Source organism: Triticum aestivum, chromosome 1A (assembly GCF_018294505.1).
Source record: "Triticum aestivum cultivar Chinese Spring chromosome 1A, IWGSC CS RefSeq v2.1, whole genome shotgun sequence".
Taxonomy (NCBI): Eukaryota; Viridiplantae; Streptophyta; class Magnoliopsida; order Poales; family Poaceae; genus Triticum; species Triticum aestivum.
The window spans coordinates 122,507,693-122,579,781 of NC_057794.1; the positions used below are offsets into that span (position 1 = coordinate 122,507,693).

Here is a 72,089-nt window from a genome sequence, read left to right on the forward strand (position 1 = left end):
AACTTCAAGATGATATGCAGGAGAGGAAGGGCAAGATAACCACTGATGTATTTGCCAGAGTGCCTAGAGCTTAGAGGTCTGCTGCAGTGCCTGTTCCAGACACCAGAGCCACGTCATCTGCACCAGCTACAACTTTTGTGCCACCAGCTCCAGCACCTACTTTTGTGCCAACCTTCGTTCTTGGAGTTATCCGGACACCACCACCTGAAGACCAAGCCTGAGAGACGATTTAGTGCTATGCATTTTCTAGGAGCTTTTTGGTAACTTGTTCCCAAAGGGGGAGAAAAATGTATAGATCATAGGCTTCGAGAGAGAGCGTTGCTTTTTATTCTCTCTTGCTTTGGTGGTTGAACTTTATTTGCTTTGCCTGTTTGAGATACTTTTTGTCTGTGTGATACTTGGATGATCATGTGTTTGATCATATGCTACCTTAATGCTTGTTGGATGATATTATCATTTTATCCCTATATGATCATTCACTTTTCTTGGTGATGAGTGCATGTATTTAATTATTATCATTTTGAGCGCTCCACCAAGATGTATGTGACATGGAAGAGTAACCCATGAGCCTAATTCTCTGTGCATTTGCAGTCCAAAGCAAATCATAAACTATGCACAAATTTAGGGGGAGCTCTTGCTTTTCACATACTTCTCAAAACAATAATGTTTTTCACTCTTATTATCATTTGTCGAAGCTTTGATCTATATGTTGTCATCAATTACCAAAAAGGGGGAGATTGAAAGTGCAACTATCCCTAGGTGGTTTTAGTAATTCCTAACAACATATAGCTCATTGAGCTAATGCTATTCCAAGATTAATATTTCAGGAAAAGCTCAATGAATGGCATGGCATGGATGAGGAATGTGGACCCCTCAAAATATTAAGGACAAAAAGATTGGCTCAAGCTCAAAGCTCAAGACTCTACATTTTATATTTTAGTGATCCAAGATCACTTTGAGTCTATAGGAAAAGCCAATACTATCAAGGAGGGATGAGGTGTTGTTTAATGAGGTTCTTGCTTCATAGTGCTTAGTGATATGCTCCAAAATCCTCAACTACCTTCCCACATCCACATATGACCTAAACCAAAAGTCAAACTTGGCCCTACCGATTCTTTCTATCCAGCGCCACCGAGTTTCAAATGTCATAGCCACTGCCACAAACCCTAGGCAAATCGGTCTCACCGATAGGGATTTCGTTCACACCGAGATGGGGTTGTAATCTCTCTGTTTCCCTTCGTAACGTTTCGGTCCTACTGAGATGAGCGATCGGTCCCACCGAGATTTCAATGTAAACTCTCTGTTTCTCTTTCGTAACATTTTGGTCCCACCGAAATGAGCGATCGGTCCCACCGAGTTTACTGACCAACTCTCTGGTTAGCTTATTACCAAAATCGGTCCCACCGAGTTTGTGTAATCGGTCACACCGAGATTACGTTATGCCCTAACCCTAACCATATCGGTCCTACCGAGTTGCATCTCAGTCCCACCGAAAACCCTAACGGTCACTAGGTTTGCTAAATTGGTCCGATCGAGTCTTTCACTTCAGTCTCACTGAGATTGGTAAATTGTGTGTAACGGTTAGTTTTTGCGTGGAGGCTATATATACCCCTCCACCCACTCTTCATTTGCGGAGAGAGCCATCAGAACATACCTACACTTCCAACCTATATTTTCTGAGAGAGAACCACCTACACTTGTGTTGAGACCAATATATTCAATTCCTACCATATGAATCTTGATCTCTAGCCTTCCCCAAGTTGCTTTACACTCAAATCATCTTTCCACCAAATCCATATCCTGTGAGAGAGAGTTGAGTGTTGGGGAGACTATCATTTGAAGCACAAGAGCAAGGAGTTCATCATCAACACACCATTTGTTACTTCTTGGAGAGTGATGTCTCCTAGATTGGTTAGGTGTCACTTGGGAGCCTCCGACAAAGATTATGGAGTTGAACCAAGGAGTTTGTAAGGGCAAGGAGATCGCCTACTTCGTGAAGATCTACCGCTAGTGAGGCAAGTCCTTCGTGGGCGATGGCCATGATGGGATAGACAAGGTTGCTTCTTCGTGGACCCTTCGTGGGTGGAGCCCTCCGTGGACTCGTGCAACCGTTACCCTTCGTGGGTTGAAGTCTCCATCAACGTGGATGTACGATAGCACCACCTATCGGAACCACGACAAAAACATCCGTGTCTCCAATTGCGTTTGAATTCTCCAAACCCTTCCCTTTACATTCTTGCAAGTTGCATGCTTTACTTTCTGCTGCTCATAGACTCTTTGCATGCTTGCTTGAATTGTGTTAAGATTGCTTGACTTGTGCTAAGTTTGCTAAAATCTGCTAAAGACTAAAATTGGGAAAAGGATAGATTTTTATTTGGTCAAGTAGTCTAATCACCCCCCCCCCTCTAGACATACTTTCGATCCTACATTTATCAAACACACAAGAAGAAAGCATAAAATGGGAAATAAACTAGCATGGATATTACAATGAAAAAGTATGAGCACCGACAACTAGCATGAGTGTGTGAACAGAAATGTAATGTTGGTGAGAGATACGTACTCCCCCAAGCTTAGGCTTTTGGCCTAAGTTGGTCTATGGACACGGCTGGCCTGGCGGATATCCAAAGTTGTAGCTAGGGTCGTACTGAGATGCAGCGGCAATTGCCTGATGAGCTGCAGCTTGGAGGCGAGCTGTCTCCGTCCTCCTCTCAAACTCGGTCGCCTCCTCCCTGGTTATAACATATCTCCCCTTTGCCTGAAAGTCAAAAAAAGTAGGAGCAGGGAGAGCGACATGATAGGTTCATCGTCTGTCAAAGATTAGTCGGTACTGGAGGAACTGATCGTTCCTCTCAACAAACTGATAACGAACCATAGCATCATAATCTAGATAAGAAGGAGGCAACTCAATATCATATCCACGTATGGGTATCTCAAGAAAGTTAGCTATACGAGTTGCATAAATTCCACCAAAGAAATCTCCATGAATACGATTATTATGCAGCCTACGTGCAACAATAGCCCCCAAGTTGTATTGTTTATCTCCTAAAACAGCGCTCCTGAGAACGCTAAGATCAGGTACACACATGTGACATGCTTCATCTTTACCATTTATGCACCTTCCTATGAAGAGAGCAAAATAATGTATAGCAGGAAAACGAATGCTCCCTATGGTGGCTTGTGTTACATCTCTAGATTCCCCCACTGTAATACTAGCAAGAAAATCTCTAAATTCAGATTTGCGAGGTTCACTAACATTACCCCACTCTGGGAGTTTACGAGCAGTGTTAAAATCTTCTAAGTCCATGGTATAAGATTTATCATAAAGATCAAACCGGACAGTTTGAGAATTGCGTGATGATGAAAATTTAAAGCTTCTCACAAATGAATGAGTTAAATAGAGGTATTGACGGCACTTATCTGCCTCGAAGCTCTCAAGATCGGCATTGCGCACATATGCATCAAATTCCTCCTTAATTCCTGCTCGGACCATGAAATCCTCTGATGGCCATTCACAAGGCCACACTTGAGCTTCTCTTGGTGGTTCCTCGTCCGGATCGCGTATTGCGGGTCTGGGTCCTTGCTTCCTTGAAGAACCACCTTGGTACATTTTCCTAAACATATTTCTTCCTCTGAAAAATTTCAGAAATTTTTAGTAACTCAAAATAAAAGTGAACCAAACTCAACAATATTGATAGCAACTACTCCTCCAAGTGCCTAGAGGCAATATCATGCATTAAAACTACTTTTGACCATATAAATTTGACATGCAAGCTCAAGAACAAGGTCACCTAAGCAGCAAAGATTTGCAATGAATAAAGCACTAGAACAAAAACTAATTGTACCATTGGAGGAGTTACATACCAAAGAACAATCCCCAAAGCAGTTTTGTGAATGGAGCTTTAAGAAAGGAGATCGAAAATGGCAGCAAGATGAGCTAGAACTCGTGCTTGAGCTAGATGATGGTTTTTTGGGAGGAAGGAGTGTGTGGTAGCTGGAATAAGTGGAGGAGAGCCACCATGGGCCCACGAGGCAGGGGCGCGCCCTGGACCCTCGTGGCCATGTGCTTGCTCCCCCTGGTGTGTTCTCAGTGCCAGATATTCTCAAATATTCTAGAAAAAATAATATTTAAATTTCAGGGCATTTGGAGAACTTTTATTTTCGGGGTATTTTTTTATTGCATGGATAATTCAGAAAACAGACAGAAATCACTATTTTTGCTTTATTTAATATGAATAACAGAAAGTAAAAGGAGGGTACAGAGAGTTGTGTTTTCTAAATTCATCCATCTCATGCTCATCAAAAGGAATCCACTAACAAGGTTGACCAGGTCTTGTTAACAAACTCATTTCGAATAACATGAAACCGAAGAATTTTTGAATAACACTAGGTTACCTTAACGGGGATATGCACATCCCCAACAATAAGAATATCATATTTCTTCTTGACAGTAGGAAGAGGAAATTCAAAACCTCCAATAGTAATTGTTGAAATTTTTCCAATAGAATTGATATTGTGGACTTGAGGTTGTTTCCTCGGAAAGTGTACCGTATGCTCATTACCATTAACATGAAAAGTGACATTGCCTTTGGTGCAATCAATAACAGCCCTTGAAGTATTCAAAAAGGGTCTTCCAAGAATAATAGACATATTATCGTCCTCGGGAATATCAAGAATAACAAAGTCCGTTAAAATAGTAATGTTTGCAACCACAACAGGCACATCCTCACAAATACCGACAGGTATAGCAGTTGATTTGTCAGCCATTTGCAAAGATATTTCAGTAGGTGTCAACTTATTCAAATCAAGTCTATGGTATAAAGAGAGAGGCATAACACTAACACCGGCTCCAGGATCACATAAAGCAGTTTTAACATAGTTTCTTTTAATGGAGCATGGTATGGTTGGTACTCCTGGATCTCCAAGTTTCTTTGGTATTCCACCCTTAAAAGTATAGTTAGCAAGCATGGTGGAAATTTCAGCTTTCGGTATCTTTCTTTTATTAGTAACGATTTCCTTCATATATTTAGCATAAGGATTCATTTTAAGCATATCAGTCAAACGCGTACGCAAAAAGATAGGTCTAATCATTTCACCTAAGTGCTCAAAATCCTCATCATCCTTTTTCTTGGATGGTTTAGGAGGAAAAGGCATGGGTTTCTGAACCCATGGTTCTCTTTCTTTACCGTGCTTCCTAGCACCAAAGTCTCTTATCATAACATTGATTCTTTGATTGTGGGTTATCAAGATCAACAGCAGGTTCAACCTCTACATCATTATCATTGCTAGGTTGAGCATCAACATGAACATCATCATTAACATTATCACTAGGTTCATGTTCATTACCAGATTGTGTTTCAGCATCGGAGACAGAAATATTATTAGGATTCTCAGGTGTGTCAATAATAGGTTCACTAGAAGCATGCAAAGTCCTATCATTTTTCTTTTTCTTCCTTTTAGAAGGACTAGGTGCATCAATATTAATTATCTGAGAATCTTGCTCAATTCTCTTAGGATGACCCTCAGGATACAAAGGTTCCTGAGTCACTTTACCTCCTCTAGTTGCAACTCTAATAGCAAAGTCATTATTTTTACTATTCAAATCATTGAGCAAATCATTCTGAGCTTTAAGTACTTGTTCTACATGAGTGGTAACCATAGAAGCATGTTTACTAATAAGTTTAAGTTCACCTTTAACATTAGTCATATAATCACTCAAATGTTCAATCATATAAGCATTATGTTTCAATTGTCTACTAACATAAGCATTAAAATCTTCTTGCTTAACCATAAAGTTATCAAATTCATCCAAACATTGGCTAGCAAACTTAGCAGGAGGGATTTCAGCTTTATCATATCTATAGAGAGAATTTACCTTTACTAGCTATTTCGGGTTATCGAGACCATGTGTTTCTTCAATAGGTGATGAATTAAGACCATGTATTTCTTCAACGGGAGGTAAATTCTTAACATCTTCAGCTTTACTACCCTTTTCTTTCATAGATTTCTTTGCCTCTTGCATATCTTCAGGACTGAGAAATAGAATACCCCTCTTCTTCGGAGTTGGCTTAGGAGTTGGTTCAGGAAGTGTCCAATTATTCTCATTAGTCAACATATTATTCAATAGAATTTCAGCTTGATCAGCAGTTCTTTCCCTGAAAACACAACCAGCACAACTATCCAGGTAATCTCTGGAAGCATCGGTTAGTACATTATAAAAGATATCAAGTATTTCATTTTTCTTGAAAGGATGATCAGGCAAAGCATTAAGTAATTGGTTAAGCCTCCCCCAAGCTTGTGGGAGACTCTCTTCTTCAATTTGCACAAAATTATATATTTCCCTTAAAGCAGCTTGTTTCTTATGAGCGGGGAAATATTTTAGCAGAGAAGTAATAAATCATATCCTGGGGACTACGCACACAACCAGGATCAAGAGAATTAAACCATGTTTTAGCATCACCCTTTAATGAGAACGGAAACAACTTAAGGATAAAGTAATAGCGATTTTTCTCATCATTAGTGAATAGGGTAGCTATATCATTTAATTTAGTAAGATGTGCCACAACAGTTTCAGATTCATAACCATAGAAAGGATCAGATTCAACCAAAGTAATTAACTCAGGATCGACAGAAAAATCATAATCCTTATCAGTAACAAAGATAGGTGAAGTAGCATATGCAGGATCATACTTCATTCTAGCATTCAGAGATTTTTCTTTTAGCTTAGCTAATAATTTCTTAAGATCACTTCTATCATTGCAGGCAAGAAAGTCTCTAGCAGTTTCTTCATCCATAACATAACCCTCAGGAACAACATGCAATTCATATCTAGGGGAGAATCTTCATCATCACTTTCATCAATATTATCAGTTTCAATAATTCCATTCTCTCTAGCCCTAGCAAGTTGTTCATCAAGAAATTCACCAAGTGGCACAGTAGTATCAAGCATGGAAGTAGTTTCGTCATAAGTATCATGCAAAGCAGAAGTGGCATCATCAATAATGTGCGACATATCAGAATGAATAGCAGGTGTAGGTGTCGCAAGCTTACTCAAAACAAAAGGTGAATCAAGTGCAGAGCTAGATGGCAGTTCCTTACCTCCCCTCGTAGTTGAGGGAAAAATCTTGGTTCTTTGATCTTTCAAGTTCTTCATAATGATAAGCAGATATAAATCCCAAGTGACTCAAAGAATAGAGCTATGCTCCCCGGCAACGGCGCCAGAAAATAGTCTTGATAACCCACAAGTATAGGGGATCGCAACAGTTTTCGAGGATAGAGTATTCAACCCAAATTTATTGATTAGACACAAGGGGAGCCAAAGAATATTCTCAAGTATTAGCAGACGAGTTGTCAATTCAACCACACCTGGAAACTTAATATCTGTAGCAAGGTATTTAGTAGCAAAGTAATAGGATATTAGTGGTAACGATAGCAAAAGATAAAGGTAGCAAAAGTAATATTTTGGGGTTTTATAGTGATGGTAACAGTAGCAGCGGAAAAGTAAATAAGCGAAGATCAATATAGGAAAAGCTCGTAGGCATTGGATCGGTGATGGAGAATTATGCCGGGTGCGATCGATCATGTAACAGTCATAACCTAGGGTGACACAGAACTAGCTCTAGTTCATCAATATAATGTAGGCATGTATTCCGAATATAGTCATACGTGCTTATGGAAAAGAACTTGCATGACATCTTTTGTCCTACCCTCCCATGGCAGCGGGGTCCTATTGGAAACTAAGGGATATTAAGGCCTCCTTTTAATAGAGTGCCGGACCAAAGAATTAACACATAGTGAATACATGAACTCCTCAAACTACGGTCATCACCAGTAAGTATCCCGATTATTGTCACTTCGGGGTTAACGGATCATAACACATAATATGTGACTATAGATTTGCAAGATAGGATCAATAACTCTCATATATTGGTGAAAGCGTAATAGGTTCAGATCTGAAATCATGACACTCGGGCCCTAGTGACAACCATTAAGCATAGCAAAGTCATAGCAACATCATTCTTAGAACATATTGGATACTAGGGATCAAACCCTAACAAAACTAACTCGATTACATGATAAATCTCATCCAACCCATCACCGTCCAGCAAGCCTACGATGGAATTACTCACACACGGCAGAGAGCATCATGAAATTGGTGATGGAGGAAGGTTGATGATGATGATGGCGACGGATTCCCCTCTCCGGAGCCCCGAACGGACTCCAGATCAGCCCTTCCGAGAGAGTTTAGGGCTTGGCGGCGGCTCCGTATCATAAAATGCGATGAATCCTTCTCCTTGATTTTTTCTCGCCGAAGGTGAATATATGGAGTCAGGGTTGAGGTCGGTGGAGCATCAGGGGACTCACGAGGCAGGGGGTGCGCCCAGGGGGGTAGGGCGCCCCCCCACCCTCGTGGACAGGGTGTGGCCCCCCTGACGTGGATCTTTCTTCCAGTATTTTTTATATATTCCAAAATAATTCTCCGTTGATTTTCAGGTCATTCCGAGAACTTTTATTTCTGCACAAAAATAACACCATGGCAATTCTGCTGAAAACAGCGTCAACCCGGGTTAGTTCCATTCAAATCATGCAAGTTAGAGTCCAAAATAAGGGCAAAAGTGTTTGGAAAAGTAGATACGATGGAGACGTATCATCCCGTGCCTCATGTTACCCTCGATCCTTAGACGCGCAGTTCGGGACCCCCTATCCGAGATCTGCCGGTTTTGACACCGACAATCATCCTACCAAGAAACTACAAAATTTGAATAATATGAGTATTTGCTAGCTTATGGGCCTCATTCCTAAGACAATGCTAAAATGAAACTCCATCGATAGAGCAGGCTAGAGCAAAACAGTATACAAAAATTACTAAGTAGGGGTTGAAGACATAAATTCCCACCATTGCACACTTTCATAAGTTCCAAGGAGTCGGGTTCTATACTAACTCATTAGCATCCCAAGGAATTCATAGTCACTCACGAGCATCCCAGGGAATCCATACTCACGCGTGAGCATCCTACATAATCTAATAGCTCAATTTCTTTAGAATACCTCCAAAGTAATGCCATCAAGCAAATGATTTCGAGAACAAGCCACACTCACAACAACTTCTCCCAAACTGTTCCTAAGACATCACCGATAGCTCTGGTATCGTCCTCATGGATGGATGCATCAGTGTTAACCTTATAACAGCCCCGGCTCAACTTTGACCATCCAACTTCCTGAGGGTGGTTGTTGTGCATCACTGAATCATAGTTTGCGGTCAGGGCATGAGTCCCAAATGTTGTCTGGGGTGGTGTCGCCCTTGGCTCGCCCTTCACAAATTCCCACTGTTGCCACCACACAAACCAACAAGCTAGAATGATAGACTCTTGCATGCCAAGCATTCCGAGAACTGGGGAGCTCTGATTCGGATTACATAAAATGCCCACCAGCAGAACAAAACCAAAACAATCAAAATGACAAGTGCCTATTCAATAACTTCATCTAGCCCCATCTCCTTCCATACTTAGTTCTTCAAACACCTTGCCTGTCATCTCTCCTGGTCTGAGACCCAAAGTGGTGATCCCACTCCGTATAGTATGCAAGTCGTACCGAAAAGTGCCTCAACTTGGTTTTGTGCCACGCAACAAAATCCTCTGTTAAGTGAGCACTCAAGGGGATCATAAGAACTCTCTCCACGTCAATTGGTAAAAATATCTCCCTGGTAAGTTTTTCATCCCAAAGAGACCAGAGTCTGGGTTGATTAATTCCTCAACCGTACACAAGATAACATGCCCCTTCAAAGCATGAATCTTCCTTGTATTATTATTTAGGATCCAATGATCTTCCCAAATCTTTATCGTTTGATTCGACCCCACTCTCCAAGTATGACCACGCCTGAAAGTTTGCAAACTAGGAACAATACTTCGCCAAGTATATGAAAAGCCTTTTTTGATCCATCACTTAACATGCTATCATCAAGGAAGTATTTAACTCTCAACACTTAGGCACAGAGGGAATCAGGACTGGTTAGCACCCTCCAAGTTTGCTTTGACAACATGGTGAGATTAAAATAATACAAATCTCGAAAGCCTATACCTCCCTTTTTTTGGAATACACATCCTCCACCATGCGCGCTAGTGTATCCTTTTCTGATCCTCCGTATCAACCCGCCAGAAAGTAGACATTGCATCATTAATTTCTTCAAAGAGTTTCTTGCGGAGCTTTAAAATAGCCATGTCAAAAAACAGGGATATATTGGATAACTGCCCTCCATAATATTTGAACTATCATTTTTCAGAAGATGGGTAATACTATCACTCCTATCTAGTTACATCATGGTTAGGGACCAAGGTATTTATCTGAGATAGATTCGGTCATAATATTCAGCTCGATTTGGGCTTTTAAATCAACATTTATGTTTGGACTAAAATATAAATTGTATTTATCTTTGCTTACCAACTAGCCCGAATTTGTACAATATTCATCTAGCACTTGTTTGAACAAGGTTGCAGTAATCAAATCAGCCTTCATAAGTATTAGGGAATTATCAACAATGTTTCTTTTTCCAGCTTTCGTTTTCTTCACGTGGAGAAAAGATTTAGGTGCCATTGTCCTTTATATCTTTGGCAAATTCTAGTGTTTGTTATTCTTTTTCAACTTTGATGGTCGTTTGTGATGGTGTGTGAAGTAGCGTGTAAGTATACTGTCTGCTTCTCTTCATCAGTTCTAGATTTTTTAAAATATGTATGATAGATTCCTTTAATGGAAGCTGCGAGGAACCTTCCCATAACCAAAAATGTGTTTAAATGTCGTCTCTGAGCCAAAAACTTAGGCATGAGACGCTGAAGCCAGAATGGACGTCCTCGGAGGATGAGACGAACACGAACGGTCTAGATGAGGATGACGTGGAGCCACGTGTCAGCAGTGTCTGCTCCCGCGCAGCTATATAAAGGAGCACAACTCCAGCTCACCCTCCGCATCTTTCATTCGTGTCTGAAGCAGCAGCCATTGCCCATTGCCGAGAGTGGAGTGGTAGAGCAGTTCGAGTTTGCTTTTCTCTCTTGCTTGATTGATCGGTGCCTCGATCCATCGTTCGTCGGCGGTGCATATAGTTAGCGAGGAATTCTCGGGCCGGCCACCGGCGACGACGACCGCGAGTGATCCGTGAGGATGGTGAACACGACGGCGGCTATGGTGAGCGGCGGCGTGCTGCCGCTGGCGTCCCTGAACCACATCAGCATAGTGTGCAGGTCGGTGGAGGAGTCGCTCGACTTCTACATGAACGTCCTCGGGTTCACCCCCATCCGCCGCCCCGGCTCCTTCGACTTCGACGGCGCATGGTAATCATACCGGACCAGCTCAATACGTAGGAGCGTCAGTGTTAATTGCACTGCTCTGAATCTCTGATAATGCTTTTCTTGTTGCTGCGAGTGAAGGCTGTTCAACTACGGGATCGGCATCCACCTGCTGCAGTCGGAGCATCCAGAGAGCTTACCGGCGAAGAAGGAGATCAACCCCAAGGATAACCACATCTCCTTCCAGGTACGTTGTGGTAGTTAATTTCGATTTGGTTGCGAACAGCTCTCTCTCTCTCTCTCTCTCTCTCAAAAGGAGTATTAGGGTGTGACGAAAGCGACGTCGGCGTCCTGTCGCCGGCGACGGCCCGCATGTGTTCCGCGAGTAACAGTGCCGTTATGTGCGATCGATGGCCGACAACGACGGGTCGGGCTGATGTGCACACGTACGTGCACGGCGCATAAGTCTTCCATTTCGCGCGTTGGTTCCTTGTTCCGTCGTAGATGCACGATGGATACCAGGTCAAGTCACCACTCACCACACAGAAACTGAAGTTGGATGCTGAGTCAGAATGTCTCACTAGCTGAGATCAATTTTCGTTTATCAAATACAGTATAAGAAAAGCTTCTGAGACTAATGAAGGCGCAAAATTGTTGTGTTTTGTGTGCAGTGCGAGAGCATGGTGGCGGTGGAGCGGCGGCTCAAGGAGCTGGGCATCCCGTACATCCAGCGGTGCGTGGAGGAGGGCGGCATCTACGTGGACCAGATCTTCTTCCATGACCCCGACGGCTTCATGATCGAGATCTGCAACTGCGACAAGCTCCCGGTCGTCCCGCTCGCCGGCCAGAACTTCGCCATGGCCGCCTGCAAGAGGGTCGCCTCCGTCAAGCAACAGCAGCTGCCCATGCCAGTCGCACAAGTAGCGCAAGCAACCCCTGCTCCGGCGGCGGCCGCGGCTTCGCAGTGCGTTCCGGCGCCGAACCCGGCCTTGCAGCGCGTCGGCGGCGCATATCTCGTGCGCGTGAGGGGTGGGGGGCCGGGGTAGCCAGGCCGCCCAACTGGTGGGTGGCGCGCTCCGTGGAGTTGTGGTTTTTGTACATTGTGATACGACAGTGTGCGTATGAATAAAGCGAGGGGAGCAGAGTGTAGTTTCAGCTTCAAATCTGCGTCTCGGAGCGGATGAGCCCTCTGTTTGCTCTGTTTTTCCTCCCCGTCCTTCGAACTACTGTAGTAGGCCAGTATTTAACCAAAAACTACCACATTTCACAAAAATGTGACAGAGTACTATCTCTTTACGATTTTGTGCGGAAAACTATCACTTTTGTCCTAATCCGTGGCAAAATACTACCAAGTTTCGAAACCGATCGCTTCACCAGCACTAAGCACCAAACTAATCAGCCGGTTCCACGTTTCAGGCGCCACGATGGCCAACCGATGCGGCAGATGGCCAACCGATGCCTGCCGCGCGTCCGCGGTCGGAAACGGCGTCGTCATCAAATGGTCGGTCCCACGTTTTGGTGCATTGAACGCAAACCGACAACCGCCCCGCCAACCGACAACCGCCCCGCCGTTTCCGACTACGGACGTGCCTTTAACACACGGCGGGCGTCGGTTAACCACCATAGCACCTGAAACGTGGGACCGGCTAGTCAGTTTGATGCTTAGCGCGGACAAAGCGACCAGTTTCAAGATTTGATAATTTTTACCATGAATTAAGACAAAAGTGATAGTTTTCTGCATAAAATCATAAAATAGTAGTTTTCTGTCACGTTTCCCTGAAATGTGATAGTTTTTAGTTAAATACTCGTAATAGGCACTACTCCCTCCTAAAGTTCTTCTTTTAGATTTTACTACCCCGTTTCTAAATGCAAGTTTTTTTAGAAATTTTAATATGAACTACGTATATATGTATAAACATAGTTTAAAGTTAGATTTGTTTATTTTGCTTCGTATATAGTTTCTATTAAAATCTATTTTTTAATATTAATATAAACATAAGTATTCATATACATACGCATACACTAATCCTTATGAACGCACACATGTACACCAACACGTACATCCTATCCATATGAGCACCTCTGAAAGACTGAGCCGACATATCATCTTATGATTTACGAAGTCACCGTAGGCGCCTCATCCTCGACGGAATCGTCTTCTTCCACTGAATCGCCAAAAATCCTAAAATAAATCTAAAAATAAATGCGAGCATCAGGATTTGAACCCTGATAGGCTAGAGATACCATAGTCCCTCTAACCATCTAACTACAAATTGGTTCACTAAAAAAACAAAAATGCCACACCTTCGAAAAATACTACTAATCTTACGTTTTCCCTAATCTTAACCAATCCTTGCCTAATTTTCAGGGTGGGGAGGCCTGTTATCTAACTAAACAAAGCCACATCGTCCTGTACGTAACTCTTCAAAAAACCTTTGGTAAGTGTAGTAAAGCCCTTAGAAAAGACTTATACTTCCTTTGTAAACTAATATAAAAATATTTAGATTATTAAAGTAGTGCTTTAAACACTTTTATATTTGTTTACGGATGAAGTATTTAGGAACAGGGTATTGATATGTCTTGTCTAAATCGAGACGAGCTTGATGAAGGCGAGCTCTAGATGGGGCCAGCCCATTGCGCCTCTGACCAGAAGCTAGACGCCATATTCCCATCCTTTTTTTGTTTTCTATTACTTCATTTATATTTTCAGATATTCCATATTACAAAAGGAACACTTTACATAAAACACTTAGAAAATTGTTAATGGAGTATTTAAAAATACTAAATATGTACAGAAAAAATTAGCATGTAAATAAAAAGTGTATACAAAAAATATAGAACGTGAAATGTGTACAGAAAAATATTGACCACTTACTTAAAAAATGTTAATCCAAGAATTTAAAGAAATGTTAAACAAGTGTTTGAAAAATGTTATTGTAAATTGTGTATATAAAAAATATTGACCATCTAGTCAAAAATATTAAAATTCCATTTGAAACTATAATTGTGAATTATATCTTAAAAAATGTTAATCCAAGAATTCAAAGAAATGTTAAACAAGTGTTCGTAATTTTTTAAACTTGCATTTGTAAATTGTCTATATAACAAATATTGACCATGTAGTCAAAAAATATTAAAATTCCATTTGAAACTATAAATGTGTATTATATATAGTCAAAGATTTATTTGACCGGTGGGTCCATCGACGACGCCGTCTTCACTCTGTCACACCATGCCCTTGCTCAACAGCCCCGTCGCCATGTACCTCTGTCGTGCATACCTAATAGACTCGCTATGCCGCCGCCCTCGCCTTGCCTTGCCTCCCGTCCTCCTCGCCGCCGTCCCCATCCAACGAATTCATGGGTTCACTCAACGGCGGCTGGCGGCGTGGAAGCTTGCGGGAGCAGTAACTATGGTGCGATATCGAGCAAAAAAAGGAGACGGGGAATGATCATGAGCTCACTGCGGTTCTTCTGGTGCAGACGATGAGATCTAGGAAGCACAACATGCGTCGAATTTGTCGATGGCTTCTGGTGGCCGTAGTCGAGGAACACGACCCGATTCACCCGGCTTGGGGTAGCTGGAGCCTATTCCTTTGTCTGGGCTGTCGAGGGAGACCAGGTGGAGCTATGTGGCGTGTTGGTTTGGCGAGTGGTGGCCGCTTGCCATGAAGACGACACCGGCATCATGGTGCTCTTGGGGGTTTCGAGATTGCGGGGAAGAGATGGGAATGGCCATGGGGGAGATGTTGGAAATATGCCTAAGAGGCAATAATAAATTGGTTATTATCATATTTCCCTGTTCATGATAAACGTCTATTATCCATGCTAGAATTGTATTGATCGGAAACTCAGATACATGTGTGAATACATAGATAAATACTGTGTCCTTTGTGACGGCATCGATCATCGTCTGGCCAGGCACACGTGACTTCGTCACGGGGATGCTGGAACACAATAATGAGAAAGAAGAACAAAACTGGTAACGACGATTTCGGTATAGTGAGCATAGTGATGACTCAGGAGGATACGATGCATCTCGGGTTTTGTGTAGTATCGTGAAGCAAAGGGACCATCACATGATAACCTAAGGTTCACTCGAATATCATTCGTGTACTCATAGGGACCGATGCAGACATCCATGGTCCCGCTGTTGGTCATTGAACGAATGATTTCATTCATGTCTACGAGTTACCGAACCTACATGGTCACAAGCTTAAGGCAATCATGATCTGCTGAGTATTAGTAGGTCGGGAGTCATGAGAATATATCTGTGGAGTTAATTCATGAATATTTGGAATAGTTTCGAGAGGATTCGGAAGCGTTTCGGGGTCACCGGAAGGGTTTCAGTGAATATCGGGTAATAGCGGGTATTACCAATACTTCTTATATATATAGTCAAAAAACAATGATAGATTGGATAATTGCCTTCTAGAATATATATTTTGCACCCATAGACCAACGCTTCTACTTTCACCCCTTCCATATTTGAACAATCCTTTTCGTAAGATGAGTACAACTATCACTCCTATCCAGTTCCATCATGGTTGGGGACCAAGGTATTTATTAGAGATAGCTTCAGTCATAATATTTAGTTCTCAATAGATTTGGGCTTTAACATCAACATTTATGTTTGGAGTAAAAATGATACTACAGCCGTGTTTGTTTCAGCTTCACTTGGATTTTAATCACATGTGGATTCGCTTCAGTGCCAAAGCTGATTCGCACCAAAGTACACTTTGAGATGCTTCAAGAAATTGCACTCAAAATAGCCCAAATCCAGATTCAGCTTTACTAGCAAAGCTGAATTCTCTGATTCAGCTTCACTAGCAAAGCTGAATCATGTCCCATAATCCGAAACAAAACAAGGCCTACATATATCTTTGCTTACCAACTAGCCTGAATTTGTACAATATTCATCTTACACTTCTCTCAACGAGGTTACAATAATTAAATCAGCCTTCATAAGTATTAGGGAATCATCAACAAACAGTCAAACTCTGGAATTTTGGAGCCTCTAGGCGTAAGCACAAATAATATTTCCTTTTTTCAGCTTTCATTCTCTTTACGCGGAGAAAAGATTTAGGTGCCATTGTCTTTTGCATCTGTGGCAAATTCTGTTAATCTTTTTCAACTTTGATGGTAGCATATAAGGACATTTGTGGTGGTGTTAAGTAGCATGCAAGTATATTGTCCGTTTCCTTTTATTAGTTTAGACTTTTTTAAATACGCATGGTAGATTCCCTTAATGAAAGCTGCGAGGAACCTTCGCACAATCAAAAAGTGTTTTATTGTCGTCTGTGAGCCGAAGATTTGGGCCAGAATGGACGTCCTCGGAGGATGAGACGAACACGAACAGTCTAGATGAGGATGACGTGGAGCCACGTGTCAGCGGTGTCTGCTCCCGCGCAGCTTTATAAAGGAGCACAACTCCAATTCACCCTCCGCATCTTTCATTCGTGCCTGAAGCAGCAACCATTGCCCATTGCTAACGAGAGTGGAGTGGTAGAGCAGTTCGAGTTTGCTTTTCTCTCTTGCTTGATGGATTGATTGGTGTGCCTCGATCCATCGTCAGAGGTGCATATACTTAGCGACAAATTCTCCGGCCACCGGCGACACTGTAAGAAATTTAGGCCTCATAGGAATTCTAGAGGATAGGATTCTTATAGGATTTTTTCCTTTAGAGCCCTTTGGTTCATAGGAATGGATTCCTATTCCTACATAGGATTGGTTCCTATCCTCTACATTTCATAGGAAAATAAAAAAGAGCCTAGAGTCAATGGAAAAATTTCTTTGGTGTCAATCAAATGACATCTTGTTTCCTATTCCTACTCATAGGATTTGAGATACATGTCATCTCATTTCCTACAAGATTCCTATTCCTATGATAATCCTATCCTATGAACCAAAAGAAGCCTTAGGGTTTTAGTCTATTCCTATTCCTCTGTGCTTATCCGTAGAGCCGCTCATAGATCGTATATCTGAGGCTAGGGGTAGGGACTTTCTTATATTGTTTTTCCAAAGAGTCCACCTCTTATATAGATATAAGATTCCTATTTTTTCCACTAGTTTCCGGGATAGAGTCCAGATCAAATTACCAACCACGATCATATTTGTCTATTAACGGATTCTACCCGTTATGTCTCTGAAGCACGCGTTTGTGAGCAACGCGCCATAATAGAGTGTAAATTCCTCTAATTATGTAGATCAACATTAGGGCTGTAATCTAACTATACGATCTAGCTCCTTCCAATCATCAGTGTACCCGGGTAGTCTTTCCAATATAACTACTATATTGTATTCCACTGATAATCGATCAACTTCCTTAAGCATATAACTTAAGTACATTCCAACAAGTAACAATTCCATGATAAACATGTAAAGCAATTCCATGTATAAAAACATGTATAATTACATAATGAGGTATTCCAAATATTAACAATTTCAAGTCATTTGAGTATAGTTGCAGGACACATAATTCCAACATCTCCCACTTGTCCAAAACGATCGTTCAAATATTCGTAACCCCATAGTCTTAACATGCTTACCAAATACCTCATGACTAATAGGCTTAGTCAAGGGTCAGCAACCAGGGTAACACTATGTTGAAAATCCAAAGAAATATATAGTGATACCTTCCCTCAGTATGTTTCCTTGCTGTGACTCTTAAGATCACTAGAGACCTTTAGTTTTCGCCTAATTATTCCAGCATAGCTGTCCTCGGCGCCTCGAGTATTATTTCCTCGAGTGTAATTCCTCCTTTATAGGCACCTCGATTATTTTGTTCCTCAAGTGAAATTTCGCATCAATTGTTTTCCATCACATATATCAATAATATGATTAATTCCACATTGAGTCAAATATATGATAACCATGTAGAATAAAATTTCCAAAACCACATAAATATCAAATCCAATCAGTAAATGAAACTCCATAAGCAACCATGTTTTGAAAGAAATTCCTGACTTCGGTCAGTGAACCTGCACCATATTAGTACTTCACAAAAAAAGGATATGCATACCTGGACTTATTTCTCATCTCGTAGATACAATAATAGCTTCCTCAGTGTGTTTACCTTTAATATAAATTTCAAAATAAGTGACAGGTTGTGATGCACTTTCCACAATCTTATATGATGTGTGAGATTCCCTTAGATGCTCGTCTTTCCTTCCACTGCTTGAATGAAGCATAAATTCTGAAAGCTAAGTTATGATAACATAATGAAGATACATACGAGTTCCAATATCATTTATTATTCCACTTTTCTCAGTAGTTCAAATATAATTCCTCACTGAGTATGATTCCCTTTACCAAAAGGTATTTAACAGATTTGCAATTTTCCATAGAGAAACATTTCAAAATATTTTCTATGTATTTCCAATCGTAAAACATAGGATGTTTAAAATGTTCCTTTCATATGAAAGTTAAAAGATGACCAAGCTTTCACTTCCATCAATGTGACTATATCATTGCAAACAACAAAACAATATTAACATATACAATAATAATGCAAAATACTTTACACTTACATTTGTAGATGACCATCTTGCTTCATTTAGAAAACCATATGACCTGCTATTCCATTGATGTGAAGCTTGTTATAAGACCATACGTTAATATACTCAATTAGCAAACCATGTCTTTAGTTCCTCTTTCCCAAAATTCCAGGAGAGAGAGTTTCCACAAGGCATATTTCCCTTTGTGTGAATAATTGAATAACAAGAGTGACATTATAATATTCCAGCGAGCCAAATATCCTTTAAAAAAATCACTTCCAGACAATAGGCTTGCAGTTATTTGGTATGATATTAAGTTCCCAAAGTATGCTCTTCCTCATTTGAGTTTATTCCTTTCCTCAATTCTTCCACCCATAGTTAACATTGAAAAAAAACTTCAAGGGATTTAGCGATTCCTCTAAAATTTAGAGTGGCATGCCCCAACAACATACAACTATTATCCAAACATGATATTCTGAGCTAATTCCTCCCACTTATCCTAAGCATGTCATGTTTGGAGTGTCACTTGTAGTTTCTTTGGGGTCAAGATTATATTCCAGTATGATTGTCAATAATTCCACCCTTGATCATACAAATAATTGTGTTCCTACTTTCCACCAGTTTTCCTTTTCCGGGTAACAAAGGAAACACCCTTTGATCCACTAGAATAACCATGAAAAAAAATCCTGGTGTGCGCTTTGTAATAACTGAGAATTTCATGCCAAAATAGAAGATTTCCTTCCAGTCAACTGATTGTAGTAGATGGAGAATGATATCAACAAATGACAGTATGCAATGCTTCCAAAGAAACAAGGGAGTATACAAGACATTCAAAATCCTCCATTCAATTGTGGAGTGTATGGTATATTACAATGGTGAATAGTTCCATGCTCTCTACATACAAACAATATATTCCTGAAGTGTACTTCCCCCATCAATCAGTTGTTAAAACTATGATATTATTTAATCAACTGATTTTCCACTTCAGTATAACATGTGACCAACACAATAAAACCTTCTGACTTGTATAATAAATGATAAACATAACCATATAAAAGTGTAATCATCGAAGAGTGGGATGAAATAAATAACCTGACCTCTAGTGGGGATGTCCAAAGAAATATCATAAGTATAAAAAAACAAATGTGAAGCCCTTTCATCTCCTTCCACCTTAATAAACAAGGTGTATTAAAAAATATGCTTCACATGTACCATAGTCCTCCCACTAGAGTTCAAAATTCCAGAATCAATAAGCCTCTTGATCCAGTTCCAAGATATGTGACGATATGTAGATAATAAGATTCCAAGCATATGTGTTCCCATTGTCGATATTCCTCCGTATGGAGTTATCTTCGCAAAATATAAACATTATGGTTTGCAAACTTCCAATGGACATCAAGAAAGATAGATCATTGTGTGAAAATCCATACTGCACTAATTTAACTATTGAGCAATATTTCCATTCTTCCTTTTCCAAACAGTGTGTCATAATCAATAGATTCCAAGATATAACAATAAAGCAAATTCGTTCTTACTGAAGTTTCACAGAGTGTCCAGTAGCAATAATACCTTTTCTCCACAAGGGAGTTTCATGGCAAAATTTCCAATTCCAAAGTGTATAAGATTTAGCAGCAATGACAAAGCATAGAAATATATTATATATATATATATATATATATATATATATATATATATATATATAATTTCCTTTGGAACTGTTACCATGTGAACAAAATTGCTATTGCATTCCAGCAATATGAGACATAACCACAATCCAGCTACATGAAAAAATATCCCTGAATAAATAAATATAGTGCAAATATTATCATCAGGCATATCAACAATTGAAGAGAAATTTCCTTGTCCACGGACTGACTCCCAACTTCCTCCACAAACAAGTGATGCTGAGTAATAAGATCTTTTCTAGATGTGCATAATTTCCATGCTATCTTTTCACTGAAGTAATTGCCGGCCCATCCGGGCACTCATGATCTAAGGTCCTTGGATTTCTTTTTTGTATGGACTAGTATTCTTCTGAGGAGTAAATATCATCTCCTTGTCATGAATTGCATGCAATAGATCTGAGAAAAAAATTAATCAGTGATCAAATAAAATGATTAAAACCATGGATGCGTTTGGTGCGTGTAGTCCTTCCAGCAAGCTGGCCGTTGCTTGCAAAAGTTCGTTCCACTTTCGTGTTATTTGCCTTCCTGCATATACCAAAGTACTACACGCCTTCGTATTGAAGCAGTAGAAGCAAAAGAAGTTTCTCTTTTCCTTCAGCTATCCTTGCGAAGTGGCCGTTCAGAGAAGAAGCAGCATGCAGTGTTGGTTATGGCAAAAGTCAACCGGCCGTCGTTTGTCCGATGGGATGCAACGAAACCATCAAGGCAACACATAGTCACGTACAGGCAGCGGTAGGATGGCAAGCTTGTCCACGTCTTCGGTTGTCAACAGGCCGCCGAACGCAGCGGAATTTCCTGGCCAGGACCTCAAGCCAGTGATGCAGTCGGGTCGCGTCGGACGCATCTGAGCGACACTGACACGGAGCAGCGAACCCAACGACGCGAAGGTCTAGTGGCGACCTTGTGGCGAACTCGTCGATGCGGAGGTCACCGGCGGTAGTCCAGCTCGACTCGGCGCGGAACAACACGGAGTCGACGGAGTGGACTTGGAGCGGCGGCTCCGAGAACCCAATCAAGAAAAAAATCTTACGATTCACAAAGAGAGTTAATTTCCTACACAGGGAGCATCTTGCATGGTGTGCCTCGTATATGGGTTGGGTGCATGATTGAGCCACGCACTAGCAGACGATGTGAACTTTGCTTTGACTATTCTAGATCATACGAAGCCTCCAACAACTTGGTGTAATCAGCATGGCGCGAGCGCAAGCTGGCTAGCAGCGCCCGATCGGCGTCAGCCCTAGAGTCGTGCGATGAGGAGGATCCCGAGCGATCTGGAGGAGCAGAGTTTGATCCGGTGGCAGAGTTCGGTCCTGGTGGACCGACTAGGATCACGGCGGCGGCGTGACCTAAACCTTGCTCAACATACCAATGTAAGAAATTTAGGGTTTTAGTCTACTCTCTATTTCTCTGCGCTTATCCGTGGTGTCGCTCACAAATCGCATATCTGAGGCTAGGGGGTAGGGACCTTCTTATATTGTTTTTTCAAAGAGTCCACCTCTTATACAGATATAAGATTTCTAATTTTTTTTCCACTAGTTTTCGGGATAGAGTCCAGATCAAATTACCAACCACGATCATATTTGTCTGTTAACGGATTCTACCCGTTATGTCCCTGGAGCACGCGCTTGTCAGCAACGCGCCATAATAGAGTGTAAATTCATCTAATTATGTAGATCTACATTAGGGCTGTAATCTAACTATACGATCTAGCTCCTTCCAATCATCAGTGTATCCGATAGTCTTTCCAATATAACTACTATATTGTATTCCACTGATAATCGACCAGCTTCCTTAAGCATACAACTTAAGTACATTCCAGCAAGTAACAATTCCATGATAAACATGTAAAGCAATTCCATGTATAAAAACATGTATAATTCCATAATGAGGTATTCCAAATATTAACAATTTCAAGTCATTTGAGTATAGTTGCAGGACACATAATTCCAACATCTCCCACTTGTCCAAAACAATCGTTCAAATATACGTAACCCCATAGTCTTAACATGCTTACCAAATACCTCATGACTAATAGGCTTAGTCAAGGGTCAGCAACCAGGGTAACACTATGTTGAAAATCCAAAGAAATATATAGTGATACCTTCCCTCAGTATGTTTCCTTGCCGTGACTCTTAAGATCACTAGAGACATTTAGTTTTCGCCTAATTATTCCAGCATAGCTGTCCTCGGCGCCTCGAGTATTATTTCCTCGAGTGTAATTCCGCCTTTATAGGCACCTCGATTATTTTGTTTCTCAAGTGAAATTCCGCATCAATTGTTTTCCATCACATATATCAATAATATGATTAATTCCACATTGAGTCAAATATATGATAACCATGTAGAATAAAATTTCCAAAACCACATAATATCAAATCCAATCAGTAAATGAAACTCCATAAGCAACCATGTTTTGAAAGAAATTCTTGACTTCGGTCAGTGAACCTGCACCATATTAATACTTCACAAAAAAAGGATATGCGTACCTGGACTTATTTCTCATCTCGTAGATACAATAATAGCTTCCTCAGTGTGTTTATCTTTAATATAAATTTCAAAACAAGTGACGGGTTGTGATGCACTTTCCACAATCTTATATGATGTGTGAGATTCCCTTAGATACTCGTCTTTCCTTCCACTGCTTGAATGAAGCATAAATTCCGAAAGCTAAGTTATGATAACATAATGAAGATACATACGAGTTCCAATATCATTTATTATTTCACTTTTCTCATTAGTTCAAATATAATTCCTCACTGAGTATGATTCCCTTTATCAAAGGTATTTAACAGATTTGCAATTTTCCATAGAGAAACATTTCAAAATATTTTCTATGTATTTCATAGGATGTTTAAAATGTTTCTTGCATATGAAAGTTAAAAGATAACCAAGCTTTCACTTTCATCAATATGACGGCGCATGGTAATCAAACCGGATCCTCAGCTCAATACGTAGGAGCATCGGTGTTAATTGCACTGCTCTGAATATCTGACGGTGGTTTTCTTGATGTTGTTGTGAGTGAAGGTTGTTCAACTACAAGATCGGCATCCACCTGCTGCAGTCGAAGCATCCCGAGAGCTTACCGGCGAAGAAGGAGATCAACCCCAAGGATAACCACATCTCCTTCCAGGTACGTTGTGCGTAGTTAATTTCGATTTGGTTGCGAACACTGCTGCTATGGCTGAGATGGCTAGGATACATCGTCCAGGACTGAAAGATGGTAACGGTTGCCTTCCTTCTTTTTCTTGAACATAAGGCTCACATACACTCTCTCTACAAACGCGCACACACCAGCATCCCTACCCTTATAAGTAGACACGGGACCAGTACAACATTTTGAGGTTGGCGAAGTCATCACAGGTGTCTCGTGATCGACGGGGCGTCTCCTCCCATTGAACAAATTTGTAACGGTCCTCTTTTTATTGAGAGGAAGGAATTAACTTGCTTGGTGCGTAGGCGAGATAGGTTAGGTTCTCCGTCGTCGTTAGCTGCTCCTTTCTATGCCCGTCACGTTTTATCCAACCCTTGTTGGCACATGCGAGGGTTGCTTTCAGCACACGTGATACAACGTTATGCGGAAGGAACTTGCTCGTCGCGACCCTTAGCCAGACCTCAAAATTAAAACAAGCCAATGATTAGACGAGATACAGTATGTCTTGTAACGAAGGGCGCCAGACCCTGGGGCAGAGGCAGACAACAAACATGGCAGGATGCATGTGTTACACTTACACAGCCGGCAAATTGTGTTCACGTGCACGTCAAAGTGGGTGTGACTGTGCGTCCAGTACTTGCACGTCACATGTTCATACAATGCGGTTTTATTATCCCACGGTACATACATGCACTTACCGGGTCGCTGTCCACGGTGACAAAGCTAGATAGGCATGAAGAAATGGGCGTAGAAAGTGGGCATTCAATCGTTCGGTGGTACCCATGCTGCGTATAGGAACCGTGAACTGGTTGGCCACGTTGCAACACAAAGTTCCTCGGATCCGTGTTCCGTGGAAAGGCTATGTATGCCTACCCAGGAAAGGCTGCCCAACATTTCTCGAACGATAGGTGCAATTTGAGTTAGGCAAAATTATTCTCTCTCTATTTTTGAGGTTGGGCAAAATTATTTTTTTGTTGCGAAAGTGATACAGATCTATTATCAAAGTTCAGTGAAAATGATTAAAACATAAATGATTAAAGTTCAGTGAAAGTACAAAGTTTGGTGTTCCAAGATGTTGCAGCATGCGTATGTGGTCTAGATTCAGAACCACCAAAAAACCTATAGCCTCAAGAGGGTTGCTTGTGGAACTCTCTAGAACGCACGTATGCATTGCATGTCCCCCGTGGCCAAAAGCAGTTCGGTCATCTCCATCACCAACAGAGCAGGGGGTTGCTTTTCCCACAAACAAAGCCACATGGATGATACTCCACAGCTTGGTCCCATCAGCAAGACAGCTCTCCCTCCCTCCCTCTCTCTCAGGGTATTAGGGTGTGACGAAAGGGACGTCGGACAGCCCGCATGTTGTTCGGCAGTAACAGTGCCGTTATGTGCCATCGATCGGTTCTTTGGATCAATCATGGCATGGGCGACAGCTCATTTTACTACATCGGTGGCCGACAAGGACGGGTCGGGCTGGTGTGCGCGGCGCATAGATCTTTAATTTCACGCGTTGGTTTCTTGTTCCGTCGTGTTGCACTGGTTCTCTGGCATGCACGATGGATACCAGGTCTAGTCACCGCTCACCACATAGAAACGAGTTGCATGCTGAGTCACGATGTCTCGCTAGCTCAAGAATGTGGAAGTCCACTTCTGAGATCAATTGAGGCGTCCTCTTAGTCGCCGGGCGGCTGGACGTGGGGGAAACAGCGGCGGGGAACCAGCTTGCTCCCCGGCGGTAAAACGGCGGCGGCGGGCGACTGGGGGTAGGGGCGGCGTTGCTGGGCGGATGTGGAGGCGGCGGTAGCTGAAAGAGTCGCCGGCAAAATAGGCGGCGCCGTCGCGGGAGGAGACAAGGGCGAGGGTTGCTTGTTGGCTGGGGGGAGGGAAGGCCAATGTGCCCCCGACGAGCGGGCCCAGGACAGGAGTAGGCGAGCAAGCGCGCGTTCGTCGCGTGTCCGCGCCGACGCAAATCAGGCTTAAAAATGGACTGGGAATGGATCGCCCGCGGACGAAAAACGGACGCGCGTCCATTTAGGCCGCCTTTTCTGTTCGCGCTGACCCAAACAGACGGTCACGGACGAAATGGGTCGTCCCATTGAAGTTGCTCTAACAAAAACATTCTGGGACTAATGGCCGAGCAAAATGCGTGTTTGTTTGCAGTGCGAGAGCATGGTGGCGGTGGAGCGGCGGCTCAAGGAGCTGGGCATCCCGTACATCCAGCGGTGCGTGGAGGAGGGCGGCATCTACGTGGACCAGATCTTCTTCCACGACCCCGATGGCTTCATGATCGAGATCTGCAACTGCGACAACCTCCCGATCGTCCCGCTCGCCGACCAGACCTTCGCAATGGCCGCCTGCAAGAGGGCCGCCTCCGTCAAGCAACAGCAGGTGCCCATGCCAGTCGCACAAGTAGCGCAAGCAACCCCTGCTCCGACGGTGGCCGCGGCTTCGCAGTGCATTCCGGCGCTGAACCCGGCCTTGCAGCGCGTCGGCGGCGAGGAGGCGGCGCATATCTCGTGCGCGTGAGAGGTGGGAGGCCGGGGTAGCCAGGCCGCCCAACTGGTGGCGCGCTCCGTGGAGTCGTGGTTTTTGTATATTGTGATATAACAGTGTGCGTATGAATAAAGTGCGGGGAGCAGTGTAGTTCCAGCTTCAAATCGGCGTCTCTCACCCTGTGCATTCGGTTTATTCGGTTTGCATGGTCTGATTTATACAGTTTTTCAGTTTGTACGGTATTGATATTTCGGTAAATATGATATGAAATTAAAATACGGTTCGGTTTCGGTATATACCAAATTATTTCGGTATGGTTTCGGTATATACCATAAAAACCAAAGTTGACGCAAATTTGGAAATGACGTAATAATAATTAGCAAATTTATGACTCAAAACACATACTATTCTACACAAATAGTATATGACTATATATATAAATATATATGCATGCATTGATTCATCTGTTGATGGTTATGGACGTGCTTAGCATTTTAAAAATAGAAAAATGACTATGTTACAAGAAAAAATTACGTGCTTAGTAGTGCATTTGATTCATGTACAAGAAAAATGACAACTTGTATGGTTGTTCATCTCAAGAAATATAAATTTATTTTTTACTTCAATTTATTCGGTTAACCGTTCGGTTTTTCGGTATATACCATAAAAACCAAGTTCAAATTGGTATGAAAAGTTCATACCATACCGAAACTAGAAACCATAAAAACCATAAAATTGGTTCGGTTCGGTTTATTTTCGGTATGGTTTTTCGGTTTGGTTTTTAAATGCACAGAGTGATGCGTCTCAGAGCGGATGAGCCCTCTGTTTGCTATGTTTTTGCTCGTCATCCTTCGAACTACTAGTAGTACTCCCTTCATCCTAAATTTTTTATATATTTTTCTTCGAGCAAAACCTAATTTTTTTTCTTTAGAATCACCTTTTTTTAGCGAAAAACACCCGAGCCTTTTTTTTGCGATGAAAAGTAGGGTATTTGTTCCAGATTCACAGGATTACAATCGGCAGCGACTAGTTCAGCAATACAAGGGGCCGGTTGGTTAAGCCAACACGCAGTGCTATTCGCGCTACGTCTAAAATTCGCTAAACAATCTGCAACCCTGTTTTGTTCATGAGAGATTTTTACAGGAGTAACTACCCTATCTCTCAAAAGAACTTTTATCTCCACAATCAAATGGCCATATTTATTCATCAAATGGGAACATTCACATAGCCCGGGGGCTCCAAAAGGCATACATGACAGCCTTGCAGAAAATGTAAAGAGTTCTTAGCAATGTTATGAGCATCGACATTGTCTACTCTCCTCCGAAATTTAAACTTAAAATCTCCTAGTACAACACTCAAACTCACAACCTCCCTAGTGATCATGGAATTCCCGCCTCTGCTCCCTTTCTCCATAGCACGTACAACATCCATGCAACCTCATGCTACATGTGCACACTGTGTGAAACAATATGGAAAGCGTTAAACCCTTTGTCTCGGGCCGCATTGTATATATTAGGCAAAAGCCTTGGCGTACAAGTTGCAGGAAAGATCGATCAAAGATCCTTACAAAGAGAAAAACGAGAGGGATGCGAGAGAAGAACAAATAAAGAAAGGTTACAAGTTTAAACAGGCTCCTAACCCTATAAGGTTTATTCTAACACCCCCCCCCCCTTAATCTAAACCTCAAAAAACTTTGCCAAGGTTGAGATTGTACTTAAACTCATCCAACCTTCTCATGGCAAGAAGTTTCGTAAATTCATCCGCAGAGTTGATCTCCTGTAGGAATAAACTGAATCTCAAGCGACTTCCAAGCTACTCTTTCTCTGACAAAATGAAAATCAACCTCAATGTCTTTTGTCCGTAAATGGAAAACAGGATTGACCGAGAGATAGGTTGCACCAATATTGTCACACCATAGTCTTGCAGCCTGTGGAGCCTTAATTCCAAGCTCATAGAGCAACGTCTGTATCCATATTACTTCAGTTGTAGCATTTGCCAAGGCTTTGTACTGATAACCCACAAGTATAGGGGATCGCAATAGTTTTCGAGGGTAGAATATTCAACCCAAATTTATAGATTCGACACAAGGGGAGTCAAAGAATATTTGCAAGTATTAGTAGCTGAGTTATCAATTCAACCACACCTGGAGATTAATTATCTGCAGCAACGTGATCAGTAGCAAAGTAATATGATAGTTTTGATAGTAGTGACAACAACAATGTTAACGGTAATAGTGATAGCAATAGTTTTGTAGCAAGTGCAACAATAACCATAGCAATAGTAACTTAGCAAGAATACTATAAGATAAATTCGCAGGCATTGGATCGGTAATTTGTTGGATGATATTCATCATGTGACAGTCATAACCTAGGGCAATACGGCACTAGCTCCAGTTCATAAATATAATATAGGCATGTATTTCGTAAATAGTCATACGTGCTTATGGAAAGAACTTGCATGACATCTTTTGTCCTACCCTCCCGTGGTAGCGGGGTCCAAATGAAAACTAAGGGATATTAAGGCCCCCTTTTAATAGAGAACCAAAACAAAGTATTAACACATGGTGAATACATGAACTCCTCAAACTACGGTCATCACCAGGAGTGGTCCCGACTATTGTTACTCCGGGGTTGCCGGATCATAACACATAGTAGGTGACTATAACTTGCAAGATCGAATTTAGAACATGGATATAATGGTGATAACATAAATGGTTGAGATCTGAAATCATGGCACCCGGGCCCAAAGTGACAAGCATTAAGCATGGCAAAGTCATAGCAACATCAATCTCAGAACATAGTGGATACTAGGGATCAAGCCCTAACAAAACTAACTAGATTACATGATGAATATCATCCAACTCCTCACCGACCAGCGAGCCTACAAAGGAATTACTCACTCCCCGTGGGGAGCTTCATGGAATTGGCGATGGACAAGGGTTGGTGATAACGAAGAACGAAGATCCCCCTCTCTGGAGCCCCAAACGGACTCCAGATCTGGCCTCCCGATGAAGAACAGGAGGTGACGGCGGCTTCGTCTCGTGGATCGTGATAATTCTTTCTCCCCGATTCTGGAAAAATAGGATTTTATAGCGTAGGTTTTGTGACGCCCGGATAATTAAGCTACAGTGATCCCACGCAAATGGTGCCACGTCACCACGGTTACTGCTGCTAATCTATCGTTAGGTCAAAATCGGTCCAAAATTCAAATTCAAAGTTTGGTAAATAATAAAAGTTTTCAGACATTAAAATAAAAATGTTCGGTTTGTACTAAATATTACATAGATAAATATGGTGTAGTAAACATATTTTTATAAAAGGCCTAAATAATTTAAAATGATTTAAAACAGAAAAGTAGATAACAAAAAGAAAAAGGAAACAAAAGAAAGAAATGTAGAAAGCAGAAAAGTGGGGAAACCCTTTGGGAAAACTGGGCCTTGGCCCAGCTACGCTACCAGGCCGAACTCACCCCTGCTCCCCTGTTCCTTGTCGCCGTGGCTGTGGCCGATGCCCACCACGGCACCGGTCGGCGCCGTGGCGGCCATCCGCCGGCGCTCGCGGCCTACTTATCCACGGCCACCCCCAAACCCTAACCTTTTCCCCTGATCCCCCTTTCTCCTCGAGCCCGACGCCCGCCCGCGCCCCGGGCGCCCGACGCCGACGCCGTTCGTCCTCGCCGGAGTCGCCTCACCGCCACCGTCGCCCGTCTCCGCCATCGTCCCCATCTTCCCCCTCAACGGACTCCTTCGCGCCTCGCTTGCCCCCGTTCGAATACAACACTGAGCTCGAGCCGGGAAGGACTTCACCGAGCAGATCGAGCGCGTCTTCATCCTTCGGTCGCCGACGTTCTTCCTCAAATCCGGCCATCCTGCGCTACTAACCTTTCGCCAGGCCGTCGTGTGCCTTCCCAGTGAGCTGCCGGTCTTCCTCCCTATTTTCCTTACACATGCATCGCCGTAGCCGCGCCTGTTCGCCTCATTCGCCCTGAATCGGAGCTCTACTCACGCTCATGCTCACCCGCACCACGTCGCGCCCTCTGCCTCCAGTGCACGCACGCTAGCCTGTTGTCGCTCCCGCCCGCGTGCATTGCCGCTGCTGCCCTGCTGCTCGCCGCGGTCGTCGCCCTCACCCTCCCGCAGCCGCATCGAAGCTCTGCTCCTCCCGCGCCCACTCGCCGCCCGTGCCCCCTGCATCGCCACGCCCGCAGCCCCGCAGGGCGCCGCCGTCGCTCGCCGCCGCCTGCAGCCTCGCCTTGCCTCGCGGCCCCGCCACCACCGTCGTCTCGCGCTCGGCCGCCGCCAACCCCGCAGCCCGCGCCCCGTTCCGCCGCGACCGCTGTCGCCCCTGCCGCCCGTTAACTCGCCCGGCCCGTGCCCTTGTGCCACTGGCATATGGGACCCACTGGTCCCCTTTTCTAAAAAAATAATGTAAAAATAATAATTATAAAAATATAATTAATTAGTTAATTAATTAACTTAATTAAAATGGTTTATTAAGCTAATTACTTAGTTAGCATAACTAATCCCTAATTAGTTACATGTGAGTATGACAAGGGGCCCCACACCCTATTGACCAGTCAAATGTTGATTGGTCAACTGGGATCCCTTGGCCCACCTGTCAGCCACTGGATGCACTTTTGTGTACCCTGTGCTGGGTGCCCATAGCGTTTTAATCATTATTTTCAAATAAATATTAATTACAAAATATTGTTTAAAATCTTTGAAAAATCGTAGAAATTAATCCGTAACTTGGATGAAAAAAATTTCAACATGAAAGTTGCTCAGAACGACGAGACGAATCCAGATACGCAGCCTGTTCGTCCGCCACGCATCCCTAGCATAGCGAACACGCAACTTTCCCCCTCCGGTTCATCTGTCCGAAAATGCGAAACACCGGGAATACTTTCCCGGATATTTCCCCCCTTCCCCGGTATCATCTCTTACCGCGTTAGGGCACCCCTAGCACCGATACTTGTCATGTCATGCATCGCCATGCATTTGTTTGCATTATATTTATTGTTTCTTCCCCCTCTTCTCTCGCTAGACACCGAGACTGACGCCCCTGCTACCCACTACGACTACGGAGTTGACGACCCCTCTCTCTTGCCAGAGCAACCAGGCAAGCCCCCCCTTGATCACCAGATATCGCCTACTCTCCTCTATACTGCTTGCATTAGAGTAATGTAGCATGTTACTGCTTTCCGTTAAACCTATCCTGATGCATAGCCTGTCCTTGCTACTACTGCTGTTACCTTTACCTACAATCCTAATGCTCAGTATAGGATGCTAGTTTATCATCAATGGCCATACATTCTTGTCCGTCTGCCATGCTATACTACCGGGCCGTGATCACTCGGGAGTTGATCACGGGTATATACATATACATAATATATGATACTTGTGGTGACTAAAGACGGGTCGGCTTGTAGGAGTACCCGCGAGTGATTCACGGATTGGGTCCGAAAGGACGTTTGTCCCGACGGCCCTTTGAGTGGATCTTTGTGGCGAAGCGACAGGGCAGGTTGAGACCACCTAGGAGAGAGGTGGGCCTGGCCCTGGTCGGCGTTCGCGGTTATTTCAAAATAACACGTTTAACGAGATCTTGGTATTTGATCTGAGTCTGGCTACTGGCCTATACGCACTAACCATCTACGCGGGGACAGTTATGGGCACTCGATATTGTGGTATCAGCCGAAGCCTTCATGACGTCAGCGACGGAGCAGCGCGCGCCGGGTTGGACTGGAACGCCTACTCTTGTATAAGGGAGGCTAGGTCTGCTCACCGGCCGCGTACGCAACGTGCAGGTGTGCAATGGGCGATGGGCCCAGACCCCCGCGCCATAGGATTTAGACCGGCGTGCTGACCTCTCTGTTGTGCCTAGGTAGGGCTGCGACGTGTTGATCTTCCGAGGCCGGGCATGACCCAGGAAAGTGTGTCCGGCCAAATGGGATCGAGCGTGTTGGCTTATGTGGTGCACCCCTGCAGGGAAGTTAATCTATTCGAATAGCCATGATCTTCGGTAACAGGATGACTTAATAAAATGCACCCTTCCAAGTGCCAGATACAACTGGTCATTGCTCTCTCATAGGGCGACGAGGGGAGGATCATCGGTTAGGTTTATGCTATACGATGCTACTTGGTGAACTTACCATCTACTCTCTTCTACATTCTGCAAGATGGAGGTGGCCAGAAGCATAGTCTTCGATAGGACTAGCTATCCCCCTCTTATTCCGGCATTCTACAGTTCAGTCCACATATGATAGCCTTTTCCATTCGATACCAATGCATACATATGTAGTGTAGCTCCTTGCTTGCGAGTACTTTGGATGAGTACTCACGGTTGCTTTTCTCCCCCTTTTCCCCTTCCTATATCCGATTGCTGCAACTAGACGTTGGAGTCCAGGAGCCAAACGCCATCGTTGATGATGACTACTACTACTCGGGAGGTGCCTACTACTACGTGCAGCCCGCTGACGACGACCAGGAGTAGTTTAGGTGGATCCCAGGCAGGAGGCCTGCGCCTCTTTCGATCTGTATCCCAGTTTGTGCTAGCCTTCTTAAGGCAGACTTGTTTAACTTATGTCTGTACTCAGATATTGTTGCTTCCGCTGACTTGTCTATGATCGAGCTCTTGTATTCGAGCCCTCAAGGCCCCTGGCTTGTAATATGATGCTTGTATGACTTATTTTATTAGTAGAGTTGTGTTGTGATATCTTCCCGTGAGTGCCTGATCTTGATCATACACGTTTGCGTGTATGATTAGTGTACAATTAAATCGGTGGCGTCACAAGTTGATATCAGAGCCGACTGCCTGTAGGAATCCCCCTTCCACACTCCTTGTCCAAAGTCGAGTCTAGACATTGCAAAAACTTTTACTAACATGGCTGTGTGTCTTACGGGCCCACGTCGCCATTTGGGTGGTATTAGGATCTTTTACTCCTAGACCTTTACTCCGGGACTCTGAACTCTTTTCTACTCGGGTTAAACGAATTTTACTAACTCTAACATTAGGATCTCGTGATCACTTCCATCCGGAGAGCCCCTTATTACTGATGGTCGCCTGCTGCATCAGAAGATCCCGAAGATAATCTCCATGTTTTCTCGAGACTTGTCCCCGTTGCTTTTTCAATTCCCTACCACCGAAATATCCCTATGGATAAATACTTACACCTGTCGTTCTTACTTTTATTCACAATTGATCCTGTTATTACAAGATACCTCGGGAATACTTGTGCCTACTGCCTTGCAGTTCTATGCCCCCTGAATACCCCTACAAATAGTTTCTCGCACTTATCGAGTATCTTCTCATCCCCAATTGATTCCAGTAATTCACAAAGGTTTTGAAAATACTATTCGATCTTTTGAAAATCATCAACAACTTATTGCTCTTGAAATTCTTGCTTTCTTGCATTTTGGTTAATCCCATAAGTAGTGTAATCTTATTGGCATCCTTTGCCACTATCCTTTTGAGTTCATTGATTCAATAAGATGTGAATGCTCGCATTCCTCAGTCGAATCCTAGAATTCATCCTTCCGACTCAGTGTCAATTTGAACATGAGCTGGTTATCGACCAATCAAATTGCCGTCGATTGTACCCCCAAGTCTATTCAACTTATCCATTCTTAATCAGACCGTTGGCTTCTGATCCCTTGATTTGGAAATGATAATTCATGTGCATTTGAGTTTTGAATTATTCAGTTGTTTCTATAATCCAATGTCCTTGCATTGTTTTCTTCCTCAGTTGTGTCCCGATGCTCACATCAGCTCTGTTATGGAACGTCAGCTCCTTTGTTGAATTATCATCTGACAGTGTCCTTTGTATACAAAAACCTCAAGAAGTTCTTTCCCTGATATATAATGTCGTTGGTAAGTCCTATTCTCCGATTTGGCCAACCATGCTCTACTTTCGAGCTTGAGTTATTTACCACTGAAGTTTGTGATATATGTTTCCACGATGCCCCGATGGGTTGAACCTAGGCCTTCCTTAATCTGTGTGATCCTGAAAAATTTCACATGTCATACTTATCTGATATTGCACCAGGTAAAACTATCAACAACTAATGTCCTTTTTGAAAAGCGAGAGGTGAATGGAAGGTTATGCATTGAGGAAGTGGGAGTCGACCTTGAACCTTTGTGTTCATGCCCATGGACACAATGTAGATTCTATCATGGAAGCCTCTTGTAATAATAACTATTTCCTTGATTTAATATCATTTGATATCTGTGAATTGGTCCTTTGCAATCATGGTTCCGGCCATATTTTCCCATTAATACCTTTTATCGGACAAGTTGAAGTACTTGTCTTGTGCAGATCATTGCACCTGTCCAACCTTTACTTTGATCTACCGTCGAGTATTACACTATGATATCTTGATAATGTCATGGAACTGCATAACTTGTTATGGGTTCTTCATCAACTGTTATTTCTCACTGATTCCAATTTTTCCCGGGTTCTGAGTTGTTAGACACTCAGGAAACCGATAGTGAATCGATTCCGCACTCCGATTCAATAACTCTTAAATAATTTTCATTGCTTACGAGTTTAATAATCCTTCAAGTCATTCCTTGCCTATTTGGCTATATCATTATTGTGCTACCTTGTCCTTCTTCCCGGAGCACAATTTTTGACGATGAGCTAAGCTTATGTCGATTTTCCTCATCATATCATTTTGCCTTGAACAACAAGCTTGATTTCGAGTTGTGTCGTACCCATGGTTCCAATAACCTTTTGCTTCATCATTCCTTTGACTTGATATCATCGCTGGTTGATTACATCTTCATGAAATCTCTCGACAAATGTGTCGTTATCATGATCATCAACCTTATGAGCTCTTCCAGGATATCAATCGAATTCATGATGAGAAATACCATCCTTGCCCTCGATGATTATCATCGGCCACTTTATTGGCTTCCGTCCAACACAAACTTGATTGTGTTTTGTGTTATACCTTGAGTTCCTTGCTATCCAGCATTTGTTCTTCTTTACCTTGGATTATGATCACCTTTTATGACAAGATGTCGTGGGAAAGTTCACCACCTCTTGAGAACTCTTAATACAAGTGATACTTCTCACCATCATCATTCCTTCTTGGTCCCCATGTTGATTATAACCGGAATACCAACACGTGAACGATGCTATTTGGATTCATTCTTTGACCCTTCTAGCAATCCTATTGCTTTGAAGTTAATGGTCGGCCATTCATTGTTTGACTATTGATTATTGAATCACCATTCTGACATTGGTCGTGCAACCCAACCCATATTCTGGGTGCACCTTCAACCAATGTTTAATTGTGTATGTTTTCCTCGAGCATACTTCATTATATCATTTGATCTGACAAATATTATCTCCTTGTTCACATAATTGTGGTAATCCATCTTTTTGGAAATCTCGATGATATGCCGCTGAGTCCATCAACCACCTCCTCATCCTCTCCTTGTTTAATGCTGAACTCTGGTTTCGGGACCTGCTTCCATAGTTCATTTCTCGAGAATTTTACAATGTCATCTCGTCAATTGTATTACACCTTTTTCTCTCAGGAATTCCGTGTCTGAGTTATCTTGACACCAACCAGATCTAAAACTCGGTCAGATATGATGGTTGGAACATTTTCCAAGAACCGGATACTTAATAAAATGCACCCTTCCAAGTGCCAGATACAACCGGTGGTCGCTCTCTCACAGGGCGACGAGGGGAGGATCATCGGTTAGGTTTATGCTATACGATGCTACTTGGTGAACTTACCATCTACTCTCTTCTACATTCTGCAAGATGGAGGTGGCCAGAAGTGTAGTCTTCGATAGGACCAGCTATCCCCCTCTTATTCCGGCATTCTGCAGTTCAGTCCACATATGATAGCCTTTTCCATTCGATACCAATGCATACATATGTAGTGTAGCTCCTTGCTTGCGAGTACTTTGGATGAGTACTCACGGTTGCTTTTCTCCCCCTTTTCCCCTTCCTATATCCGATTGCTGCAACCAGACGTTGGAGTCCAGGAGCCAGACGCCACCGTTGATGACGACTACTACTACTCGGGAGGTGCCTACTACTACGTGCAGCCCGCTGACGACGACCAGGAGTAGTTTAGGTGGATCCAGGAGGCCTGCGCCTCTTTCGATCTGTATCCCAGTTTGTGCTAGCCTTCTTAAGGCAGACTTGTTTAACTTATGTCTGTACTCAGATATTGTTGCTTCCGCTGACTTGTCTATGATCGAGCTCTTGTATTCGAGCCCTCGAGGCCCCTGGCTTGTAATATGATGCTTGTATGACTTATTTTATTTGTAGAGTTGTGTGGTGATATCTTCCCGTGAGTCCCTGATCTTGAACGTACACGTTTGCATGTATGATTAGTGTACAATTAAATCGGAGGTGTCACAGGTTTTTGGGTCTGTGGGGCCACCAGGTGGGGACAACCCACCTAGGCACACTAGGAGGGGGCGCCCTGGTGGGTTGTGCCCACCCAGGTGCCCCCCCTTCGGTGGATCTTGGCTCTAGAAATTCTCTTTATTGATATAAAAATCCTTGCAAAGTTTTGTTCCTTTCTGTGAACTTTTATTTCTACACAAAAACAACACCATGGTAGTTCTGCTGAAAACAGCGTGAGTCCGAGGTTAGTTTCACTCAAATCATGCAAATTAGAGTCCAAAACAAGCAGAAAAGTGTTAGGAAAAGTAGATACGGTGGAGATGTATCAACTCCCTCAAGCTTAAACCTTTGCTTGTCCTCAAGCAATTCAGTTGATAAACTGAAAGTGAAAAAGAAAAACTTTTACAAACTCTTTTTCTCTTGTTTGCATAAATAAGCTTAAACAGCACCCAAGTTTTCAACCAACATTATAACTAACCATGCCGACAATAACTATTAAATATTATATTAACTCATATCAATAACATAATCAGCTAGCGAGCAATAACAAGGTATCTCAAGCAGCAACATGTTGTCAAAACAACCATGATATAATATGACAATAGTGGTATCTCGCTAGCCCTTTCTGAGACCGCAAAACATAAATGCAGAGCACCTCCAAAGTTCAAGCAATGACTAAACATTGTAATTCATGGTAGAAAAGATCCAGTCATGATGCACCCAACATTAGCTACACACAATGCATCAACATGACATCACTGCTCTCAAGTTGTGGTGCTTATTTTAGAAGGTGATGACACAACATAAAAGTAAATAGATAGTCCCTTCGTAGAGGGAAGCAGTGATTTGCAGAGGTGGCAGAGATCAAGTTTTAAAACAGAGGTGAATGATATTTTGAGACATGCACCCTTCTTGTTTACTTCACGACCATCGGTTATCAATATCTTCCATGCTAAGCACGCTAGTGGCGGTTCCCAAGCGATAAAAGTAAAGGTTTTGACTCCATTGGGAGTTTTGTTTGATTATTTGTAAGCTTTTTCTGTTGCAGTTTGGGACTGGGCATCCCTATTACCGCCCTTTTCTCGTGGGATGGTGTGACGCCCTCGATTTGACCGTATACTAATCATACACGCAAATGTGTACGATCAGGATCAAGGACTCACGGGAAGATATCACAACACAACTCTAGACACAAATTAAAATAATACAAGCTTTATATTACAAGCCAGGGGCCTCGAGGGCTCGAATACATAAGCTCGAAAAACACAAGTCAGCGTAAGCAAAAAATATATCTGAGTACAAACATAAGGTTAAACAAGTTTGCCTTAAGAAGGCTAGCACAAAAGTAGCAACGATCGAAAAGGCAAGGCCTCCTGCCTGGGACCTCCTAACTACTCCTCGAAGCCGAACTCCATATAGAATCATCCTCGGGATCCTCTGGCTCCTGGGCTCCATCATCTGGTTGCAACATCCGAGAAGAAAGGAAAAAGGGGAAAAGGGGGAGCAAAGCAATGGTGAGTACTCATCCAAGTACTCACAAGCAAGGAGCTACACTACATATGTATGCATTGGTATCAAATGTTGACTCCTTGTTCACATAAGTGTGGAAATCCATCTTTTGAAAATCTCAATGAATTGTCGTTGAGTTCATCAGCCACCTCTTCATCCTCCCCTTGGTTTTAATAACGAACTCTTGTTTTGGAACTCGCTTCCATAGTACATTTCCCGAGAATCTTACATTGTCGTCTCGTCAATTGTGTTGCACCTTTTCTTCTCAGGCATCCTGAGTCTAAGGCATCCTGGCACCAATCAGATCTGAATCTCGGTCAGATATGATGGTTGGAACATATTTCCAAGAGTTATTACATTGATCCTTATATATCAGTAAGGTGGGGTCATGCCTATCACACGTGGCCAGAGGACTTGTTGTTATAGATTCCTTTTCAGCTAGGTTATCCCTTCTTCCATGAGGGAATTGTAAGACCTATTCTTCAAGTTATTCCTGATGGATCCTTTGTGTCTCCAGAGTCTAACCTTCACCTGTTGACCATGTCAATGCTATCTCGAAGCATGTCTATGGTATTCCGATTTTAACAAGAACATTGAAGCTAATGCTAAATGTTTCCTGCTCAATTATCCAAACACCGTTGTATGGGTAATATCATGAGCTTCTTCCCCCTTACTTTAGTGGTTTTCTACCTTCTATCCGGTCTTGGATATCATACTCTGCTTGTTCTTGGGAAGGATATACCCTTGAAATATGTGTTTAAACACATTTTCCTTTCCATTGTTCTGTTTAATCTGATAATCATATTTTCCTTTCCATTGTTCTGTTTAACCTTCTTGGGGTTTATATGATCTAAGCAGTAATAGGTCACTGCTTTTATAAGCACCTCAGTGTACAACTCTGTCAGTAAGACCCTATTACTGTTGTTGTTGAAATTATGGTAACCACCGATGGACGAGAACTTTGCCTATTGGTCCGCCTCGTTCAACAAGCAGGAAGATAGTTCTCTTCGCCCCTCGCCCTTGGTACCGACGTTGTTGCCGACACAATTGACAGGCTACCCTTTTGACATGCCTTGCTATCATGACCGTGCAAGATGTCACCGCTCCTCCTACTTTTAAACCCACATGGTGGGCCCATAACCCAAAGGTCCCAGGATCGAAACCTGACTCTCCTATACACCCTGTTTCCAAGGTTATTCCTCGCGCTTGGCCTCGTATGTAATTCACGGACCACCTGTCTAGTGATCTATTCTGGTATGAGACGCAATACCTATTCTCGTTGCCCTGAAACCCTCTCACCTTCTAGTTAGGCATCGAACGATTGCCTATCCGTTTGAAGCTTCTCATGGTACCTTCTTACCCGGCTCTCGATATCTTCTTAAGTTTCAAATCAAGAGATACTTATGCTTCTTCACTGAGTTAACCGTCTGATGCTTGATCTTGTTAGAATCCATCCATATCAAGTTTTCCCTTCTTACCCTTTCGTAAGTACGGTGAAGATCTTGAAGGAGGGACGACAACTTCATCATGATGACCTGAAGCAGAGAAATGAAGACATCAGCGCTATGGATCGACCACTTCGAGAAGAGCAACCAAGACCGAGAAGATTCGTTAGGATTTCGTAACCAAACGTTTCCCCCGTATTCCACCTCTTAAATCTCGGGACGAAATTTCTTGTAGTGGAGGAGAATTTTGACGCCCGGATAGTTACGCCACAGTAATCCCACGTTAACGATGCTGAGTCACCATGATTACTGTTGATAATCTCGCGTTAGTTCGAAAATGATTCAAGTTTAAATTTGAATTAAAGTCAAACGATAAAAGTTCGCAAACCTACCAAACTAAAATGTTCTAAGTGTGGCACATATTCCATAATTAAATATGGTGGTGAACCAACATTTTTGTATAATGTTTTAATGCCCAATTATAATTAAAACAGTGAATAAAAACAATTATTCAATGCTTAAGTTACTAAGCAATTACTAAACTATTAAATTAAAGTGCAAAATTAAGTGTGGCAGAAGCCTAATTATAAGTAATAATTTAGGGGTGGCATTATATTGTAAAAATGTAAAATTAAAATGAGACTAAAAGAAAATAGTAATGGTTCAAACAAAAAAAAACAAAGCGAAGCAAAAGGAACCCCCCCGCTAGGCCTCGGCCCAGCTGGCCTCTGGGCCTACCAGGCCGGCCCAGCCGCGCCTACATACCCCCACCCCTGACCGAAACCCTAAACCGTTCCCCCCCACTTCCCCCATTCTCCGCCACTCCCCCGACCCCCCAGATCTGGATCGGGGGCGCCCAACGCTTGCCGCCTCGACCCAGGTGCCCCCGACCACGCCGTTCGACACCCCGCCGCCATCGCCTCCTCCCCAACCGCGCCCCGCTGCCGAGCTCCGTCGCCGGAGCTACGCGCATCGTCCCCGTCAACCTCCCCGTGCCCCGCTGCCCCGTGCCCTACCTTCCCCTCGGGAGCGCCCCTCATCTCTTCCTCGCGCCCGCACGTGCGCTCACCACCACCCACTCTGCCCTAGACCGCACCCGCGCGTGCACCGCGGCCGTCCGCCGCTGCTCTCGCCGCGCCACCGCGCCCCCATGTGGCTACTGCTACTAGCGCAGCTGCAAGCCCCCCGCCTCTACTCCCATGCCATGTCGTGGCCATCGCCCGCGCGCCGCCTGGCCGTGCGCCCGCGTCGGCCAAGCCCTGCCTTGCCTTCCCCGTCGTGCCCACTGCTACCGCGCCCTGCGCCCGCCTTCGCCCGACCATGACCGCGTCGCCCGCCTGACCTCGCCACGGCCTCGCTCGTCACGCCCCCGCCTGCCTTTGCCTCGCCGGCCCGACCGCGCCTCCCCGCTCATGCACGCGGCTGCACGCGCCCGGCGCCGCATCCGGGTTCTGCTCGTGCCACCACCCACGGTGGCCTCGCCCGTCGGCCGCCGTCTTTTCCTCCCGCGGTCGCGCCCGCCCGAGCACCGATAGCCGCCCGCGCCCCCTTCTGATGCTTGTGGGTGCACTTGCGCCGCTGCGCCGCCCCTTTGTTCATCGCTTCTGGGGCAGTCTCTGCTGGCCCGCGCGCCGCTGGTGGCGCCCTGCTGCTCCCCGCCGGCCGGCCACTACCCTGCAGCGCCGCCTGGGTGGTCTGCCCCGATTTTCCCCATTCGGGTGTGGCGCCCACCAGCGCCCGCGTGCTAACGAGGCTCCGCCCGCTGCCCTTTTGCCCGCTAGCCCCCCTTGGGGCCTATGACATGTGGGGCCCATCCTTAGAACGAAAACGTTATTAAAAAAAGAAGTTAAAAAAAGATTTAAAAAAGATAAATAGATAAATAAATAATTAAAATTAATTAATTAATCAATTGACTAAGGAATTAATTAAGTTAATCAATCCTACTTAATTAATCTAATTAACCTATTAGTCTAACTAAGCAATAATTAGTTTAACCTAACCCTAATTAACTTAACAGTGTATGACAGGTGGGTCCCAGTGGGCCCACACGTCAGTTTGGCCCAGTCAACCACTGTTGACTGCTGACGTCATGCTGACGTCAGCAAACACTGTTCTGGATTATGTTGCATTAAAATAATTAAATAAATCCTGAGAATGATTTAAATCTTTTAAAATTACTTTCTACATGAGAAAATAAACCGTAGCTCAGATGAAAATACTTTCTACATGAAAGTTGCTCAAAACGATGAGAAGAACCCGGATACGCAGCCCGTTCATTCGCCACACATCCCTAACCTATCGAACTCACAACTTTCCCCCTCCGGCTCCTCTGCCCGAAAACGTGAAACACCGGGAATACTTTCCCGGATGTTCCCCCCCTTCACCGGTATCACCTCATACCGCGTTAGGGAACGCCTAGCAACAGGCTTTGCTTTGTCATGCATCATTATGCATCTATTTGCATTGTATTCATTGTTTCTTCCCCCTCTTCTTTCGCTAGACACCGAGACCGACGCCGCTGCTATCCAGTACGACTACGGAGTTGACGACCCCCCTCTCTTGCCAGAACAATCAGGCAAGCCCCCCGTTGATCACCAGATATTGCCTATTCTTCTCTCTACTACTTGCATTAGAGTAGTGTAGCATGTTACTGCTTTCCGTTATCCTATCCTGATGCATAGCCTGTCCTTGCTACTACTGTTGTTACCTTTACCTGCAATCCTAAATGCTTAGTATAGGATGCTAGTGTTCCATCAGTGGCCCTACACTCTTGTCCATCTGCCATGCTATACTACTAGGCCGTGATCACTTCAGGAGGTGGTCACGGGCATATGATATATACTTATACTGTTACATTACTTATGATATTGTTCGGAGATGGGGGTTGAAGGGGCAGGTGGCTCCATCCCGGTAGAGGTGGGCCTGGGTTCCCGACGGCCCCCCGACTGTTACTTTGTGACGGAGTGACAGGGTAGGTTGAGACCACCTAGGAGAGAGGTGGGCCTGGCCCTGGTCGGCATTCGCGGATACTTAACACGTTTAACGAGATCTTGGTATTTGATATGAGTCTGGCCACTGGCCTATACGCACTAACCATCTACGCGGGGACAGTTTGGGCACTCGACGTTGTTGTATCAGCCGAAGTCTTCGTGATGTCAGCGACTGAGTGGCGCGCACCAGATTGGAACGTAAGTCTGCTCTTGTATTAAGGGGGCTAGTTCTGCTTCCGGCCGCCCTCGCAACGTGCAGGTGTGCAATGGGCGATGGGCCCAGACCCCTACGCCATAGGATTTAGACCGGCGTGCTGACCTCTCTGTTGTGCCTAGGTAGGGCTGCGACGTGTTGATCTTCTGGGGCTGGGCATGACCCAGGAAAGTGTGTCCTCCCAAATGGGATCGAGCGTGTGGGGTTATGTGGTGCACCCCTGCAGGGAAGTTAATCTTTTCGAATAGCCGTGATCTTCAGTAACAGGACGACTTGGAGTTGTACCTTGACCTTATGACAACTAGAACTGGATACTTACTAAAACACACCCTTCAAAGTGCCAGATACAACCCGGTGATCGCTCTCTAACAGGGCAACAAGGAGGGGATCGCCGGGTAGGTTTATGCTATGCGATGCTACTTGGAGGACTTCAGTCTACTCTCTTCTACATGCTGCAAGACGGAGGCTGTCAGAAGCGTAGTCTTCGATAGGATTAGCTATCCCCCTCTTATTCTGGCATTCTGCAGTTTAGTCCACTGATATGGCCCTGTACACATATACCCATGCATATGTAGTGTAGCTCCTTTCTTGCGAGTACTTTGGATGAGTACTCACGGTTGCTTTCTCCTTCTTTTCCCCCTATCCCTTCTACCTGGTTGTCGCAACCAGATGTTGGAGCCCAGGATCCAGACGCCACCGTCGACGACGACTCCTACTACCCCAGAGGTGCCTACTACCACGTCTAGCACGCTGACGACGACCAGGAGTAGTTAGGAGGATCCCAGGCAGGAGGCCTGCACCTCTTTCAATCTGTATCCCAGTTTGTGCTAGCTTTCTTAAAGCAAACTTGTTTAACTTATGTCTGTACTCAGATATTGTTGCTTCCGCTGACTCGTCTATGACCGAGCACTTGTATTCGAGCCCTCGAGGCCCCTGGCTTGTATTATGATGCTTGTATGACTTATTTATGTTTTAGAGTTGTGTTGTGATATCTTCCCGTGAGTCCCTAATCTTGATCCTACACATTTGCGTGCATGATTAGTGTACGATTGAATCGGGGGCGTCACAGTATCAAATGGAAAACGGTAGCATATGTGGACTGAACTGCATAATGCCGGAATAAGAGGGGGATAGCTAGTCCTATCGAAGACTACGCTTCCGGCGACCTCCATCTTGCAGCAGAAGAAGAGACTAGATGGTAAGTTAACCAAGTATCATCGCATAGCATAATCCTACCCGGTGATCCTCCCCTCGTCGCCCTGTGGGAGAGCGATCACCGGTTGTATCTGGCACTTGGAAGGGCGTGTTTTATTAAGTATCCGGTTCTAGTTGTCATAAGGTCAAGGTACAACTCCGGGTCGTCCTTTTACCGAGGGACACGACTATTCGAATAGATCAACTTCCCTACAGGGGTGCACCACATTTCCCAACACGCTCGATCCCCTTTGTCCGGACACACTTTCCCGGCCTCGGAAGATCAACACGTCGCAGCCCTACCTAGGTACAGCAGAGAGGTCAGCATGCCGGTCTAAATCCAATGGCGCAGGGGTCTGGGCCCATCGCCCATTGCACACCTGTACGCTGCGTACGCGGCCGGCGAGCAGACCTAGCCTCCCTTATACAAGAGCAGGCATTCCAGTCCAACCCAGCGCGTGCCGCTCAGTCGCTGACGTCACGAAGGCTTCAGCTGATACCACGATGTCGAGTGCCCATAACTGTTCCCGCGTAGTTGGTTAGTGCGTATAGGCCAATGGCCAGACTCAGATCAAATACTCAGATCTCGTTAAGCGTGTTATTTTGAAATAACCACGGATGCCAACCAGGGCCAGGCCCACTTCTCTCCTAGGTGGTCTCAACCTACCCTGTCGCTCCGCCACAAAGGTTCACTCAGAGGCCCATTAGGACAAACGTCCTTTCGGACCCAATCCGTGAATCACTCATGGGTAGTCTATGAGCCGATCTGACTTTAGTCACCACAAGTATCATATAATATGTATATAAGTATATACCCATGATCACCTCCCGAGTGATCAAGGCCCGATAGTATAGCATGGCAGACGGACAAGAATGTAGGGCCACTTATGGTAAACTAACATCCTATACTAAGCATTTAGGATTGCAGGTAAGGTATCAATACCTAGAGCAACAATGACAGGCTATGCATCAGGATAGGATTAACGGAAAGTAGTAACATGCTACACTACTCTAATGCAAGCAGTAGAGAGAAGAGTAGGCGATATTTGGTGATCAAAGGGGAGGGGGGATTGCCTGGTTGCTCTGGCAAGGAGGGGTCATCTTCGATGTAGTCGAACACACGGACATTGGCAACGGTCTCGAAGTCTACCGGAAAGGAGTAACAGAGGGAAAAACAATAAGTAACAGAGCAATCAAATGTAACACAAAGCATAACATGGCAATATGCGGTGCTAGAGGTGACCTAACGCGGGGATAAGTGATACCGGCGAAGGGGGAAAACAACCAGGAAAATATCCCCGGTGTTTCGCGTTTTCAGACAAATGAATCGGAAGGGGGAAAGTTGCGTGTTTTCTATGCTATGGATGTGTGGTGGGAAAACGGGGCTGCGTATCCGGATTCATCTCGTCCTTCTGAGCAACTTTCATGTACAAAGTTTTTTCATCCGAGTTACGGATTATTTTATATGAATTTCCAAAGTTTTAAACATTTTCTGAAATTCATTGGGTTTATTTTAATTCGAAAATTAAAAACAGAAACTTCTATGTGCATCTGGTGCACTGCACCTAGTGTGCACGAGGGGGCTAACTGGTGGGGTCAGTCAACTACACAGTCAGCAGTTGACTGGTCCATGTTGACCAGTCAAAGGGGGCAACGGGGCCCACCTGTAAGGGTCTTAGGGGACCATTTTTATTAAAATTTTGTTTTACCTTAAGTTAAAGGCCTTGGGCCCACACTGTTAGTGTCTAACTGGTCCAGGGTTAGTTTAGTGGGGGGTTAGCTTAACAGGGGGAATTAGGGCCGGCCCCAGTGGCTGGGCTCGCGCGCGAGCATGCACCAGGGAGCGATGGCGTCCACCAAGGCCACGCACGGACGGCCGACTAGGCAAGCGGGCGGCGCGAGTGGCGGCAGCTGCGCGGGAGGGCGTGGCCCGGCTGCGGGAGGCACACTCGCGGGGCGCTGCCAGGGGGAGCCGCAAGCGGGGGTGACGCATGAGCGACACGGTGGGTGCGGCCGGTAGCCGACGAGTTGGGCGAGCGGCCAGGGGAGACGCAGCGGGCAGGGCTCCGACCGAGGTGGTGTCGGCGAGCATCGACGAGGTGCGGGAGGAGCGAGCGTGGGGGTCGTCGCGAGCAGCGAACGAGCGGTCGGGGGTGCCCGGGGCGCGGCAACGGCGTAGCAGAAGCGGCGGGCGGGCAAGCGTGGCTAGCGGCGGCTGGCCGGAGCGGACGCGAGGCGTGGTGGACAGGGCAGCGGTGCGATGCGCAATGGCAAGCGCAACACTCGACGGGCGGGGTCGGCAAGGAAGCGGCAGCGGGCTCGTGCTCGCGGGCGCAGGACGGTGACAAGGAGCGGCGCCCCTATAGGCGGCAACGAAGGCGGGCGCCAACATGGGGCCGCGGGGGGGGGGGGGGGGGGGGGGGGAGGGGGGCCTGCAGGCGGCAGTGGAGGTGGGCTACAGCTTCAGGCAGTAGCTAGGGGGCACGGCAGGAACACGGCAGTGGCGAACGGGGCGGGGCACGCGGGACACAGGGACATCAGTAAGAAGCAGCAGCGGTAGACAGGCACGCAGCGGGGCAAAACGAACTACGGGAACGGGGTAATGCTCACCGCGGTGCTCGCAGGCGAGTCGGTGAAGCTGGGGAAGGCCTGAGTGAAGCTGATCGACGAAAACAGCGGCGATGGCAGCAGGTGAAGTCGGGGTTGATCCTGGCGAGGCCAGGCCCTTCAGCCCGACCTTCTCCTCACACTAGATGAAGACAGGGCCGGGGGAGCTCCGGGATGTGGTGGCGCGGTGCGGGGATGTAGTTGACCATGGGGACGACGATGACAAGGCGACGACCGCGCGGTGAGGTGGGGGGGGGGGTCGGGAAAAAGGGGGCGCAAGGGGGGATGGAGATGTCTAGGGTTTGCTCGAGAGGGCTTATCCGCGCGAGGAGGCCGGCAGATGGCCGACGCGTGTGGTCGCCGCGCCATGGACGTGCCTCTCGCATCCAAGGCGACGTGGGTGAACGCGGGAAGGGGAAAAGCAGGGGAGTAGGCTAGGCCTCGCTGGGTGGGTTAAGGCCCAGGGAAACAAGGGGGGTTTTCTTTCCTTTCTTTTAGTGTTTCTTTTACTTTTTGCTTTATTTATTTTATTTCTTTTCTATTTCACTTTAGTATCTAGTTATTTTAGTTTTAATAAAATACAAAGTGGCACCTAAATTAGTGTTACAAAATGTGCCTCTGCCACAAACAATTTAGCACTTAAAATAAAATGGTTTGTAATTGTTTATTATTTTAAAATCATTTAAATAATTGTTTAGCCCCTGTTTACTTAATTTATTGCATCTAAATATTTTATAAAAAAGTGTTTTCTCCACCATAATCATATATGATTTATTTGCTACATTTTTAACATTTTAGTTTCGACATTTGAAAACATTTATGGTTTGACTTGAGTTTGAATTTGAATTTTGAATTTATTTGAATCAACATGGGACTTGACAATAGTAATCGTGGTGATGTGGCATCATTAGTAGAGGGTTACTGTAGCTTAATTATTCGGGTGTCACAGTTCTCCTCCACTACAAGAAATCTCGTCCCGAGATTTAGGAGCGGGAGTAAGGGGGGAAGGGATTTGGTTACGAAATTCTAACGGGTCTTCTTGGTGTTGGTTGCTCTTCCGGAAGTAGTTGATCCTCTACATTGACGTCTTCATTTCTCTGCTTCAGGTCATCATGGTGATGTCGGTATCCTTTGTTCAAGAACTCCATCGTAGTTACGAAAGAATAAAGGGTGGGTATTCCGGGATAACAGACATTTGCAAGGTTGACTATCCGGTAGATAACATCGAGGAAGATGGTGGAAAGTAACTCTCGAATTGGAACATAAGATATCATGAGCAAAGTAAGGAGGTACCATGAGCAGTTTTGAGCGGGCAAGCGATCGTTCGACACCTGAAATAGGGCATGAAAGGGGTTCAGAGCAGCGGAAATAAGTATTGTGTCTAGTACCAGAATTGATGATCCCTCGGAAGGTGGCTCGAGAATTACATACAAAGCCACGCGTGAGAAATGACTTTAGAAATAGGGGTGTACAGGAGATTCAGGTTTCAATCCTGTGGAACTGTGGGTTATGGGCCCACCATGTGGGTTAATAGCAGGAAGGCCCTAATCAATTTGCACAGTCAAGATAGCAAGGCAGGTTAGAGTATCGCCTATTAGTTATGTCAGCAGCAACATCGGTACCAAGGGCGAGGGACGAAGAGAACCATTTTTCCTGCTCGTTGAACGAGGCGGACCAATAGGCAAAGTTCTCGTCCATCGGTGGCTACCAGAATGTTATCAACAAAAGTAATAGGGTCTTACTGACAGAATTGTACACCGAGGTGTTTACATAAGCAGGGAATTATTACTGCTTAGATCATATTGATCACAAGAAAGGTTAAACAAATCAATGGAAAGGAAAAGGTGTCTATCAGATTTATAGAACAATGGAAAGGAAAATGTGTTTAAACACATATTTTATGGGTATATCCTTCCCAAGGATAATCAGAGCATGATATCCATGATAGGATAGAAAGTGGAAAACCATTTAGGTAAGGGGAGAGGAATTTTATGACATTACCCATACAACGGTGTTTGGATAATGGACACACAAAATTTAGCATTATGCTTCAAATGCTCTTATTAAAAATCGGAGTACCACAAACATGCTTCGAGATAGCATTCGCATGGTCTTCAAGCAAAGGTCAGACTTTGGATACAGAAAGGATTCATTAGGAACAACTTATAGAATAAGCCTTACAATCTCCTTATTGGAGAATGGTTAACCTTGCCAAAAAGGGAACTATAACAATAGGCCCTCCGGGCAGGTGTGTTAGGATGGCATCACCTTATTGGGTTAAAGACCAATGTTATAACTCTTGGGAATATGTTCCAACCATCATATCTGACCGAGGTTCAGATCCGATTGGTGGTAGGATGCCTCAGACTTAGGATGTCTGAGAAGAAAAGGTGCAACACAAATTGACGAGATGACAATGTAAGATTCTCGAGAAATGAACTATGGGAGCGAGTTCTGACATAAGAGTTCATTATTAAACCAAGGAGAGTATGAGGAGGTGGCTGATGGACTCAACAACAATTCATCGAGATTTCCAAACGGATGGATTTCCACAATTATGTGAAGGGGATAACACTTGCCAGATCAAATGATGTAATGATATATGCTTGAGGAGAACATACACATTTAAACATTGGTTGAAAGGTGCACCCAAAATATTGGCTCAGGTAGATCAATGTTAGAATGGTGATTCAATAACCAATAGTCCAAGATTAAACTATTGACCATTAACTTCAAAGCAATAAGGCTGCTAGAAGTTTTGAAGTCGCACATCATAGTTCAATTGTCGGTTTTCCGGTTAGAAACAACACGGGGACCAAGGAATGAACGGATATGGCAAGAAGTATCACCTGTATCAAGAATTCTTAAGAGGTGGTGAAATTCTAACAACATCCTTGACATAAAGGATGGTAATACTCCAAGGTAGAACATAACATAAGTTGGATAGCAAGTTGCATCCGTATCATGAACAAGTTTGTCATGATATGATGGTAAGGATGTTGTCGGTGGTAACTCAAATTACTAAGGGACGAAGATGGCACTTATCATTATGAACTCGGTTAATATACTGGAAGGAGTCAAAATGTTGACGAAGATCGCGAAAATTCTTGTCGAGAGGCTCCATGAAGTAGTAATCAAACAGCGACTGCATCCAACAAAAGGATTGATGCAGCGAAAGATTATTGGATCCACGGATACGACGCCACTCAGAATCAGGCTTTCTGTCCGAGGTGAAACGATAAGACAGGGAAGATCGACGTAAGCTTAGCTCATCGTTAAAAGTTGTGCTCCGGGATTAAGAACCAGGTAGCACAGATAAAATCAGCATGATAATGATATAGCCGACCAGGTTAGGAATGACTTGAAGGGTTATTAAACTCGTAAGCAACAAAAATTACTTAAGAGTTATTGAATTGGAGTGCAGACTCGATTCACTATTCGGTGTTCTCAGTTGACGACAACCCAGAACGCAGGAAAAATTGGATTCAGTGAGAAATAATAGCTGATGAAGATCCCATAAAAAGTTATGCAGTTCCATGATATTCTCGAGATACCAGGGTGTAATACTAGACGGTAGATCAAAGTAAAGGTTGAACTGGTGTATTGATCCACAGAAGACAAGTGCTTAAACTTGCCCATGAAATGGGATCAGAGAAGAACATATGGTTGGAAACACGATTGCAAATGATAAATTCTCCTATACCAAGGGATATTATTTCAAGGAAATAGTTATTATTACGAGAAGCTTCCATGATAAGGTATACATCGTGTCCATGGGCATGAACACAGGGTTCAAGGTCGACTCCCACTTGTTCAATGCATAAGCTTTCATTCACCTCTCGTATTCCGAAAATGACATTAGTTGTTGAAAGTTTTTACCTGGTGCAATACTAGATAAGTACGACCCGTGAAATCTTTCGGGTTCACGCGAATTAGGGAAGGCATAGGTTCAACCATCAGGGCATCTTAGGAACATTTACCACAAACTTCATAGTAATTAATACAAGCTCGAAAGCAGAGCATGTTCGACAAAGCAGAGGATACAATTTACCGAAGGCATTATGTATCAGGGAAAGAACTTCTCGAGGTTTTTGTATACGAAGGACACTATCGGATGATAATTCAACAAAGGATCTGACGGTCCATAGCGGAGCTGATGTGAGCATCGGCACACAACCAGAGGAATAAACCATGCAAAGGCATTGGATTATAGAAACAACTGACTAATTCAGAGCTCAAATGCAAAGGAATTGTGATTTTCAAATCAAGGGCTCAGAAGCAAACGCTCTGACTAAGGATGGATAAGCTGAGTAGGCTTAGGGGTACAATCGATGGCAATTTGATTGGGCGAGATCCAGCTCATGTTTAAAATGACGTCCGAGCCGGAAGGATAATCCTAGGATTCGAGTGATAATTGTGAACATTTGCAACTTATTGAATCAATTGACTCAAAAATGATAGTGACCAAGGGTGCCACTAAGATTAGTATACTTATGGGATTAACCGTAATGCAAGCAAGCAAGAATCTCAAGAACAACTGACGGTTGAGGATTTTCTAAAGATCAATTAGTATTTCGAAGACTTTGGTGAAACACATGAACAACTGGGGAGAAAAAAATCCTTGGTGTGTGTGAGGATTAATTTGTAGGTGTATTCAAGTGACAAGGAACTGCCAAGTAGCAGGCACAAGAATTCTCGGAACCACAACGAGTATTTTGAGGTATCTCGCAATGACAAGAGCAACTGGGGACTAATGTAAAAATGACAAGTGCATGTAGTTATCTATAGGGTTGACGATGGAAGGGAATTGCAAACGCAATGAGCACAAGTTCTCGGGATAATATCAGAGAGTATCTTCGGAATCCTTCGGCGCAACAAGCAACCATCTGGGGGGAGGGGCTCTCCGGGAGAAAGTAATTACGAGAACCTAGAGTTAGATTTATTTAAATCATTTAACCCGAATAGAAGAGAGATCAGAATCCCAGAGTATAGACGAGGAATAAAAAGATCCTAATACCGCCCAAATGGCGACGTGGGCCTGTAAGACACACAGCCAGGTTAGTAAAAGTTTTGCAATGTCTAGACTCAACTTCGACCAAGGAGTGTGGAAGGGGGATTCCTACAGGCAGTCGGCTCTAATACCAACTTGTGACGCCCTCGATTTGACCGTACACTAATCATACACGCAAATGTGTACGATCAGGATCAAGAACTCAAGGGAAGATATCACAACACAACTCGAGACACAAATTAAAATAATACAAGCTTTATATTACAAGCCAGGGGCCTCGAGGGCTCGAATACATAAGCTCGAAAAACACAAGTCAGCGGAAGCAAAAAAAATATCTGAGTACAGGCATAAGGTTAAACAAGTTTGCCTTAAGAAGGCTAGCACAAAAGTAGCAATGATCGAAAAGGCAAGGCCTCCTGCCTAGGACCTCCTAACTACTCCTCGAAGCCGAACTCCATGTAGAATCATCCTCGGGATCCTCTGGCTCCTGGGCTCCATCATCTGGTTGCGACATCTGAGAAGAAAGGAAAAGGGGGGGGGGAAGGGGGAGCAAAGCAACCGTGAGTACTCATCAAAGTACTCGCAAGCAAGGAGCTACACTACATATGTATGCATTGGTATCAAATGGAAAAGGGTAGCATATGTGGACTGAACTGCAAAATGCCGGAATAAGAGGGGGATAGCTAGTCCTATCGAAGACTACGCTTCCGGCAACCTCCATCTTGCAGCAGCAGAAGAGAGCAGATGGTAAGTTAAACAAGTATCATCGCATATCATAATCCTACCCGGTGATCCTCCCCTTGTCGCCCTGTGAGAGATCGATCACCGGTTGTATCTGGCACTTGGAAGGGCGTGTTTTATTAAGTATGCGGTTCTAGTTGTTGTCGGTGTCAAAACCGGCGGATCTCAGGTAGGGGGTCCCGAACTGTGCGTCTAAGGCGGATGGTAACAGGAGGCAGGGGACACGATGTTTACCCAGGTTTGGGCCCTCTTGATGGAGGTAATACCCTACGTCCTGCTTGATTGTTCTTGATGATATGAGTATTACAAGAGTTGATCTACCACGAGATCGTAGAGGCTAAACCCTAGAAGCTAGCCTATGGTATGATTGTATGTTGTCCTACGGACTAAACCCTCCGGTTTATATAGACACCAGAGGGGGCTAGGGTTACATAGAGTCGGTTACAAGGGAGGAGATCTACATATCCGTATTGCCTAGCTTGCCTTCCACGCCAAGGAGAGTCCCATCCGGACACGAGACGAAGTCTTCAATCTTGTATCTTCATAGTCCAACAGTCCGGCCAAAGGATATAGTCCGGCTGTCGGGAGACCCCCTAATCCAGGACTCCCTCAGTAGCCCCTGAACCAGGCTTCAATGATGATGAGTCCGGCGTGCAGTATTGTCTTCGGCATTACAAGGCGGGTTCCTCCTCTGAATACCCCCTAGAAGGTTTTGGACCCAAGGATAGTGTCCGGCTCTGCAAAACAATTTCCACATACCACCGTAGAGAGAATAATATTTCCACAAATCTAATCTACTGACGCGTTTTGACAGCACGACGTCGTGTCATGACCCGGTCCTTATCCGAACCGTTTTTCCCAACCAGCACTGCACATATTACGAGGCTGTTTTCTTGACACGTCTTGTCGAAGCAGAGATCGTGTCCCCCTTATTACGGGATTCTCATCAATACGGACGTGGGTAACCCACTCGTGCCCGTTGGCATGACTCCTCGATTTTAGGCGAGTCCAAAACGGCCGCGAGGAGGACGCTTGATATTCACCCTCTTTATAAAGAGGCCAAGACCTGTCCTTTTTTCCTCTCGTGCTCAATCGAATCCTTCCCCCGCCTCGAGCTCCAACACCCCAGGCTCAGGTTAGGCGCTTCGGACCTTCAGCCATGTCTGGATCCAACCTCCAAGGTCGGTGGATGCCTTCCTCTGTCATAGAGGAGGACATCAAGAAGCTGGGAGAGGCCAGATATCTGACTGCCGAAATTTTGCATAGGCTGCCCGCCCGAGGGCAGGTCATCCCCACTCCCGAACCCAACGAGAGCATTGTGTTCATATCTCACGTCCTCCAAGGACTAGGTCTCGCTCTGGATCCCTTTGTTAGGGGGCTCATGTTCTATTATGGGCTAGATTTCCATGATCTGGCCCTGGATTCCCTCCTTCACATCTCGTCGTTCATCGTCGTATGTGAGACCTTCCTCCGCATTACCCCTCACTTCGGCCTGTGGCTCAAGACCTTCAATGTGAAGCCGAAGATGATCGAGGGGCAACACACAGAGTGTGGAGGTGCCGTGGTAAGCAAAAGCGCTGATGCTCCATGCCAGAGGGTTCCTTCCCAGAGGCGTCCAGCTTGTGGCAGTGGGAGTGGTTTTACATCATAGCTCCCCGAAGTACCAAGTAGGTAGCCGCCCCTGCCTTTCGCCCGCCCCCCCACCACAACTGACGTCATGGATCAACAGGGGGCTGAGCTAGGGTCCAGCAAATGATGTGCCGACATTGCAGAGCCACATCCGAGATCTCTTTGAGAGAGATTTCAGCCTGGTTATGGTAATGCAAGTTATGCCAGATCGTCGAGTCCAGCGTTGCAAATGTCAACCCCTTCGTATGTGGGAATTCAATCCGGAAGGACCGCGAACTATCCAGCACTTCCTCGGCATGACGCTCAAGGAGATGTACAAATTGTTCTTCGGACCCCAAATAGAGTGTCCGGATACCATCGAGGATGCCGGTCTGAGCTCCAACCACCATGATACCCAAGTAAGTAATCCCATGGCCAAACACACTGTAATTTTATTTATCATGACATCATTCTGAAAAGTCGCTCTTTGACCAGGACTGGATAACAAAGGCAAAGATGATCAGGTGTTCGGCCCCCCTTCCCGAAGGCTTGGCCAATCCAGTACTAGACAGAATGCTCGAGCCGGCGCCTTATCAGGTGCCCTCAAAGGAAGATGAAGGGGGGAATAAAGAGGCTGCAAGCGGGGGAATTAGCACCTCCGCGAAGGAGGATAACTAGGGAGAAGAATCTGACATTCCCTCTCCCTGAGGAAGGAAGAGGACCACCTCCAAAGATCCGGAAACAAAGGCTTCCAAACGGGGGAAGAAATCCTCGCCAGAGGGTCCTGCTTCGGCGGGTATTCTTGCCGCACAATGCCGGCAACGGGATCAGCCCTCTACCGAGCTGTAAGTAATCAAAAAGTACTTTAATAGTGAAAGTGTCCTTCCTTACTTCCGAAGACAATAACCGAAGCTTATATCTTGTAGTTCGGATCGTAGCCCTTCTCAACAGAGTTCGTCTTCAGGGGATCTTCTTCCGGAGATGATGGAGAGCGAAACTCCTCCCCCTGCCACTCCACCTCATGAGGCGGGCGACCCTGAAGTGTCATCGCGGAGGGTCTCTCCTGATCCACCAAGGCCAGTGGGTAATCCTTTGGCTACTTGAAGTCCTCAGTATTTGGCTCCTAAAGAGAGCAACAGAAAAAGTCCGGAACCGTACAGTGTGTGGTCGGACGCACTGAAGGATCTTCTGGAGCAAGCGGCCATCTCAGTAGCGCATCGTATGCTAATGGGTATGGTAATTGAAAGGATTTCATCCGCTGAAAGCGGATTGCATCAAGCTTTTATGAGTGTGCTGAAAGGCTTTGAGGTACGTGAAATACTGTATGTTTTTGATAGTACCGCACACGTTAGGTGTGCCCTATGCAGATAGTAGCCCCTGAGACTCTGGTTGTCATCGAAAACGGCGGCAAACAGAGGATCATAGTCCCGGGTAATAACCAGACCGCCTTTATGTGCAGGTGGCTGAAGCTCCGGTGGCTAGCCGGACTGATGGGTTTGCCGAGCTAAAGCGACAACTTGATGCGGCAGATGCCGACATCGTGCTTGTCAACAAGCGGCTTGACGAGGCATAGGGTAAGTGATTTCTCCGGTGATCAACATATAGTGAGAGGAGCATGATGCCAGTATCTTTAATATGTTGTGACTGCAGATGGAGCTGCCACTGTGGAGACCCTTCGGGCAGAGCTTGCCCGAGCCAAGGAACAAGCAAGGAATAGCGATGCGGCCGCTCTAAAGGCGGTCGAAGAGCTGAGGGCCGAACAGGCGGCGCACGGCCAGAGCAAGGAAAGAATAACCAAGATGGCCGTTGAGTTAAAAGATGCCGCTAACCGTTACAAGCTTCTTGAAAAAGAAAACCGAGCGAGGGCGACGAACCTAGAGAAGGCCATGGTAGCAGCCAAGGAAGCCCTCTCCAAAATCAGAGCGGCGAAGGAGGAGCTGCATCAAGCTGCGGATATCATGGCTGGGAAGCCCTTCTTGTTGCGGGCTAAGTTCGGAGATTCGAAGTATGCTCCTCTTGATCAACTATGGAGTTCTGCGGGCGCCTACGTGGATTTGGTGGCAAGTGCTGCTGATGTGGCCGAGTACTTCAAGGATCAAAAAGAGCACGAAGTGGAAAAGCTATTCTGGTCACAGTTCCATGCTCCAGTGCGTCCGCTGCTGTTGTATGAGCGAATGGCCGAGTGGGCCGAGCTCCATAGGTTTTCCGGACTTGCCATGAGGTCGGTTGTGGATCATCTGTGGCCGGGAGGGCCAAGGCCGAATAGTTAATTTAGTTTAGTGCAACAATTCCTTGGTGTTGTGCCGCACATCGATGGTATGAAGAGGCCGGCGTGCATAGAGGGTGCACGGATGGCCTTTTCCCATGTCAAGACATACTGGGCGGAGATGGAGGCCACCACTGTTGCAACACAGGGTTCAGCCGTGGGCCGAGTAGCTGTCGAGCACTACTTTGAAGAAGTTCTTGAAGGCGCTCATTCGATAGAGGCTCAATGCTCGAAGAATATTATGTTCTAGTGACATGTACTCCCATTGTAGAAACAATGTTTTATTGAGTTATCAAGGCTATGTTTATACTTTTGCCTGAAAGTATTATGATGCCTCCTTTGCGGACGTTTATGTATATATGTATATAACCTGAAAGTTTATAGTCGCCGGCTTCCGCCCCCATGCATATAATGCGGGGTGTTCGCAAAAAACGCGTATTCACACTTGATCCAATGTCTTGGTCCATTAAGGAGGTGGTAGCGCAGTGAACGAGGCAATCAGACTATATTGCTTTAACACTTTCACTTAGCCATAGGAGTTTGACGGTGGGGCTACTATATAGCCCCTGGTACTTCTGCGCTCGTCCGAATACGGGGCGCGTACGTACATGACTGGGAAACGACCCTTCGTTAATGTGGAGCAATCCCGAAGATTCCATTGAGTCATCGAGTGGTTGACCAGTCTCGCGCTTTATCATGACAGTCAGTTTTCGGCTTTCTCTACTGTGGTGCTCATCCGGATGAACCAGGTCACAATCATAGTAGTTCTCCCAGTGCTACCTTAGCAGATATAGTGGAACGTAAGGTACCAAAACATGGGAGCCAGGCAAACCCAACATTTGACCAAAGACATGATTCGGAGCTGATGCATATAAGGCCAAACTCGCGACGCCGAACACTCCCTAAGGTATTCGGTCTTTATAACATATGATGGCCTGAATGATGCCCTTAATAATAAACCCCGAGTGTCCAGGTATGTGCAATATCCTGACGTGGCCACATGCCAATAACATCAGCATCCCTCTCGGTTGTGTTGAGTATCTGGAGGATGTGAACAACAAGAGACAGTAAAAAAGGTTTACGCAGGGTCTTAATCTGAAAAGAAACCTTTGAGCGGGTCCCTGCTGCACATCTGCGCCTGTGTCTCCATTGTGCCGTGTCCTGGACGGGTGTAGCACGATTGTCATCTGTAAAAGCGAAGAACTTAGGTGAAAGTTGTCGTGCCAAAAAATTGGTTATTATCAATAAACTATTAAAACTCAAGATAAGTCGAGTTGAGCTGGACTAGCCCTGATTACACATGGGAAGCCCCTGGTAGCGTCTAGGAGGGTTTGATAATCAAACCAATCTCATTTATATGTAATGGTGCACCGGACTCGTCTAACCGTGCCCGTGGTCTTGACGACCTGTCATTTTTCTGGTTGGTGAGGCCGTTTAGTGCTTGGCTGTTAAAGCCGCACACACTCTTCCGCGCATAGAAAACACTCAATATTTCCGCTAACTGTGATGGTGCCACGCGGACCGGGCATCTTAAGCTTGAGGGAAGCGTAATGCGGTATTGCATTAAAACGAGCGAAAGCCGTTCTTCCGAGTTGTGCTTGATAGCCACTTCAGAATGGAGCAATGTAGAAAGTTAACCTTTCGCTTCGGAAGTTATCGGGAGAACCGAATACAACCTCTAGCAATAGAGAGCCCGTACAGCGGGCCTCTTGGCCTGGTATTACTCCCTTGAAGGTAGTATTACCGTGGCTTATTTTGTTGGGGAACGTAGTAATTTCAAAAAAATTCATATGCACACGCAAGATCATGGTGATGCATAGCAACGAGAGGGGAGAGTGTGTCCATGTACCCTCGTAGACCGAAAGCGGAAGCGTTAGCACAACGCGGTTGATGTAGTCGTACGTCTTCACGATCCAACCGATCAAGTACCAAACGCATGGCACCTCCGAGTTTGGCACACGTTTAGCCCGATGACGTCCCTCGAACTTTGATCCAGCCGAGTGTTGAGGGAGAGTTTCGTCAGCACGACGGCATGGTGATGATGTTGATGTTCTACCGACGCAGGGCTTCGCCTAAGCACCGCTACAGTATTATCGAGGTGGACTATGATGGAGGGGGGCACCGCACACAGCTAAGAGATCAAGAGATCAATTGTTGTGTCTATGGGGTGCCCCCTGGCCACGTATATAAAGGAGTGGAGGAGGAGGGGGCCGGCCAAGAGGAGGAGGCGCGCCCAAGGGGGGGCAATCCTACTCCAAGTAGGTTTTGCCCCCGTTTCCTATTCCAAGTAGGAGAAGGGGGAAGGAGGAGGTGGAGAGAAGGAAGGAGAAGGGGGGCCGTGCCCCCTTCCCTTTCCCAATTCAGATTGGGGCAAGGGGGGCTGCGCGCCACCTCCTGCTGCCTCTCCTCTTCCACTCTTTTGGGCCCATGAGGCCCAATAACCCCTGGGGGGTTCTGGTAACCCCCCGGTACTCCGGTATATATCCGATAATCCCCGGAATTCCGGTGTCTGAATATAGTCGTCCAATATATCAGTCTTCATGTCTCGACCATTTCGAGATTCCTCGTCATGTCCGTGATCACATCCGGGACTCCGAACAACCTTCGGTACATCAAAACTCATAAACTCATAATTTAACCGGCATCGAAACGTTAAGCGTGCGGCCCTACGGGTTCGAGAACTATGTAGACATGACCGAGACATGTCTCCGGTCAATAACCAATAGCGGAACCTAGATGCTCATATTGGCTCCACATATTCTACGAAGATCTTTATCGGTCAGACCGCATAACAACATACGTTGTTCCCTTTGTCATCGGTATGTTACATGCCCGAGATTCAATCGTCGGTATCTCAGTACATAGTTCAGTCCCGTTACCGGCAAGTCTATTTACTCGTTCTGTAATACATCATCCCGCAACTAACTCATTAGTTGCAATGCTTGCAAGGCTTGAGTGATGTGCATTACCGAGAGGGCCCAGAGATACCTCTCCGACAACCGGAGTGACAAATCCTAATCTCAAAGTACGCCAACCCAACATGTACCTTCGGAGACACCTGTAGAGCACCTTTATAATCACCCAGTTACGTTGTGACGTTTGGTAGCACACAAAGTGTTCCTCCGGTAAATGGGAGTTGCATAATCTCATAGTCATAGGAACATGTATAAGTCATGAAGAAAGCAATAGAAACAAACTAAACGACCAAGTGCTAAGCTAACGGAATGGGTCAAGTCAATCACATCATTCTCCTAATGATGTGATCCCGTTAATCAAATGACAACTCTTTGTCTATGGCTAGGAAACATAACCATCTTTGATCAACGAGCTAGTCAAGTACAGGCATACTAGTGACACTCTGTTTGTCTATGTATTCACACATGTATCATGTTTCCGATTAATACAATTCTAGCATGAATAATTAACATTTATCATGATATAAGGAAATAAATAATAACTTTATTATTGCCTCTAGGGCATATTTCCTTCAGTCTCCCACTTGCACTAGAGTCAATAATCTAGTTCACATCTCCATGTGATTTAACACCAATAGTTCACATCACCATGTGATTAACACTCATAGTTCACATCATCATGTGACCAACACCCAAAGGGTTTACTAGAGTCAACAATCTAGTTCACATCGCTATGTGATTAACACCCAAAGAGTACTAAGGTGTGATCATGTTTTGCTTGTGAGAGAAGTTTAGTCAACGGGTCTGCCACATTCAGATCCGTAAGTATTTTGCAAATTTCTATGTCAACAATGCTCTACACGGAGCTACTCTAGCTAATTGCTCCCACTTTCAATGTGTATCCAGATTGAGATTTAGAGTCATCTGGATCAGTGTCAAAATTTGCATCGACGTAACCCTTTACGATGAACCTTTTTGTCATCTCCATAATCGAGAAACATATCCTTATTCCACTAAGGATAATTTTGACCGTTGTCCAGTGATCTACTCCTAGATCACTATTGTACTCCCTTGCCAAAAACAGTGTAGGGTATACAATAGATCTGGTACACAACATGGCATATTTTATAGAACCTATGGCCAAGGCGTAGGGAATGACTTCCATTCTATTTCTATCTTCTTCCGTGGTCGGGCGTTGAGTCTTACTCAGTTTCACACCTTTTAACACAGGCAAGAACTCTTTCTTTGACTGTCCCATTTTGAACTACTTCAAAATCTTGTCAAGCTATGTACTCATTGAAAAACTTATCGAGCGTCTTGATCTATCTCTATAGATCTTGATGCTCAATATGTAAGCAGCTTCACCGAGGTCTTTCTTTGAAAAACTCCTTTCAAACACTCCTTTATGCTTTGTAGATTAATTCTACATTATCTCCAATCAACAATATGTCATTCACATATACTTATCAAAAATGATGTAGTGCTCCCACTCACTTTCTTGTAAATACATGCTTCACTGCAAGTCTGTATAAAACTATATGCTTTGATCAACTTATCAAAGCGTATATTCCAACTCCAAGATGCTTGCACCAGTCCATAGATGGATCGCTGGAGCTTGCATATTTTGTTAGCACCTTTAGGATTGACAAAACTTTCTTGTTGCATCATATACAACTCTTCTTTAATAAATCCATTAAGGAATGTAGTTTTGTTTATCCATTTGCTAGATTTCATAAAATGTGGCAATTACTAACATGATTCGGATAGACTTAAGAATAGATACGAGTGAGAAACTCTCATCGTAGTCAACACCTTGAACTTGTCGAAAACATTTTGCGACAATTTTAGCTTTGTAGATAGTAACACTACTATCAGCGTTCGTCTTCCTCCTGAAGATCCATTTAATCTCAATGGCTCGCCGATCAATGGGCAATTCAATCAAAGTCCATACTTTGTTCTCATACATGGATCTCATCTCAGATTTCATGTCCTCAAGCCATTTCTTGGAATCTGGGCTCATCATCACTTCCTCATAGTTCGTAGGCTCGTCATGGTTAAGTAACATGACCTCCAGAACAGGATTACCATACCACTCTGGTGTGGATTTCACTCTGGTTTACCTACGAGGTTCGGTAGTAACTTCATCTGAAGTTACATGATCATCATCATTAGCTTCCTCACTAATTGGTGTAGTAGTCACAGGAATAGATTTCTGTGATGAACTACTTTCCAATAAGGGAGAATGTACAGTTACCTCATCAAGTTCTACTTTCCTCCCACTCACTTCTTTCGAGAGAAACTCCTTCTCTAGAAATACATGAATAACATTACATTCATCCAATACACTCAGGGTCTGACTACGGTACCAAAACAAAGATCAACCCCCAAATGCGACAAAGTCCCCGATCGCCCCAACTGGGCACCACTACTGATCATCTGGGAAAGACACATAGTAATGACGAGAGTCTTCATCAAACTCCCACTTGAGCTCAAGCGCATCGTCTGGAGCAGTATCATCGGTCCCTGCATCTGGTTTGGAAGTAAACTATGAGTCACAGGGACTCAGCAATCTCACACCCTCGTGATCAAGACTATTTAAGCTTATAGGTAAGGCAAAGGTATGAGGTGGAGCTGCAGCAAGCAACTAGCATATATGGTGGCTAACATAATCGCAAAAGACAGCGAGAAGAGAAGGCAAAAGCACGGTCGAACAACTATGATCAAGAAGTGATCCTAGAACAACCTACGTCAAGCATTACTCCAACATCGTGTTTGTAAGTGCATCTAGTGCCACCCCTAGTTGGTTTTGGAGTATTGAAGACAAACCTAGCTGAGGGACTAATGTGTTTGTGAGAATTGCAGGATAACACAGGTAGAAGTCCCTCATTGCTTTGGTTTTCCTACCAGAGATGACCCCTAAAAATGTATGAAGACATTGAAGTCAAAGGTGGTATGTGAAGACATTCACATTGAAGACTATGACAAGAGAAGACATCGCGTGAAGACTATGGAGCGCAAAGACTTAGAAGTTTCGTCATTCTGTGTTTTTCTTTGTTGAGTCATAGGAACCATCGTACTGTTAAGTGGGGTCCAAGAGAACCAGTCAGAATGACTGAAGTGATGCTTAACCAAAATCCTATGTCTTCGAGTGAAGACTATGAGAGCAAATCTTGTCCAGAGTTGGATAAGTCAGCCTTGCTTGTAGCCCAAGTAAAGTTGTCGTGTGTGTTTGAAATCTGACCATTGGAACACGTGTCAGTTCCTTAGTGACCCAGGTTCATTTCGGACAAATCAGGTCGGGTTGCCTAGTGGCTATAAATAGCCCACCCCCTACAACCATAAACGGTTGGCTGCTCAGAGTTAAAGCACGGCTTTTGTCGTTTGAGAGCAACCCACCTCGAAGCCTTTGAGGGAGAATTCCTTGCAAGGATAAAGCCCTAACCACCCAGAGCCAAAGAGTGTTAGGCATCACTGAAGTCTTCCTGTCTGTGTGATCTGAAGACTTATTACACTTGAGGACTGTGAATCCTCCAGCCGGTTAGGCGTCGCGTTCTGAGCATCCAAGAGTCATTGTGGATTGCCGATGAATGAAGTCTGTGAAGGTTTGGAAGTCTACCTTGAAGACTTACCAGAGTGATTGGGCGAGGTCTGTGTGACCTTAGCTCAAGGGGAATACGGTGAGGACTGGGTGTCCTGAGCTGCGTGTTCAGGACTGGGTGTCCGGGACTGTGTGTCCTCAGGTTTAAATACCTAGCCTCCCTAACCAGACGTACAACTGTCACAGCAGTTGGAACTGGTCTACCAAATCTTTGTCTTCACCAAGCTCACTGGTTCTATCCTTCCCATCTCTTTATTTACAGTTGGTCCTTGTGAAGTCATTGTATGATTGCTTTATCTTTTGTCTTCACTGAGTGACTGCTTGTTCTGATTGGCTTCACAATATCTTCCTACCTGATCTTTACTGCCTAGCTGCTATTAGTCATTGTGCTTTCACTCTATTGAATACTTGACTATGGTTTGCCTAGTGTAGTCTACCTTCCGCTGCATGGTAATAGGTTTATTTCTATCGTTTGTCTTTGAAAAACTTCCATGTTTTGAAGTTTTTCATAAAAATTGCCTATTTACCCCCCTCTAGTCGACATAACGCACTTTCAATTGGTATCAGAGCGAGGTGCTCCCTTGTTCTGTGTGATTTTGGTTTAACCGCCTGGAGTTTTAGTTATGTCGACCACAGGAATGAAGATTGTGTCATGCCCCATCTTTGACAGTCACGAGTATCCCAAGTGGAAGGCCATGATGAAGAAGCGCCTCATGGCGATGAACAACGAGTTGTGGACCGTCACTGAGATTGGTCTGACCGATCTGTGCAAGATGGCGGAAGCTGATGACATTCGCAAGTACACTCTTCTCAACCTCACGGCGAAGGACGTCATCTGCTCCTGTCTGTCTCAAAATCAGTTCAGGAATATCATGCATCTCGATCATGCGAAGCTTATCTGGGACCGTCTCTCTGAGGTCTATGAAGGTCATCGAACTCGTCATGATCCTTGGTTTGAGGACTTTAAGGAATCTCTCAAAGCGATGACATTCGAACCAGAATCATCATCTTCTGCATCATGCCTTATGGCAAAAGATGCTAAGGTAACTGAATGCTATCTATCTAAGTCCAGTGATGATGAATCCGGTGATGAATTTGGACCCAGCTATGCAAAACTTGCTTCCCTTGCCACTAAACAACAGAAAGCTATGGAACATATTCAAAAACTGTTAAACAAAAGCGATGACCTGTTGGACGCTGAAATGACTCGATCTCAGTTCTTAATTGAAGACATACAAATCTTCATGTTAAGTATGAGGAACTTGAAAGTCGTCATGAAACACTCTCAACAACTTATGAAAAGCTTTCCTATGATTATCTTCAAAGGAAGCAAGAACTCAAGAAATTGAGAGCGGCTCATGAATATCTTCAAAAGGAAAACGAGTCACTTTGCGCTGAACAGATCAGTCCCGCTCAGGAAGGATTTGAACCACCATGTCTTAAATGCCTTGAGCGTGATAACACTACTTCTGTTGCTGAATGTTCTACTGCTGCTACTGTTGCAATATCTTCAACTATTGATGTGGTAACTAACCCCTCTGTTGAGGATGCCACTGCTATTGCTGATGAGAATGCTAGGTTGAAGACATTGCTTGAAACAGGGATGTTCAAAAGTGTCAAAGGGCATCAGACACTATGTGATGTTCTCAAAAGGCAGATCCTGAACCGAAACCCTAGGAAAGAGGGTGTTGGGTTTGAAAGGAAAATGAATGCTGATGGCTCTTACTGGAAACCTGAGCAGTACCCCATAACCACATGGGTTGCTGCAAAGGAACCTTCAGCGGATCCATGCACCCTATCTGGCTTCACTTGTGTTAATCCCATTGTTATTGATGAATCCTTTGATGCAAACTATAAACTGTTTAAGAATAAGAATGGTGAAGTGTTTGCCAGGTATATTGGTACTAACTTCTGGAATGGGCCGCCTATGAAGAAGGTCTGGGTGCCGAAAAGGTGTTTGGAGAATCTTCCTGTGAATGTCGTCATGACACCACAAGTGAAGAAGACAAATCCCAGACCACAGGCTTCATACGGCCCAAAGGCTTCATATAGACAAAAGACTCACCTAAGTCGCACTAATGGAAATGTTTTGCAGGGAAGCCATACTCAGGCCTATGAATATGAGCGCGGTTCATCAAACCGCCATGTTCATAAGACCAAGAACTATTCTGCTTATTCTTATGAGTGCTATTGTCCACCTGCAAGACTTTTTGCTAGGGCTCCAAAGCCAAAGTTCTTAGATGCTGCACTTAGACTCATTGCTTTGAAGCCACCCTTGAAGATGTGGGTGGCTAAGAAAGCTTAACTCTCTTTTGCAGGGAAATGTCTCCAGACGAAAACCAAAATCGTCTGACTCTATTGCTGGGGACCTTACACATCTTGTAGGGCGCAAGATCAAATGCCCAAATGGTCTTATTATGTACTTTGTTCCCGAGTCGCTTGCTACTTGCCCTATCAGTCCTAATATCGATCTAAGCTTTAATAATCCACTAGTTTGTCAAATGTTTTTGCTTCACAATTCTCTTCGTGAAGCCTATCCCCCTAACTGCACTGTAGGGTACGACACCAGCAGCTTCAGAATGGATTATTGATAGTGGGTGTACAAATCACATGGCTGGCAAGCGAAGCCTTCTCATGGACTCAACCTTACGTCCATCTGACAAAAGTCACATCACATTTGCTGACACTGGTAAAAGCAAGGTATTGGGTCTAGGTAGAGTTGCAATCTCAGAGGATCAACACATGGATAAAGCCATGCTTGTTGAATCCCTTGGTTTCAACTTAATGTCTGTCTCAATGCTTTGCGATTTAAACATGATTGTGATATTTGGAAAATATCGTTGCCTTGTTCTAATGGAATCTGACAAGTCTCTAGTGTTTGAAGGGTATCGTAAAGATGATTTGTACGTGGTAGATTTCTCAGTAGGACCACAACTTGCCGTATGTCTTCTAACAAAAGCTTCTGAATGCTGGCTCTGGCATCGGAGGCTAGGGCATGCTGGCATGAGGAACCTCCACACCCTTGCAAGGAAGAAGCATGTCATAGGCATTGAGGGCATCAAGTTCAAGAAGGATCACTTATGCGGTGCCTGTGAAGCAGGAAAGATGACGAGGGCCAAGCATCCCTCGAAGACAATCATGACAATGACTCAACCCTTCGAACTGCTCCACATGGATCTTTCCCACTCATTACTCAACTCTTACTACTACTGCTTGTCTCTATGGCTTTGTCATTGTTGATGATTATTCAAGATATACTTAGGTGCATATAATCCTCTACAAGACTGAAGTGCAGGATGTCTTCAGACGCTTCGCCAATCGAGCAATGAACAACTATGGCGCCAAGATAAAGCACATCATAAGTGACAATGGCACTGAATTCAAGAACACTGGCCTAGATACATATCTTGATACCTTAGGCATCACACATGAATTCTCAGCTCCGTACACGCCACAGTAGAATGGCGTCGTCGAACGCAAGAACAGAACACTTATTGAAATGGCCCGGACAATGCTTGATGAATACAAGACTCCAAGAAAATTCTGGCCGGAAGCCATTGATACTGCATGCCATATCATCAACCGTGTTTATCTTCACAAGCTTCTGAACAAGACATCCTATGAGCTCCTTACTGGCAAGAAGCCAAATGTCAGTTACTTCAGAGTATTTGGCGCCAGGTGCTGGATCAAGGATCCACATCACACTTCAAAATTTGCACCGAAAGCACATGAAGGCTTTATGCTTGGATATGGAAAGGATTCGCACTCCTACAGAGTCTTCAACCTTTTTCACTATAAAGTGGTTGAAACAGTGGATGTGCGGTTCGATGAGACTAACGGCTCACAAAGAGAGCACCTGTCAAATGTTCTAGATGAAGTTCCATCTAGTGAATCAATCAAACTTATGGGAATTGGAGGAATCATACCATCTGAATCTTAGCCTGAAGAGGAACTTATCATCTCCACACCTGATCAAACTGAAGACAATGCTCAGCCTGAAGACAATCCTTCTAACAATGACAATGATCAGCAAGAGCAAAATCTTCGTCCTGTACATCCTCGTGTTGCAAATGAAGTACATATTGAGAGAATAATTGATAGCATCAATGCACCAGGTCCACTCACTCGTTCAAGGGCAACACAGCTAGCAAATTTCTGTGGGCACTTTGCATTCGTCTCAATATCTGAACCCAAGAAAGTTGAAGAAGCCTTCATGGAACCTGAATGGATTCAAGCTATGCAAGAAGAGCTTCAACAGTTTGAGCTGAATAATGTATGGGAACTGGTTAAGCGTCCTAATCCTCGCAAGCACAATATAATAGGCACCAAATGGATATATCGCAACAAGCAAGATGAGCATGGTCAAGTTCTTAGAAACAAAGCTCGTCTCGTTGCTCAAGGGTACACTCAAGTTGAAGGGATTGACTTCGATAAAACATTTGCTCCTGTGGCTAGACTTGAAGCCATACGCATACTGCTGGCCTATGCAAATCATCATAACATACTTCTATATCAAATGGATGTGAAGAGCACTTTTCTCAATGGCAAGATTGAAGAAGAAGTGTATGTTGCACAATCGCCTGGCTTTGAAGATTCAAAACATCCTAACATGGTGTACAAGCTCAACAAGGCACTGTATGGCCTCAAACAAGCCCCTCGGGCTTGGTATGACACACTCAAAGACTTCTTGAAGAGCAAAGGCTTCAAATCTGGTTCCCTCGACCCCACTCTCTTCACGAAGACATATGATGGTGAACTGTTTGTGTGCCAAATATATGTGGATGACATTATCTTCGGCTGCACCAATCAGAAATACAGTGAAGAGTTTGGATATATGATGCAAGAGCAATATCAGATGTCCATCATGGGTGAGCTGAAGTTCTTCCTTGGTCTTCAAATATGTCAGCAACGCAACGACATCTTTATATCTCAAGAGAAGTACCTCAAAGATTGCCTGAAGAAATTTGGTATGCAAGACTGCAAAGGCTTCACGACGCCAATGCCAGCCAAACATCATCTGGGTCCCGACGACAATGGTAAAGAGTTCGATCAAAAGGTATACCACTCCATGATTGGTTCTTTACTTTATCTATATGCATCTAGGCCAGATATTATGCTTAGTGTTTGCATGTGTGCTCGATTCCAAGCGGCACCAAAGGAATCACATCACTTAGCTGTGAAGCGAATTCTTCGATATTTGGCTTACACCCCAACACTAGGATTATGGTATCCAAAGGGCTCAGAGTTTGATCTGGTTGGATTCTCGGATGCTGATTATGCTGGTGACAAGATGGATCGCAAGTCTACATCAGGCACATGTCATTTTCTGGGACGATCACTTGTATGTTGGTCTTCAAAGAAGCAAAACTGTGTATCTCTCTCCACTGCTGAATCTGAATACATTGCTGCTGGATCTTGCTACGCTCAGCTTCTATGGATGAAGCAAACACTCAAAGACTATGGCATTCATCTGAAGCAAGTGCCACTCTACTGCGACAACGAAAGCGCCATCAAGATTGCCAACAACCCAGTTTAGCACTCGAAGACAAAGCACATTGAAATTCGTCATCACTTTCTCAGAGATCATGTTGTGAAGGAAGATATTGATATCATACATGTCAACACTGAAGAGCAATTGGCAGATATCTTCACCAAGCCCTTGGATGAGAAGAGATTTTGCAAGTTACGGTGTGAGCTAAATATCTTGGAATCCTTAAATGTTCTGTGATCAGGCACACATCCTAACACTTATGCACATTGATGACTTAGATGTGCAACACACGAAGTAAAGTATATCTTCAATCAATGAAGACATACATTCTAAGTGTGAATACATTAATGTGGAATTTGACTTCAGAGCGCCACGATAATTGTGCGCCGTGTCTGGGTCTAATACTTCCTATACGGTGGGTAACGCCACCACCAAATTCTTCTGTTTGAAGTGTTTCACCCATGCGTTACATTTGCTATGTATTCACATTTTGTTTGTCTTCATTCTCAACTTGTCTTCATGATTATCTTCACTATGTTGGTTTGATTGTCTTTCTCACACACACACACACACACACACACACACACACACACACACACACACACACACACACACGCACACACACACACACACACACACACACACATATATATATATATATATATATACTAGTGTTCTGTCCTCTACAGCATTCACTTATAGCTATGTCTTCTTGTTGAATCTTTTGAACTAAGTGAATGTGATCGGACCCTAACCTCTCTATGCTTTCTATCTCAAACTCTATCTCTCCAAATCATATGCATTCTCTTGAAACTGTCGAATGTCTTCTCTGCGTCCTTGTCAGCAGAAGATACAGAGACAAACATTAAGTCCGCTTTCAATGCTAATTCCTTCACCTGAAACCCGGAGAAGTGGGAACGACCACCCGACAATCCAGGTGTGCGTGGGAACGTGGAACAACCTCCGATATGTTGCATGATGGCCACGTGTCCTTCAGATGTGAATCGCCAGGGGCACCTGTGTAATAACACTGTGCCGTCCCTGTACGTATAAATACATGCCTCACCACAGTCATTATCCTTTCTTCCACTCTCGCACAAACCCTAGCGCCACCGCTAGCCCTCGACGACGCCGACGACGAAGCGCTTAGCTGCCGCGACCTCTCCGACGCCGTCTTCACGCCGGCCGCGGACATCGTCTTCTCCGCCGTCGCCGTAGGTGTCCTCCATCGCCAAGTTAGGGCACGGACGATCGAACTGCTCGGCCTCATCTCCCTCTCCATCTAGCAGTTCTTCGTGTGGTAAATAAAACTTCCTTTTTACGGCCCCTTTGATCCTATAGATTCATCACTTTCTACCACAAGCAGTTTCTGTTCACATAAGTTGGATCTATTTCATACTGCATCTCATAATATGCCTAGTATGTTCACTTATGCTTCACAAAGTAGTTAGATTCCTCACTTGTACTTATTCGTGGATTTGTACAAATCTAGAACCAACTCTCTATCTATGAGTGAATGTCTTCACACTATGAGGTCAATGTCCTCTAAACTGATTTATCTTCAAAATCTTCTGAGAATGCATATGACCCCTTCCCCTTCCCTCGCACCTTAATGCTGTCACAGGTACATGTCCGTGGGGGAATCCCTTGGTTCTCATAGCCTGCATTCATTTGCAGAATTCTTACATCATCATATAAATTCTCCCGAAGCCAGTTCCTGTTTATCCAGCAAGCGAAAGCCTTTGAAGCCTTTGAACATGTTGAAGCCATTCAGTTTGAAGTTCATGGCTGCAGAGAAATCAGTAAGGAAGGGTGGCAGACAGTGTCGTGAGGGAACGTCAAGAGATTTGCCTGATGACCTCTCAGAGCTTTACAAGACAGATCCTGAAGAGGATTACAATCAGCGCAAGACCCGAATCCAATGGATTCGAAGATATTGGGCAGAACAATGGTTCAAGTACCGGTTTGTGACCTAGGAATATGCTGAGAAAAATGCCATCAAGCGACCATGTGGAGACATCCTATACAGAAATCTTCAACCCAGGTCCAGAGATGAAGCCATTGAACAAGGCTTCTATCCCTGCATGGTCCGTGGACCACAGCCTGCGGTCGTCATTACTATGGTGTTGTGATGACAATCTTTTCAAATGCAACTTCCAGTTTGCCAAGAATTCGTCTATGCAAAACAAGAAGTCATTGGGACTAGACTTCAACCCTGGTCCTTCTGCTCCCCGTGCCAATGGCACCTGTGAAGCTGAACCCAATCTTGTTGGGCCCTTCTACAACCTGGAAGGTCTCATCACTCATATCATGGTTCAAGGGACAACCGTGGATGAGCCTGCAGATGACGCTGAATCTGATGAAGCGCCTGCACCACCGAAGCCAAAGAAACTGAAGAAGCCTAAAGCTTCAAAGCCTGCCTCAACACCAAAAATCTCACGGGCGAAGCCACTGGCTACTGCACCTTCTGAAGATAGTGTGCAGTCTGAAGATTTGTCACACATCTCCAAGCCCTCGAGAGTAAAGATGCCTTTGCAACACACTAGCCAAGAACTGACCGTTGCTGCTATTCTGCGCAATGACGCCATTGATCTGTCCAACGATGAAGATCTTGCAGACGACGCTCTTGAGCAACTGATCAAGAGCAAAGAAGAAGCAGAAATCTTCAATGATTTGCCTCTCTTTGACGTGGCAATTATCCACAACTTCATCGATGAGTGGTTTGAAACCCCCAATCTCAGCTTTGAGGATCTGCAACTTCCAATTGGCCTCAACGTCGCCTTCTCTGGTGCCATTGCTTCTGAGCTAGCTCTAGCTCAGCGCATGGTTGAGCTGAAGCACAAAATTGACTATGAGAAAGCTCAGTTCAAGAAGCACATGGCAGAGCTTAGCATGCAAGAGGTCAAAAACTTCTAGATCATGCTGCACGAGCTCAAAGAAGCCTTTCTCAAGAAGCGTGAAGAAGCTCAAGGTTCTCGTGAGCGCATCAAGAGCCTGGCTGACAAGTGTGTGCAAGCCTACAATGAGGCTGATAAGCGCAAGGCTCTTGGTCGTCCTGGCATCGATCCCAGGATGGCTGCAAAGAAGAAGAAGAAGCCAGCTGTGGCCGAACCCGAAGCACCAAGGCAGGAAGCACATCCCATTGTCTTCCCAGCCAGCATGACTGGCTCGAAGCCAAAGGTCAGGTCATCTGCTTCAGAACTGAAGAAGACGAGGAATGCTGAGGCTAAAGCGAGAAAGAGGAAACATTCCGAAGCCTCTGATGCTGCTCCCTCCAAGAAGAAGCGCAAAACCAAGAAGGATCGGGCTGCTCCCACAGAGCCCTTAGTTGTTGAACCTATCTCAATGGTTCGCCCTGCATCTGAACATCAAGAGCGCCAACTGATTGTCCATGAGCATGCTTCCACAGAGGCTCATGATGCGGAAGACACTCCAGCAGTTGATCCCACCGCTGTTGAAGACATTGGTCACCATGACAATGTGGAAGATGATGTAGTTCTTCCTCAGATCGAGCACCAACTGGTATCATCGCCTGTGCTTACACACAGCGAACTCATCAGCATTGGTCGTCCTCTGACGCCAATTGCTCAGGATGCATCATGCGCTGATCACCCACAACAACAAGACACCCCGAGTACTCCCCAACAACAAGTCTCACCACCCCGGCAAGAAGAAGATGATGACTTTGAGGCCCAGCCAACTCCATCTCCAAAGGCGTCGCCAGCGTTACGCAGGCTTCGCAAAGGACCAAGGTCTCAAGTCCCTCTTTCGAGCGTTCCAGAACGAGAAGTGCCCCACCAATCTGTTGCACGTCAAGTGTTTCTAGATGCCACTCCTACTGTAAATGTCTCCGAGTCTGAGGCTAAAGCTGCTGAAGACATTCCGGCTGCATCAGCCGATAACACACAAGAAGAAGAACGTGTCCCTACTCCCCCATTACTGAAGAAGCTGTTCTCGAGGAGAACGTGTCTGTGCCCGACCCTCCAGCTCATCAAGTGGAGGTTGAGAATCTTGAGGCTGCCACCCCCAACACAA

At 44.7% G+C, this 72,089-nt stretch overlaps 2 protein-coding genes across 2 annotated transcripts; both read left to right on the plus strand.

The window, feature by feature from the left end:
• Positions 1-10,951: 10,951 nt before the first annotated feature.
• On the plus strand, positions 10,952-12,436 carry LOC123040228 (uncharacterized). The gene is made up of 3 exons (XM_044463132.1): positions 10,952-11,318; positions 11,415-11,520; positions 11,945-12,436. Exons 1-3 carry the CDS (start codon positions 11,149-11,151, stop codon positions 12,317-12,319), a joined length of 651 nt encoding a protein of 216 aa, XP_044319067.1. The 5' UTR covers positions 10,952-11,148; the 3' UTR covers positions 12,320-12,436.
• Positions 12,437-12,697: 261 nt separating this feature from the next.
• Positions 12,698-26,258, plus strand: LOC123164289 (uncharacterized). Its single transcript, XM_044582024.1, has 3 exons — positions 12,698-12,774; positions 23,478-23,583; positions 25,765-26,258. The coding sequence occupies exons 1-3, from the start codon at positions 12,698-12,700 to the stop codon at positions 26,128-26,130; spliced, it is 549 nt and encodes a 182-aa protein (XP_044437959.1). The 3' UTR covers positions 26,131-26,258.
• The last annotated feature ends 45,831 nt before the right edge of the window (positions 26,259-72,089 follow it).

Coding starts and splice junctions, on each gene's coding strand:
- LOC123040228 (XM_044463132.1), top strand. CDS start 11,149: ATGGTGAACACGACGGCGGCTATGGTGAGCGGCGGCGTGCTGCCGCTG. Junction 11,319..11,414: donor TTCGACTTCGACGGCGCATG/GTAATCATACCG, acceptor CTGCGAGTGAAG/GCTGTTCAACTACGGGATCG. Junction 11,521..11,944: donor ATAACCACATCTCCTTCCAG/GTACGTTGTGGT, acceptor TTTTGTGTGCAG/TGCGAGAGCATGGTGGCGGT.
- LOC123164289 (XM_044582024.1), top strand. CDS start 12,698: ATGGCCAACCGATGCGGCAGATGGCCAACCGATGCCTGCCGCGCGTCC. Junction 12,775..23,477: donor AACGGCGTCGTCATCAAATG/GTCGGTCCCACG, acceptor TTGTGAGTGAAG/GTTGTTCAACTACAAGATCG. Junction 23,584..25,764: donor ATAACCACATCTCCTTCCAG/GTACGTTGTGCG, acceptor GTTTGTTTGCAG/TGCGAGAGCATGGTGGCGGT.